The 71,655-nt window shown below is 49.8% G+C and overlaps 1 protein-coding gene across 1 annotated transcript; it reads left to right on the top strand.

Moving 5' to 3' along the window:
* The first annotated feature begins 28,980 nt into the window (after nucleotides 1-28,980).
* CDH5 (cadherin 5) lies at nucleotides 28,981-64,640 on the top strand. Its single transcript, XM_061174020.1, has 12 exons — nucleotides 28,981-29,129; nucleotides 40,889-41,108; nucleotides 47,383-47,671; nucleotides 48,620-48,736; nucleotides 49,629-49,793; nucleotides 50,662-50,849; nucleotides 52,585-52,835; nucleotides 56,079-56,221; nucleotides 57,782-57,906; nucleotides 58,264-58,372; nucleotides 60,445-60,690; nucleotides 62,754-64,640. Exons 2-12 carry the CDS (start codon nucleotides 40,908-40,910, stop codon nucleotides 63,281-63,283), a joined length of 2,364 nt encoding a protein of 787 aa, XP_061030003.1. The 5' UTR covers nucleotides 28,981-29,129; nucleotides 40,889-40,907; the 3' UTR covers nucleotides 63,284-64,640.
* The last annotated feature ends 7,015 nt before the right edge of the window (nucleotides 64,641-71,655 follow it).

The raw sequence follows: 71,655 nt of genomic DNA, 5'->3' as shown, positions 1-71,655 counted from the left end.
ACGCAGTCAAAAATCCAGGTATAACTTTACAGTCAGCCCTCCATGTAAGCCATTCCACACCCGTGGATTCAACCACCCCACTGATCGTGTGCTGCTGTAGTATGTACTTACTGAAAACAATTTGAGTATAAGTGGAATGGCGCAGTTCAAATCCATGTTGTTCAAAGGTCAACTGTATTTCAGAAGCTGCACGGTTGATTCTAATGTGCAGGCCTCTTTGAGGCCTCTCTCCTAGACCAGCCTGGATTGACCAGTGTCCAGACTCGTGTAGCCCTGGGGTCACAGACTCAAAGGCCCAGAGGGCTCAGGCGGGTGTCACTGTTACACGCAGTGAGTGGAGTGGGACGTCGTGAGCACAGAGTGGAGAGGGCACAGGACCCCACCTGGGGGGATCAGGTCTCAGTTCCAGCTGATAGTTGATAAATGGGAATGGGGTCTCAGTGAGACCAGAGCTTTCCAGATAAACTAGAAATCCGGACTTTTCTGTGAAATCTCCTGAAGTTAAAAGGTTGGCAATTAATTCAAATATTCTTAAACTTTTTATAAACAACAAGGTCCTACTGCAGAGCACAGAGAACTATATTCAGTATCCTGTGATAAACCATCATGGAAAAGAATATGGAAAAGAGTACGTATATGTATAGCTGAATCACTTTGCTGTACAGCAGAAACTAACACAACACCGTAAATCAAATATACTTCAATAAAATTAAAAACAAAAAAAAATATTTTTAAACTTTTTGTAAGCCACATAATCTGCAATCCGCAGGCCTGGTTCTGTTCTTGGGGTACCAATTCATGACTTCTGGTGTAGATCCCTCCATATTAAGCAGGGTGAGGAGTTCTACACAGAACAGGGGAGGCCGAGGGTTGACCAATATGGACAATTCTGAACTAAACAGGCTAGCTATCCTGGATTTGACGGCATGGATAGTTTTGGATGGAACAGTGTAGACCACTGAATGTGACAGTTCTAGGTTAAACAGTATAGACTAGTGGTTCCCAATTGGGGGTGATTTTGCCTCAAGGGGTCTTGTCAATGTCTGGAGACATTTTTTATTGTCACAACTCAAGGTGGGTAGAGGCCAGGGATGCTGCTAAATATCCCACAATGCACAGGACAGCCACCCCCATCCCTAACAAAGTATTTATCCATCCAAAAAGTCAACAGAGCCGCTACTGAGAAACAAGGGTGTAGACCATCCTGGATGAAAGCCTGGACAGTCCTGGGTAGAAGAGTGTAAAACTGCCCAGTCAAAAGGGTAGCCACTAGCCACCTATGACAAGTGAGCATCTGCAATGTGCCTAGTGAAGCTAAGGAACCAAATATTTCATTTTAATTTAATTTACATGTTATGAAATCTAAATTCGAATCAAGTATGTCCAATGAAATATTAACCTCTGAATTGAGATGTGCTCTAAGTATGAAATACACACCAAATCTCAAAGACGTAGTGCAGAAAAAGGTAAACTATCTCATTCATCATTTTTATATTGATTACATGTTGATAATATTTTTGCTCTAGTGAGTTAAATAGACATTATTAAAATTGATTTCACCTGTTTCTTTTTATTTTGGGGGATGGGGCTATGAGAGAACTCTGAATATGTGGCACACGTTGTATTTCTATTGGACAGAGCTGGTGTAGAGCATCTTGAATCTCTAGCACAGATAGTCCTGAGTTGGGCAAAACAGAGCATCTTGAATTCATTAACATGAATAACTCTGGGGTGAACAATGTAGACCATTCCAGGTTTGTTAGCATGGGTAGTCAGGGTGGATGGGAAGAGTGGCGGGGGAGGGGATGCGTTAGATGGGGAGGGGAGGGCAGGGGAGGTGATGACCTGAGGAGGGGACAGGAGGGCCGGTCACACAGGGTATCGCAGGCTCTGGTGAGGAGTTTGTACTTCCCTTGACCTAAAAGAACAGGGGAGACCCTGAAGGGTTTTAAGCAAGCACACGACGTGATTGGATTTGTGTTTCAGGACAAGCCCTCTGGCAACAGAGTGACAAATGGATTGGGTAAAAAAATAAATAAATAAAGTCTGGCTCTTACACAGAAAATGCCCCAGCAGAGACTGTGACTGTATTTTGCTCCCCAAGTTGCATCTTTCATGCCACCTGGCACATGGGAGACACTGGATAAATACTTGAATGAATGAATCAATCAGTATCTCTCTAGTATTCTGTTCCCTAGTTCAAGGCCACACCTGAGCATTGCCTAGCAGCTAGCAGCAACTTTCCCTTACCTTTTCTGAGTACAAATTAATTCCCAGCTCCCACCCTCCTACATAAAAAAAAGAGGAGAGTGGAGAAAAATATCATTTCTTGGAAAGAAAAACCTCTCTGTGACTGTTTTCCCTCTTCAAATTCTTAAGCAAGTATACGTTGTTCAGAGAGAGAGATTAAAGGCATAAAACCAGCATTCACGTCCCCCAATTTCTTTCTTTTCTTTTCTGTGTAAAGAGACGAGAAGAGATGGTGTAGGTGACCAGAACCTCCAGCAGCTCAAGAATGGGCCCTTGGAGACACAGGGCGAGAAGGAGACCCACCCAGCCAGGAGGAAACAGACCCTACCTGGGATGGGAAGGGGATGGGGTAGGGCACTGTCCCAGGACCCCAACACCGAGCCCAGAGCTGATGTGTTCCAGGCTGTGCAACCCTGGGCAAGTCTGCACAACCTCTCTGGGCTCACCCTGTTCCCTGGGGGCAGTTACTTTAGTTCGAGTGCAGCTCTCGGGTGCCCTGGCAGAAGTCATTAGAGTCCACAGGCACACTGATGGGCAGGGCAGGGGAGTGGGTACAGGGACAGCAGACAGGAGCCTGGCTCTGTCCCAGCTCGGCTGTGCAGCTGTGGGGGTCCCTGACTCACTGGGCCACATTTTCCCCACAAGGAAGGGGTGATGGACTTGTCCCTGAGCTCATGGCTAGGCTGAGCGCATGAACTCTGCTCCATGGAGCAGGTGTCGGACAGACAGACACCAGGATGTCTCAGAAGCGCCAGATGTCTAAAGCCCAGGTGAGGGCAGTGAGCTGTGGCTGCCTGTCCCAGGGTGGACATGGGCTCCCGGGGGGCCTGAAGGGAGCCCGTTTTCCACAGGCAGTTAAGACAAGCTCTCTGCCCCATCCTCCATTACACAGTTGACCAAGTCCTGTCTGGTGGAAGGAGTTTGTCACCCATTCTCCTTCCTGCAGCCTGGCCCTGCCCCTCCCTCCCTCCACTGCAAGGTGCCCTTAACAGCAAGAATACTTTTTACCATAACTCAAGGGGAAGGGGGAGCGGACCCTCTTTAGTACAACAAGTCTTGTGAGAAATGCTAGCCATATGTTAACCCCCTGGGTGTGAGAGGTTTGCAGATATTGTGCCCCGAAGCGGGCACACCCTGAGGGCCTCCCCCTGCCCCGCCTCCATCTCAGAATCAAGGCTTCCCCACCCACCCCCCAGGGGCTCAACTCAGGAGAAAGTGGGACTTTAGGAAGAGGGGAATGGAGGTGACAGAGGGACACGAGAGACCAGAACTGAAACAGGAGAGAAGGGGGCAGGGCACAACCTTTAAAAGAATGACACAGCCTGAGGACATGACATAAACTGATTAGAACCAAATGGGCCCAAGATGGCGGACAAGTCAACTTCCACTAGACCTTGAGCCTCAGTATGCACTCATTGTAACACATCAGCAAGCTAAACGACACACCCACAGGCACCATGACAGTTCCAAGGCCGAACAGAAGGATCAAAAAGTGGGCAGTGGCCCAATTCCTGGAAATCCCCGCCCCTTCCCCAAATAGCTGGAATACTCCTCCCACTCATTAGCCTACGAAATTACCCACCCCAATAAAAACTGGGACAACCCCATTCCCTGGTGCCACTCTCGCCTTCTGAGATGGCCCACACTCTGTCTGTGGAGTGCGTTTCTCTCTAAATAAATCCACTTCTTACCTATCACTTTGTCTCTCACTGAATTCTTTCTGCGATGAGACATCAAGGACCTGAGCTTCATTAATGAAACCAGGTGTGTGATCTCAGTTGGAAGACTGTGGGTTTTGGCCAGGTTTGAGTCCCAGCCGCATGGGTTCAAGTCCCAACTGAGGTGCACGGTTTCAGAACCACTGAGAAGACGACAGAGGCTCCACACCCAAGAACAGAGCCTGGGAGATGCCGAAGACGGCAGAGAGGTCACCCCAGCAGTGTGTGTGGATCACTGGGTGATGTCCCCTGAAACTGGAGTGAAAAATAAATGTTCATCCTCTGTGGGGTTTTTTAGCAGGTGGGGAGGCGGGGAGGTTCTGCCCCTCTCTTCCGCAATAAGGGGCTGGTACCTGGAGGACAAAATATTTACTGAGCACTTGCCGTGTGCTGCCTCACCCAGTGTCCACTGCGAGGGTCCCCTGCCGTATTCCAGAGGCTGCTCCCCGACGCTGCTGTCTTCTCGCCCCACCCCACAACGCTCGTCCCCTCCCTGTCCTCTCTGCTAGATCCCCGCCGCCCACCCCCACCCCCACCCCCCAGGGCCTTCACAGGCTGCAGTACCGCCTTCCCCATGATGCTTCCCTGACCTCAAGGGTCTCCTTGTTCTGAATGCTTATTGCTTTTTACATCCTGACCAATCACCCATGGTGCAAGACACGTGCACAATCAAAATCCTGTTTAATCTTCATAACAAGCTTTTGAGTCTGACTGTAGAATTATCCTAACTCTTAAGATGAGGACACTGAGGACCAGGGGTTTCAGGTCCCTGGGCAGTGGCTGGAGGAGACTCAGGGTGTATCCTCCTCCACCTCGTCATCAGCATCTCCATCCCCCCACACTCCACCGCCCCCTGTCCCTGCAAGCTGGTGCGATAAGGCGGGAAGAGCATAGGCTTTGGAGTTAGACAGACCTGGGTTCAAATCCTGACTCTGCCACTCACTGCCTTTGTGATCTGGGTAGCTCCCTTCCTCTGAGAGGGACTCAGTAGTCTCAACTGAAAATTGGGGGAATTGTCATCCCAGCCCCACTGAGTAGCCAAAAGGGGAGGATGAGGTCGTGTGGACAAAGCTCCTTGCACTGGGTCAAAAGAGACAGCATAGGGGCTTCCCTGGTGGCGCAGTGGTTGAGAATCTGCCTGCCAATGCAGGGGACACAGGTTCGAGCCCTGGTCTGGGAAGATCCCACATGCCGCGGAGCAACTAGGCCCGTGAGCCACAATTACTGAGCCTGCGCGTCTGGAGCCTGTGCTCCGCAACAAGAGAGGCCGCAATAGTGAGAGGCTCGCGCACTGCGATGAAGAGTGGCCCCCACTAGCCGCAAATAGAGAAAGCCCTCGCACAGAAACGAAGACCCAACACAGCCATAAATAAATAAATAAATAAACCCAAAAGTTAAAAAAAAAAAAGAGACAGCATATTGTCATCATCACTGCGATAGCAGATGAGGAAACTAAGGCCCAGAGATTGCTAAGCAACTTGCCCAAGATTCCATGGCAGGCAGGCAGCTGAGCAGGGCCTCATGACTCCAAGTTCAAGGCTGTTCTTTTCCCCTCTATTTCTCGCTGAACTTGGTTTTAGAACAAAGCAGGCTGAGCAGTCCTGAGCCTGACTTCTGCAGAGACTAAGGAGCAAGGATTTTTGTCTTGGACTTGTATTTGCTTACAGAGCCACCATACGCCCCCATGCCCCTCCCCATCTCAGGCAAAGAAGACAAAGCTCAGCAGAGAAGGCTCTTCTGGCTATTCCCCCTGAGGCTGGGCATTAGTCACAACAAAGCTTTGGCAGCAGATCCAGGAAGCCACCATACACTGGGCACTTAGGGAGTGCCGGGTCTTTTACACCCATTGCTGCCCTCCAGTGTCCCTGTGAAGAAGGTCAATAGCTCCCAGGACTGGAGTTCATGGGCGAAAGAAAAGAAAAAAAAAAAAAAGAAGAAGAAAGAAAAACTGGGGAGGAGCAAAGAAATAGTTGCCTGAAGCTTTATTGTTTACAGGAAATTGGATGGTACCACTTTCACTGCTTGAAATCCTCTAGTGCTGCCCTCTAGTGGTAGGTCCAATATAGCAGCCATTAGTCCCAGCTATTTGAATTTAAATTTAAAATAACTAAAATCGGACTTCCCTGGTGGTGCAGTGGTTAAGAATCCGCCTGCCAGTGCACAGGACACCGGTTCGAGCCCTGGCCCGGGAAGATCCTACATGCTGCGGAGCAACTAAGCCTGTGCGCCACAACTACTGAGCCTGCGTGCCGCAACTACTGAGCCCATGTGCCTAGAGCCTGTGCTCCGCAACAAGAGAAGCCACCGCAATGAGAAGCCTGTGCACTGCAACAAACAGTAGCCCCCGCTCGCCACAACTAGAGAAAGCCTGCATGCAGCAACGAAGACCCAACGCAGCCAAAAATAATAAATAAATAAATTTTAAAAATAAAAAAATAAAGTAACTAAAACTGAATAAAACAAAAATTTCAGCTCCTCATCTGCACCAGCCACACTCCAAGCACTCAGCAGGCACATATGGGTCGTGGCTACCGTATATATGGACAGCTGGGATACAGAACATTTCTGTCATCAGAGAAAGTCCTGCTGGACTCTGCTGCTCTGGCAGCTTCCCATTGTTGTTGGGATGAAAGTCCGGCTCCCACGGGGGCCTGCAAGCCCCAGTGAGCCAGCCCCACCTTCTCTCCAGCCTCCTCTCGGGGTACTCTCTGCCTCTTTCTGACCTGGAACCCATTATCCCATTCAACAGATGAGAAACTGAGGCACAGCGAGGTGCAAAATCAGCAGAGCTAGTAAATGTTGAAACTTAGGCTCAAACCCATGTCTGGCCCATAAGCCTTCACCATCTCTTTGAAGTTCTTTATTGCCCCATGACATTAAGGAAGAGGCCTTTGTCCCGCTGTTCCCAAGCCCAGCTCCACCCCTTCAGGCTCCTGCCCTGACAGCCTCTCACACAGCAGAGCTGAGGTGCCCTTCCGCCCATGACCATGCCAAGGTCAAAGGCAGAATATCCAGGGCATAGCCCAGCCCTTCTCTTCCATCAGCAGAAGGAGCATTTCCCCGGGCTGCTGGCTCGTACTGGCCGAGAGCCCAGAGTAGACAGAACGGAGGCAGGAAGGATCCTTTTAAAACAAGAAAACAGTTTCGAAGAAATTTCTTTTTATTTTTTTATTTTTTGGCTGTGCCGTGCAGCTTGCAGGATCTCAGTTCCCCGACCAGGGATTGAACCCGGGCCACAGCAGTGAAAGCCCCGAATCCTAACCACTAGACCACTAGGGAACTCCTCCAAAGAAATTTCTTCATGACAATACCTGTAAACATATGTTCACACATAGGAATGCATACGCTGCCTGGCACACACTCACACACATCAGCACACCTGCAGACTGACACACACACACACTGGCTGACACACACACAAGCTGACTAGCATGTACACACACATATACACACACACATGCACAGAGGAGAACGTTAGGGCTACACAAGCTTGTTAACACAGACGGCAGTGCCGACACCAAAAACATTCCAGAAAGACGGCCAGGAGAGTGTGCCCCAACTTCACGCAGAGCTCCTTCTCTGAAGGCAGTGGCCTTCCTGTTTCACCTCTGACAAATCTCCAAGTTCCAAAGACAAGCACCCATGAAGGCTGTTGAGAAGCACACAAACAGCCTTACAGATTGGCTGAAAGCCAGTCGGCGCAGGGGACAGCAGAGGATGGGGTGGGATCACCCAGGTGCTAAAAAGTGGCCTGTAGGAGACAGTCTGGGGGGAGGACAGCAATGATGGGACAAAGGGAAACTGTCCAGCACCCTGGCCAGACCAAGAAAATGTCAGAGCCATCTCTGGACCCCCCTGCAGTGAGCTGCAAGTCCCCACAGCACAGCCAAGAGCCCATCAAAGCCTCCTAAAATATCAGTGGCTGAACAGGTGTCACAGGGAGAAAAGAAGGAAGGAGAAGGTCAGGATGGGTGTGAGATGGGGAATTTCCGAAGCTCACGAATATTTGCAAAAATACTCAGGCCAAGGCAATGCTCTGACTTTCCACAATAGCCCCAAACAGGAAAGGACCCAAATATCCACCCATGAAGGACTAGACGGGGCCTATTCCATGTAGAATTCAATGGAATATTACTCAGCAATTAAATGAATAATTAAATAAACCACTGACACACAACAATGTGGACAAACGTCAGAGGCATAATCCAGAGTGAGAGAATCTAGGCACAGAAGGGAACGTACTGCAGGACTATATAAAATTCAGCAACTGGCAACACTACTCTGTGCAGTGAGAAGACAGGATAGTGGTTCCCTCTGGTGGGGACAGAGTTGGATGCAGACTTAGAAGGGACCTGAGGGAATTTCTGAGCTACTGGAATTATCTCTTTTTTTCATTGAGCTGTACATTTAAGATGTGTGGCCTTTACTGTATGCATGTTATGCTTCAATAATTTTTTTTTTAAGAGGGAGGGAACAGGCTGGGGAGCAGGTGAGTTTGTGGGAGCCAAGGCCCAGAGGGCTCCCTGTAGGAGTCGGCTGGTGTTGCACCTGCTGGGCTGGCCCCTGCAGGGGGCGCTCTTCCTGCCCACCTGGTCCTGCCATGCCCTCCTCCCAGGGGCCCGTGAACCTGAGCCCCAGCAGGCCTCACAAAGGGAGTCTTTGTGAGGAGCCATTCCAAATCAGGATGGACCCCACCCCAGCTGGAAGGGGGCTCACTCCCCCCCCTTTCTCTCTCTCTTTCTCAGACACACACTCACACACACACACACACACACACACACACACAGCCCTGCTGGGGCTGAACTGCAGAGCCTGGGTAGAGCCCATTAGGGGACCGTGGTCTGGAGGAGGGAGAAAGTGGGCTCTGTCACGCTGAGCATCCCTGTGACTGTGTCAGGAGGAGAAGCCTCCCACCCCCACCTCCAGGCAGGGCCCCTGCAGTGTGGCCCCATGTCCTGGTGCAGCTCCATCAGCCCCAGGATGTTGCAGTCTGCTCCCACCTGCTTCAATCACCATGACTCCTGAGTTCTCCTGCTGCTTCCTTGGGCCTCAGTTTTTCCCATCTCTAAAATGGGGTTGTTATCACCTTGAAAGATGGCCATGGGGACAAAATGTGGCCGTGCCTAGCCCAGCCCTGACACACAGAAAGGACCCCAGTCCACATGTCCATCCCCTTCAGTTTGCCCCCTTCCCTTGCTGTTGCAAATTGAGCCCTGTGACCAGTGTGACCTCAGGGTCTCTGGGCTGAGGACAGAATCACCCGGGCCCCTAGAAACCATACAGTGGCCTCCCAGGCCCTCCCAGGAGGTTGGGGTGCAGTGGGGCTGGGTGGGACTGGGCACTGTGTTTTTCACAAGTTCCCCAGTGACTCTCACATCGGGGACATCAGGGAAATTCTGCCAGGCAGGATGGGGGCATGCAGACTCCAGGCGGGATGCTGGTACCTGCCTCATCTGGTGGTTTCAAAAACTCCAAGATGTTACTATTCGGCAGGGGCTGGGGGGGGTGTGTGTGTGTGTGCTGCTTTCAGACCCCCACCCTCAAATCCAAGCACAGAGTAGGTGCTCAGATTATTGTATTACTATAGGAGACTCAGCAATGGATCCAGGCACAGGGGGCCAGGAGGAAAGGACAAAACAGCAAGCCAAGGCTGGGCCCTCACAGGCCTCTTAAGTCAATGAGGTCCCAGACCGGAGATGAGGGGGTCGCAGCAGGGGGCTTCGAGATTCAGGACAGTGCAGCCCCCCAACTGGGAGCTTCAGGGCTCAGAAGAGAAACTGACCACAAACACGAAAACAACTACTGCCACCTTTTCTGGGCCCCACTGTGTGGGAGCACAGCCTAGGAGGTGCTTTGCCAGCATTCTTTCATTTAAGCCCATCAAGGCAAAGAGGCAAGAAGTATCAGGGCTGCATTCGACTTTCACGGGTCCGCAGCGCTTCTGCCTTTGTGGGCACCTTCCTCCATCAAAATAATCATTAAAAGTTATACTTTATGACTGCATTGGTATAAAGAGGATTATAATCCAGCCTGGATTACATTCTTCTTCTGATTTTAAAAGAAATTAGAAGGTTGTTGTGGGCCCCTGTATTTGTCTCCTACTGTTGCTATAACAAGCTACCATCAATATAGTGGCTTAAAATAACATACATTTATTATCTTACAGTTCTGGAGGTCAGAAATCTGAAACAGGTGGCATTGAGCTAAATTCAAGGTGTCGGCAGGGTTGCCTTCCTTTTCAGGAGGCTCCAGGGGAGACTCATTTCCCTGCCTTTTCCAGCCTCTGGAGGCCACCCACATTCCTTGGCTCGTGGTCCCTTCCTCCATCTTCAAAGCTGGTCGAGTCCTTCTCATGTAGCATCACTCTGATGCTCCCTCTCTGCCTCCCTCTGACTCATTTAAGGACCTCTATCATCACGTTGGGCCTACCAGGATAATCCAGACTAATCTCTCTATTTTGAGGTCAGCTGATTAGCAACACTAATTCATCTGCAACCTTAATTCCCCTTTGCCATGTAGCAGCATATCATCTTCACGGTTTCCAGGGATTAAGAAGTGGACATCTTTGGGAGGCCATTATTTTGTCCACCAAAGCCCATCAATTAGATCTTGGGCCCTAGGTACTGTATCTAATGGATAAATTGGGCCTGAACATTAGTGTTTTCACTTCATAGCTGAGAAAGCTGAGGCTCAGAGAGTGCAAGCAATTCACTAGAGGCTACACAGCTTGGAGTTGAGATTGCCAGCCTCTGAAATTGGGGATGGGGTGGGCAGCTACGGTCAGGGTCCTGGGGAAGGTCATGCTGGGCCAGCAAAGCCATCTGCACCAACAGGTAGGACACTTGGAAGGGCCTGGGTTTGGTGGGGGGCGCCTGGTTGGTGGGGGCTGACCCAGCCCCTCAAATCTCTCAGCACTCTGCAGGAAGGCAATGCTGGCAGGCGCTGACAATACAGAGCGGGGGGGCCAGGGGCTCCATGATTCACGGCCCAGCAGATGCCTCCCTGCACCAATGTGCTGATTCTTAATAAAACAGATCCATTTATCTCTGACATTTATGACCGGAGACAGAAATCATGTTGGGGGAAATGTATTACTTTTCAAATGCACATTTGCTTCTTCCTCATCACCTACCAGTCAGCAGATGTAGGTAAGAGTTATTTATTTGAGGTTCCTATTAACCGGTAATTAAGTTGCTAACACACTATGAAAAATGCAATTATATGGGTGAGGGCATCCTCTTCAGGACGGGCAAACCAGGCTGCAGAGCTGGCTGGAGACCCCGCTATGCTCCCGTGATGTGGGGACTGTGACCCAGAGAACCCAGAGAGGCCAGCAGGGGAAGGTGGGGGAGGCCGGAGGTACATCCAGCAGAGGTCAAGGACCCTCAACTCTGATTCCGGGAATCCGGTGATTCGAGAGGCACCCAGGAAGGTGATGATGGGTCATGCTGGGGCCACAGTGGGGCTCACAGCAGGACACAAGCATGGTAGGAGAAGGACGGGTCCAGGACTTAAGGGTGGGGGCCCAAAAGTTCATTAGCGCACCCTCCAGAATAGTAATTCCTGCCATTCATACAGCGCCTACTATGCGCTGAGCACCTGGCAGAGAGCTCCTTGAACCCTCTGCGATAACCATGGCTAACACATGCTGGCGTGCTGCCTGTGGGTGGCACTGTCCCTGCATCTCACACAATGCCTGCCAAAGTGTTCCCAGTTTTCCAGGTGAAATAACCAAGGCACAGATAGGTTAATTCACCTGCCCATGGTCACACAGCTTGGGGATCCAGAAACGTATTTAAGTGGCTGGGCACCAAGGGCAAGAGAACCAGCCCCTCCTTACTTGCTGGGCTGGTCTGAGAAACCAAGAGTCTCAGGGAGGCCCCCAGACCCTCCCTCACCTCCCCAAATCCACCACACACATCAGGCCACTCTACCACTGACAAGGGTCTCAGGCCGGGAGCAGAAAGGGAGGCAGGTGAGGGAGGCGAGAATCACCCCTCTCCCCAGTTGCCTCCCCAGATCGCCTCACAGATAATTCTCTCTAATGTTTACTGCCTTTCCGCTTATTTATTAGCCAGGCTGCCTCAAAATTTATGCCATATCAATGTCGTAGCAACAGCTCAGCTGCAAGGATTGATTTCTTTTATTTAAGATGAAACTAGTTTAGTATGGAGGCCCTGAGCAAAATCCTCGTGTTTGCTGAAAAGATGCTGCTTGGCAAGGGGATTCCTGGGAAGAATCCCAAAAGCTGGAGCCCCTATGGGCAAGCTGCCGGCCTTCAAGGCTCATGGTTCCCAAGGCAGCGCCACCAACGCCAAGGAAGACAAAAGAGAGGAAGATGTGTCACTGACCAGGGCACCGTCACACATACCGCCTCAGTCACGCTGGGAAGGGCGTGTCTCCACCCCTCCAATTCCTAAACGAGGCCACTGGGGCACAGAAATGTTGAGAAACTCACCCAAGCCACATAGCAAACTAGGTTTGTCTACCTCTAAATACATGAGACTTCTCTGAACCTAATGATGATGGGAGGTTTTTCCCCAAAGTAAATTTGCTGAGTTTCTGAAACTACATCATAAAATGAATTGTCATAAAGCAGGACACGTTTCCCCGCAGGAATGATGTAAGGTATTCAGCTTGGGATCCTGATCAATGGCTGGGCATCCAGTACATCATAAATATGACTAGCCCCGCATCATAAATATAAATGTACAATAACTGTAAATGTCTTAATAATCAGCCAAAACGTAAACCCTAAATGGTCATGTAAAATTTGTCACAAGTCCTAGAACTTGGGAATAAATGCAGCATGCGTATTTGTCACAGGAGAAACCCTAAAGTATTATAAATAATGCACGCATTCAGTGCATAAAAAAAACAGAGTTCTCTCATATCATAAACTTGACTTTAAAGTAATGAGTTGCTATAGCAGGGAAAGGAGGGACCTTAAATTTTATTTATCCTAGTTACCATCTGATGCTGGGATCCTCATCACAACAGCATTGCCAGAGTCTTCCAGCCTCCACTTGAACACCCCCAGGGACAGGGAGCTCACTACCTCTACGGCCTCCTAATCTACTTAGGTTACACTTCCATTGTTGTTCCCCAGCATCCTATGGTTGCTTGAAAGGAATAAGAACAGCACTCCAATCAGGGTGTGGCTAGCAAGGATCTTGTCCTTGATTAATGTTCTGTCACCAGCAAGCTGTGTGACCCTAGGTAAGCTACTTCACTTCTGTGAGCCTCAATTTCCCCATTGAATAATTTAATAGTATCTACATCATACATTGTTATAAAGGCCAAATAAGGTAATTCATGTTAGCATTACTTTTAATATTATTGTTCTACTGACCGAGTGGCCTCAGTTTCTCTCATATGTGTCTCCCTTGTCTTTGGGCAGCTGCTCTTGATTTGTTTTTTTGTTTTTTAATATTTATTTATTTATTTATTTGGCTGCACCGGGTCTTAGTTGCAGCACACAGGATCTTCGTTGCCGCGTGCAGGATCTTTGTTGCAGCATGTGTGATCTAGTTCCCTGACCAGGGATCGAACCGGGCCCCCTGCATTGGGAGGGTGGAGTCTTAGCCAATGGACCATAAGGGAAGTCCCTTGATTTGTTTTTTTAAGCCCAGGTGCGAGGCCTTGAACTCATCTTTGTAATGTCACATATTGTTATTTTGAACCATTTCTTTACCCTGTTAAGACGTCTTTGGATCCTGACCCTGTCGCCCAACACGTTCTCCATCCCATCAGGGTTTGAATAGCTCACTGATTTGATTAGTAGACAGTCAATGTCTTCTTCTAAGTCACTGACAAAAAATGCTGATCTAGATGGGCCTGGGATGGAGCCCTGTGACATACCACTGTAGACCTTCCTCTAGGTCAGTGTTTCCCAAATTGTGTTCCACAGAACCTTTATTTTCTATGAGATACAAATGTGTGTTTGGGAATAAAGGAGCCTGTTATCAGATGAAGTTGACACACACAGATAAAAAAACAGCATTTGCATGAAAAAGCAAATATATAACATCTAATGGTAAGCTTCCAGGCTAGATGGTTTACCTTCCAATAGTATGGGAGGTAGTATTTAAATCCATTTTGTCCACTAAGATTTAATTTTCTAAAAGAATTCCAGGACTTCCCTGGTAGTGCAGTGGTTAAGAATCCGCCTGCCAATGCAGGGGACACAGGTTCGAGCCCTGGTCCAGGAAGATCCCACATGCCGCGGAGCAACTAAGCCTGTGCGCCACAACTACTGAGCCTGTGCTCTACAGCCCGTGAGCCATAACTACTGAGCCCGCATGCCACAACTACTGAAGCCCGCGCGCCTAGAGCCCATGCTCCACAACAAGAGAAGCCACCACAATGAGAAGCCCATGCACGGCAACGAAGAGTAGCCCCTGCTCGCCACAACTAGAGAAAGCCCGCGTGCAGCAACAAAGACACGACACAGCCAAAAATTAAATAAATAAATAAATAAATAATTTTTAAAAAAAAAGAAAATGGCAGCTGCTTTTTAAAAATAAATACATAAATAAAAGAATTCCAAGCTACATGTAAAGATGTTCAATGTCACTAATCATTTCAGACATGCAAATCAAAACCACAATGAAATATCTCACTGCATACCCATTAAGATGGCTACTATAAAAAAAAAAACAAACGGAAAGTAACAAATTTTCGAGAACGTGGAGAAATTGGAAGACTTGTGTACTATTGGTAGGAATGTAAAATGGTGCTGCCAGTATGGAAAACAGTATGGTGGCCCCTAAAAAATTAAAAATATAATTACCATATGATCCAGAAATTCCACTTCTGAGTTTATACCCAAAAGAATTAAAAGTAGAAACTCAAACAGATATTTGTACACTCACGTTCATAGCAGTACTACTCACAATAGCCAAAAGGTAGAATCAACCCAAGTGTCTATCGACAGACAAATAGATAAGAGAATGTGGTATGTGCATACAATGGAATATTATTCAGCCTAAAGAGGAATGAAATTCTGACACATGCTGCAGCATGGATGAGCCTGGAGGACATTATGCTAAGTGAAATAAGCTGGTCACAAAAAGACAAATACTGTTTGGTTCCACTTACATGAGGTCCTGGAGTAGTCAAAATCATAAAGACAGAAAGTAGAATGGTGGCTGCCAGGGGCTGGGTGAGGGGAGAATGGGGAGCTACTGTTTAATGGGTATAGAGCTTTGTTTTGCAAGATGGATAGAGTTCTGTGGATGGGTGGTGGTGAATGTGCACAGCAATGTGAATGTACTGAATGCCACTGAACTGTACAGTTTATTAAGATGGTAAATCTTCTGTTATGTGTACCTCCTATGAGTGCCCTCCCCATAGCCAATCACTCCCTCCTTCCTCGGATGCTTTATTTCTTTCAACGTCCCTGCCCCTGGTGAGAACCCCAGCCGTGCCAGAACCTAAGAGGTTCTGAGGCACTTCCTAGGGGCCCTTGTTTGATCCCACAGGAGCGAGCAGAGTGGGCAGCAGCCATCAAGTTTGACTCATCTCTGTGGGCTCCTATTTAGACCCTAGGCACCAGCTTCAAGAGGCTGCCCCCCAGCACAGACACCTCAGGTGCCCCACCCCACCTGCCTCCACTGGAGCCCCTCCCAGGGCCAAGAACAGACCTGATGGGACCACAGGGGATTGAGTACCCCAAATATTCTATGCTTCCCCCCCTGATGTCTGAGAGCTAGCACCACCTCAGACCTGACCCACAGTGGCTGTCTGTGGAATGAATCAATGCCCACACGGAGGTGAGCCGAGCTTTCCTGCCCAAATGAGTATCCATCATTTCAGATTCCTTTCTGCCTCCCCTTCCAGCCCTGCCTAGGACCCAGCCTCCCCAGTGTTAAAGGAAAAATATATTTATGGTACTTGTTAAAGATGGTAGGGCAGGGCTTCCCTGGTGGTGCAGTGGTTGAGAATCCGCCTGCCAATGCAGGGGACACGGGTTCGAGCCCTGGTCTGGGAAGATCGCACATGCCACGGATGCAACTGGGCCCGTGAGCCACAACTACTGAGGCTGCGCGTCTGGAGCCTGTGTTGCGCAACAAGAGAGGCCGCGATAGTGAGAGGCCCGCGCACCGCGATGAAGAGTGGCCCCCGCTTGCCGCAACTAGAGAAAGCCCTCGCACAGAAACGAAGACCCAACACAGCCAAAAATAAATTAATTAATTAATTAATTTTTTTAAAAAAAATGATGGTAGGGCAGACTCTATTCAGGACCACTGCCATAGGTACAGGGACCACTGCAATAAGATTTGGGGGTGGGGGGTAGGGGGATTGGGCCCAACTCTGAAAACAGCATGAGCAAGTGGGAATTTATAGCCAAGGATCAGGATGAGTGGGGGTCAGTGGATGGAAAATTACTAAGAGGAAACATCAGGGGTAAGGGGAATTCCGGCTAAACTGACCTAATAGGATTCTTGCTGAAGACAGGCCAGGGAGCTCAGACATCACCTAGAGGATGCTGGAGGGTGAGGAACCATATCAGATTTCGAGGCTCTGGTTAAACTGACTTAGCAGCATTCTTGCTAAAACTAGATTTTTCAAGGAAGTACACAGATGGGCCCAGGAGAAAGTTACTGACCCTGACTCAAGTTTGATCAAGAAGAGACTCTCTCTCCAGCCCCTCCTGGGGTTTGTGAATGACCTCTAATCAGCAGAGCTTAAACATGAAACCTGCCATCATGCCACTCTCCTTTTCTCAAAAGACATCTTTTGGAAACATGGGCCCACGTCTCCCAAAAACCTCTGTCTAAGCAACGTGAATGGTCACCTTCTCTCCTCCCACCTGTGTCCCCTGAGAACACAGTCATTGGAAGTCCTGAAGCTGCTCGTCAGTTCTCATCAATGGCCACTAGATGGCGATATCGTGCCTCAGTTACTTTCCGAAAAAAAGAGCAGCTTGCGGAAACAACACACAGGATCTATATTAAGCAAAAAGTAAAGAATGGGAGGAAGGAGAGGAAGTGGAAAGGCAGGGACTTTGAATTCCAGCTCCCCCTCCTGCTACACGGCTATATAACCTTGAACACGCCCATTAATCTCCCAGAGCTTCTGCACCTATAAAATGGAGCTAGTGGTGGAAGCTGCTCCTAAGGCAGTCATTAGAGTCCTGGGTGCACATTCGGATCTCCTGGGGCGCTTTAAAACCCAGCGAAGTCTAGCCCCCACCCAGACCAATTAAATCAGAATCTCCATGTGTGCCTCTCCTCAACCTAGCACTTAGGAAAGAAGCAAAACAAAACAAAAGCTCCCCAGGTAATTGCAGTGTGCAGCCTGGAGAGAAGCACTGCTCTGGGGCAGCAGTTCTCACGCTTGCGTATCAGAATCACTTGATGCTCTTAAGTAACACAGATTGCTGGGCCCTACCCCCAGAGTTTCTAATTTAGCAAGTTTGGGGTGGGGCCCAAGCATCGGCTGATGTTGCAGGTCAGAGCCATACTTTTGAGAGCCTCTGCCATGGAGAGAGAGAGAAAGTCAGCTAATGCATATAAAGCGCCAAGCACCGCGCCTGGCACAAAGGAAACCTTCAATGAATGTTGGTTACTCTTTTCCTTAACCCACTGCCATGCTTCCAGGCTATCTGTGGGTCATCCTGGCACCAATCTGGGCCCAGTTTTGAAGTCAGACACGCTGCCATCTACTCGCTATATGCCCAGGAATGAATTGAGCCTCAATTTCACATCTGTAAAATAGGAGTGAAAATTCCTGCCTTGCCAGGATGTGATGAGGGAAGGTAATATATACATGGCACAGGGTAAGTCTCAAGAAGTGGCAGCTAATCTTCATGACCTTGAATCAGGCAATGGTTTCTGAGGTTTGATACCAAAAGCACAACAGACAAAATGAAAATATATATATATATATAAATTGGACTTCATTATAACTAAAAGCTTTTATATTTCAAAGGACACTATTAAGAAAGTAAAAAAACAACCCAGAGAATGGGATAGAACATTTGTAAACCACATATTTGATAAGGGACTTATATCTAGACATATAAAAAACTTGCAACACAAGCAAAAAAAGGACAAATAACCCAAATAAAAATGGGCAAATGATTTGAATAGACACTTGTCTGAAGAAGATATACAAATAGCCAATGAAAAGATGCTCAACAATATTAGTCATTTGGGAAATGTAAATCAAAACCAGAACGAGATACCACTTCACACTCATGGTAATGGCTAGAATCAAAAGAACAAACATTAACAAGTGTCGGTGAGAATGTGGAGAAATTAGAGCCCTTGTATATTGCTGGTGGAAATGTAGAATGGTAGAATGGTAGAGTGGCTCTGGAAAACAGTTTGACAATTCCTCAAAGATTAAATCTAGAGTTACCATATGACCCAACAATCCTACTCCCAAATACATACCCCAAGAGAATTAAAAACATCTTCACACAAGGACCTAACCAAACTTATAAGCTTCTGCACAGCAAAGGAAACTATAAACAAAAGGAAGAGACAGCCCACAGACTGGGAGAAAATATCTGCAAAAAATGCAACTGACAAGGGCTTAATTTCCAAAATATACAAACAGCTCATACAACTCAATATCAAAGAAACAAGCAACCCAATCAAAAAATGAGCAGAAGACCTAAATAGACATTTCTCCAAAGAAGCCATACAGATGGCCAACAGGCACATGAAAAGATGCTCAACATTGCTAATTATTAGAAAAATGCAAATCAAAACTACAATGAGGTATCACCTCACACCTGTCGGAATGGCCGTCATCAAAAAGTCTACATGTACTAAAGGCTGGAGAGGGTGTGAAGAAAAGGGAACCCTCCTACACTGTTGGTGGGAATGTAAATTGGTACAGCCACTATGGAAAACAGTATGGAGGTTCCTTAAAAAACTAAAAATAGAGTTACAACATAAGCCAGCAATCCCACTCCTGGGCATATATCCAGAAAAGACGAAAACTCTAATTTGAAAAGATAAATGTACCCCAATGTTCATAGCAGCACTATTTACAATAGCCAAGACGTGGAAGCAACCTAAGTGTCCATCAATAGATGGATAAAGAAGATGTGGTACATATACACAATGGAATATTACTCAGCCATAAAAAAGAATGAAATGCCATTTGCAGCGACATGGATGGACCTAGAGATTATCATACTAAGTAAAGTAAGTCAGACAGAGAAAGACAAATATTATATGATATCACTTATATGTGGAATCTAAAAAATGGTACAAATGAACTTATTTACAAAACAGAAACAGACTCACAGACATAGGAAACAAATTTATGGTTACCAAAGGGGAAGGGGGGAGGATAAACTAGGAGTATGGGATTAACAGATAAAAAAAGAATGTGTGTGTGTGTGTGTGTGTGTATATATATATATATATATATATATATATATATATATATATATATATATCCAAATCACTTTGCTGTACACCTGAAACTAACATAATATTGCAAATCAACTGTACTTCAATTTTTTTTTAATCTTTACACAAAAGCTTGTACACAAGTGTTCAAGCAGTCTTATTCATAATAGCCAAAAAGCAGCAACAACCCAAATGTCCATCAACTGATGAATGGATAAACAAATGTGGAATATCTACACATTAGAATATTACTCAGCCATAAAAGAATAATGAAGTACTGATAGATACACAGCATGGATGAACCTTGAAAACATTATGCTAAGTGAAAGAATCCAGTCACAAAAGATCAAATATTGTATGATTCCATTTACATAAAATGTCCAGAAAAGGCAAATCCATAGAGACAGAAAGTAGATTCGTGGTTGCCAGGGGCTGGGGGGGGAAAAAGAACCGGGAGTGACTGCTAATGGGGTACTGGGTTTCTTTTGGGGTGATGCAAATGTTCTGGGATTAGATAATGGTGATTGATGCACAACTTTGTGAATATACTAAAAAAAAAAAGAAACATTAAATAAAGGTTCTTACATATATAAAATTCTAGAAAAATCCCAACAAATCTATACTGACAGAATCCAGATCGTCAGTTGCCTGGGGAGGGGAGATAGGCAGGGGATACAAAGGGGCATAAGACAAGTTTGGGGGGTGATAAATATGTTCAATTTTTTTTTTAATTTATTTATTTACTTATTTATGGCTGTGTTGGGTCTTCGTCTCCGTGCTAGGGCCTTCTCCAGCCGCGGCAAGCGGGGGTCACTCCTCATCGCGGTGCGCGGGACTCCCACCATCGCGGCCCCTCCTGTTGCAGAGCACAGGCTCCAGACGCGCAGGCTCAGCAATTGTGGCTCACGGGCCCAGCTGCTCCCCGGCATGCGGGATCCTCCCAGACCAGGGCTCGAACCCGTGCCCCCTGCACTGGCAGGCAGACTCTCAACCACTGCGCCACCAGGGAGGCCCTGTTCAATATTTTGATTGTGGTGATGTTTTCACAAATGTATGCATATGTCAAATACTGTCAAATTGTATACCTTAAACTTATGCAATTTATTGTATACCAATTATTCCTCAATAAAACTTTTAAGAAATAAATAAAGCTCAATAAAGCTTTTCTTTTTTTTTAAGAGGGGTAACTCTATTGTTGTTGTTTGTCATGGAGAAGATGATACTTGGATTGAATTTCAGGAAGTTGGAAGGACTAGAGGTTCTTTGGGAGGTGGAATTCCAGGCAGTGGGATGGCACATGCAAGGGCCCTGTGGCCTGACAGAGCACTGTGCTTGTAGGGAACTCACTCCCCCAGCACAGCTGGAGCTGAAGGGTGAGAAGCAGGACTGCAGCGGGCAGCAGGGCCTTGAATACCCGGCTGAGGAACTCGGACCTTGTCCCAAAGAGCAAAAGATGGTGGTCATCAGGCAGGAACTGGCACCAAACAGCAGACTGGTGAAAACAGAGGTGGGGTGAGGTGAGACTATGTATGATCCTCCCTGAGTGAGGGAGGGCCATAGTGAGACTCCCAGAGCTGAGGCCCTACAGCACTGGCCTACAGGGTGGGAAAGGGTGGCAAACCATCCCCATCCAGCCTCCCTTGTCACCAGGAGTCTAGACCCTCCAAAGCCCACCACCCTAACCCCAGTCTTCCCTCACTCCAGCCAATGACCACCATGTGTTTCCTGTGAGTGACCACAGCCAGGACTCAAAAGCAGAAGGAAACTTTCCCAGAAGCACAAACAGAGTGGGAGGAGCTGCCCTCAGAAGGGGTCCTTCAGCCCAAGGCAGAGGAATCCCTGATGATGGCCAGATTCTCAGACACAAGCAGGTACAGAAACAGCCCAAGCCTTTGAAGAGTCGTCCACACAGACAAACAGACCCCCAGTTTCCTCCTCTCCGCTGGCAGGATTGCCACAGCACCACCCTGCCCTCCCTGCCAGCAGGCTTGTTAGAACTGTACGTAAACTGAGTTAACAGGCTCAGAGACACCCCTGTGCGTATGAGCATGAGCCCAGGGGCTGGGGAGGGTTGCTTTGGGCTGCGTAGAGTCTCTCTTGTTTCCCTCCTGGTTCTCAGTGGCATGGCAGGTGGATGAGGCTGGGGGACCCCCAAGACCTCCACCAGCTGTGATCAGTTCCCCCCAATCTGCCTTGAGTTCTCCCTGGCAGCTTCCTTCCCCAAGACCAGCTCAGACTCCCACCACCTAGCTGGACTGTGCCCAGAAGCTCTGCCTCACAGGCCACAGGGGGCAGGGTCTGGAGACAGCTGAGGGGCCTGGAGAAGGGCCAGAGCCCTGTTTGCCCCATCAAGAGGCGGGATCAAGCGGCTCCTGACCCACCTTCCTGCCCCACAGATGGCAAAGCCTCCGATCCATTGTTCTCTGGGACACTTGATGCAGGACGCAAGCAATGCGGGGCCCAGAGGTAGGAAGTCCTGGCTTCCGTGTAGCAAGCTCTCTGCCAGACTCAGGCTTGCCCTCCAATCAGGGAGGAAGGGCCCTTGGTCCCATCCTGCCACTCCCGGCTCACTGGGCCACCCTGGAGCAAGGCCTTGACCTCTCTGGGCTTCTGCAGGAGATGAGGGTGCACAAGGCTTGGTCAACAGGGTAACAGAGGCAGATGATTCCAGATCATGGAGGAGGAAGGGGCTGCCCCCAGGCCTGGCCCTCCTCTGGCCCAGCTGTACCCCTCAGCCCACTTGTGCACCCATAAACACACATGGTCACATCAATGTGGGCGTCTTACATGGTCCACGCAAGCTCTGGCACGTACACATGTAGCCACACGGCTGCCGAACAAACACCGCGCACATGCAGAGGCCGCGCTCACACCCTCACATGTACGTCCCCACCATCAACCTCTCTGTGGCGTCACTGTCATGACTAACGTTTATAGAGTGGCTACTGTATGACAGAGACAGCTCTGTGCACTTTACTTGAACCTTCTCAATGACTCCTTCCAGAAACCCCACGAGGAAGGCAAGCAATCACTCCCATTTTACAGAACGGAAACTGAGGCACCAAAGGTGTGCCCAGGATCAGCGGGACGGTAAGCAGCAGGCATGCCCGGACCTCAACCCTCACGTCAGGCTGCTCCTGGGTACCCCTCAGCCCGAGCTCAAACACCGCTTCCTAACAGCCTGCCCGGATGTGGTGGGAGAAAAGTGAGAAACATCTGGGAAAGTGCTGTGCAGATAAGGTATTGTTCTCACTGTCGGGAATTCAATCCCTGTTCAATCGGTCCCTTCCTGGCCAAGGAAAGGCCTCACTTAGTCCAGCTCCAGCAACTGTACACTCAACAGCCACAGCTTGTGGCTCCCCAGCCTGGCCACAGACCACCAGACTGGATGGGGCGAATCACCTAAAATTCAGGGCTCCTCGGGGCCCGCCCGGTGAGAGGCCCCCCGGGGTCCCCCTGCCTGAGCTCCCCAGCGTGGCTTGAAAGGCCCCGGCCGCCTGGCTTCACCCCAGCCAGTCCCTGATTTCCCCCTCCCAGCAGCTTAACGCTTCCACCCAGGGAACGGCCTCTCCTTCCCAAACAGGCCTCTGTGCCTTTGACCTTGCTGTTCTCTCTGCCTGGCCAGTCCTTCCTCTTGCCCTGCCCATTCTGGCAGCTCCCCAGGCTACCTCCTCCAAGCACCCCCGGCACGAGGCACACACCTCTGTCACCAACCTGGCTCCACCAGCGCCGCTCACACTGGTCTGACACATCGAAAGCGGGGACCCAGCCTGGGTCACCTCTGCGTCCCCCATGCCCACCTCAGAGCTAGACAAAGCCTGCACATCATGAAATGTATTTTTTAAATAATAAACAAGCACAAAACACTGTCAAACAATGACATGTTGACTGGAGTAGGATGATGATGTAGAGTGAGCACTCAACTGGGAACTGGAAGACAAGGGTTGGAATCCTGGCTCCGCTACTCAGGAGCTGTGTGACCTTGGGCAAGTTACTCAGCTTCTCTGAGCCTCAGCTCCCTCATCAGGGAAATGGGAATATGAATAGTACCTACACTTCTCAGGGCTGTAGTGAGGAATCGTTATATAAGAGGGGAGGAGCCCAGTAGGCTTTGGAACTGAATGAGTGGGGTACAGGTGAGATGGGATCTTTCCAAGGGGCAAGACGCTTTCCAGAATGGGAGTTTAGCAGGGCTGGATGGAGGGGTGGTGCTGGGTTGGGCTAACAGAGGTAGGAAGGAAGAGCATCCTGGGTGCAAGGGAAACTGTGCAACTCAGGTTGGGACTTGAACCCCAAGGGCCGGGACTCGAACCCAGCCAAAACCCAGACTAGGACTTGAACCCATGCTCTTTGAACTGAGATCACACACCACCTGGTCTCAGGACTTAATGAAGCTCAGGTCCTTGATGTCTCATTGCAGAAAGAATTCAGTGAGAGACAAAGTGATAGGTAAGAAGTGGATTTATTTAGAGAGAAACACGCTCCACAGACAGAATGTGGGCCATCTCAGTTTTTATAGGGGTGGGTACTTTCATAGGTTAATGAGTGGGAGGAGTATTGCAGCTATTTTGGGGAAGGGTTGGGGATTTCCAGGAATTAGGTCACCGCCCACTTTTTGACCTTTATGGTCAGCCTTGGAACTGCCATGGCGCCTGTGGGTGTGTTACAATGAGCATATACTGAGGCTCAAGGTCAGTGGAAGTCAACTTGTCCACCATCTTGGACCTATTTGGTTCTAAACAGTCTATGTCGTGTCCTTGGGCTATGTCATTCTTTCAAAGGTTGTGCCCTGGCCCCTTCCCTCCTGTTTCCCAAGGACAGCATAGGCAAAGGCCCGGAGGCAGGCGGCCGCAGCAGCTCAGCCTAAGGTGGGCCTGGGGTGTTCAGCAGGGCTCAGCACGTTCGCAGGAGCCCTGGCTTGAGGTGGGCAGTGCCGCCCTGGGCTAGCTACTCAGTGCTGTAAAAGGGGAAGAGCCATATGCCCTCTCAAGGTCGCCCTGCGTATTAAAAATAAGTCTCAGAGCCTGGGCCAGGAAAGACACATAATAGGTTGGTGACTGTAACTGCCCACCCCAGTCTCAGCGTTTATCAAGGGACAGTCTCTTTCACCTCCCTGGGTCCCCACCCCCAGCCGGGACAGAGTTGGGCCCCCAGCAGGGCTGAGAGGCTGACTGACTGATTCACTGCCTCGTTGAAGCCTTTGAGAAAAGGACCCACTATGTGCTGGAATGTACCACAGACCACAGCTACACTCGCCCCACGCCCGGGTCTGTCTCAATGTGCCGGCGACTCATGCACCCACTCATCCATGCTCTCATTCGCGCATTCATTCGTTCAATGACCCCGGCTCTGGGCCCACCCTGAGCTCAGCTCTGAGTGGCCAGAGGTAAGCCCAGCCCAGCCCCTGCGTGGAGCGGCGCTCCCTGTGCCTTGCGGAGCCACAGCTGAGGGTGAGAATCCTCCCCTGCTCCTCCTCCCTCCTGAGCCCCTGCAGGCTACCCTACACCGACCCCCGCTTCTGTTTCCTCTGAAGGTTGTGTTCACTGCCCTCTCCACAGCCAGGGGGCCTTCCCCAAATCCCTGCTGCACCGAAGGCCAAAGTGCTTTCCTTCGGTCTAAAACTCAGCAGGCTGCTCACACAGCACCCTGCGCTCAGGCTCGCGGGTAACACAGCCCTCTCCTGCCCACCCCACCCCACCCCACCCCCGCCCCCAGTGGGCAGCCTGGGAGCCCAGGGCACTCAACTGTCCCCTCTGTCCCCTCAGCCCAGGGAAAGTCTGAGCCTCAGGTACCCACACTCCTCATCAGCTGCAGGTTTCGAGCAATTATCTGGAGAAAAGAGGAAGGAAATGAAAAATATTTCAGCCACCAAATCAAGCTATGGACAGAACCACAGAGTATATCCCAGGCGCTTTCACGGGAGCATCCTAACTTTATCCCTCCCTACGTGTTCTGTGACACTGTGAGCTGTGCTCACGCTGTCTGCCAGGGCTTTGCCTGCAGGTGCGGGGCCACTCCGTGCAGCGGTGAAGAGCCCTGCACACCCACACACTCCCTGCAGAAGTTGCAGATCTGATCCACAGTGGGCTGGCTGCCCTTCTATGAGCCCACGGTTTCAAGTCCACGTTTATGGAGCACTCACCCCGTGCTGTGCGCCCACCAGGAACAGACACGCAAAGGAGACACAATCCAGGGGCAGGGAAGAGAGAGAAGCAGATGAGCGAGGTGGTGGGCCGTGAAGGGGGTCAGTGTAAAAGGCTTCAGGGGCCCAGAGGAGGGAGCGGAGTGGCAGAGGAGAAGGCAGAGGAGACAAGCTCTGGGGGGGAGCAGGGGATGGGGGCTCTGCAGGCAGGTGAGGGGGGCAGAGGAAGCAGCCCAGTGAGTGGAAGAGTGTGGGCAAAGATCCTGTGGCCCGGCTTCCCTGTGCCATCCTTGGGCCTCCCACACTGTGGGGAAGAAGGAACGGGATCGCTTGTTGATAAGCCCCTTCTGTGCGCCAGACTCAGCCACGCAGGAAAGCTTGGTGGGTGAGGAGATGGCCTCTGGACACAGAGGCCTGGCTGGGAATTTCCAGTCCACCACTGACAAGCTCTGTGATCTTGGGAGCACTTAGTTCCCAGGCTATGTTTCCCCATCTGTATAATGGGAATAACAATAGAACCCTCCCCCAGGGTTGTCCTGAGGATTGAAAGGGGTGTCCCATGGAGGGAGAGCTCCCAGGCCAGGGTCCTCCAATGTGAGTGTGCAAACACGTGGCCTAGGAGCTACATACGTGTATGTCTCAGGGTTCCACTGCCAGCCATTCTGCCTCTGCCGCCCTGCTGGGGCCTAGGAATCTGCATTTTCAACACACGCTCCCCAGGTGATTCTGAGACAGGTGGCCAGAGGACCAAACTTTGAGAAATACCTGTTCAACGCATGTGTGCTGTTACAATCATTTATTTTCATTGTCTCATCTGCTGCTCCGACAGCCCTGCAAAGTCTGAACTGGTAACTCATTTCACAGGTGAGGAAAGAGGCTCAGAGAGGCAAGCCAGTTGCTCCAGGTCACACAGCCAGTGATAAGCTGGCATAGGATCTGCACCGGGTCTGTCAACCCCCAAGCCTGAACCTCTCCAAGCAAGATGTCATAGGGCCCCCTCCCTGGTCAACTTATATCCTGGCAGAGGCCGGGTGGATGTCCCCAGGCCTTGTTATCACACTCCCCAGCCCACCCACACCACCTCCATTGTCACTTCCCCCTCCAGCTACTAATCAGGTCTCGCAGACCATCCCGTTTCCTGCCGGCCCTCTGGCTGCCTCCTTTGCTCCTGATGGTACCTTCCTGGCCTTGTGTCCTCCCGTCACCTCCTTTGCCTCCAGAGGGGTTGGAATCGGGGCTGGGCAGTGGCAGAAATCGGGCAGGAGACCCTCGGGGCACGAGCTTCCCTCCGTGGCCTGGACTACCTCTCTGTGGAGGCCCCATCCCCACCCCCCGGGGCACATGCCTGGATGGCCAGCCCCTTGTTTACAAATGACAGGAACAGCGGGTTTCAGGGCAGAGTCAACTTCCTCCCAGACTGAGATCACAAAGGGAATTGGCAGATGGTGCCAGGACAAACCCCGTCCCTGTCTGCCACCAGGGCTGAGTCTGAGACCCAGCAGGAAGTGATGCCCGGGCCTGGCCCAACCTCATGGGCACACAGACCACAAGGGCAGGCAGTCAGCACAGGCGGGTGTGAGGAGAAGTCAGGCTGAGGCACGAGGGACGGAGCCCTGGCCGGTCCTGGCTTCTCTGTGGCCACCCCACCCCACTGGCAGGAGAAGGCAGAGTTAATCCTGTTGGAGAAAAAAGTGCTGAGCCTTTGTTTGTTCATTCCACAAACAGCCAGTGATGTGCGGCTTCCCGCGCAGAGGCCTGCCTCAGGACCATCCTCCCTCCAGCATCGTCTGCCTTCCCTGCTGCTGGAGTCCCCTCAGCACACAAACATGCCAGCACTGCTTTAAAACAAAACCTTAAAGCCTCCCATCTCTCTGCTCCATTCACTGCAAGTCTGGGGGAAGGAGCCAGGATCACACGCCTCCACTTCCTGATCCGCCTGCACCAGCCGCCGCCCCCCTCAGTCCCTCATGTCTACTCCTTCCCCTTTAACCTGCTCTGGTCACAGCCATCAATGACCTCCGACTTCCAAATCCAGTGGTTAAGTCTCAGTGCTCACCTTTCCCAGGCTGACTCAGCCAACACCCCTTCCCTCCTTCCCCCCGGGCTCTCTCCTAAGGAATCTACAAATCTCAGAGGCCCGGGGCCTCCCTCCCTGTAAGCTCGTCCACTGCCATGGCCTCAGGTGCCAGCCATAAGCTCAGGGCTTCCAAAACTCACCTCCAGGCTGAGTGTCTCCAACTGTATCCACCCTTGTCTCTCACTGTCTCCAACTGTATCCACTAAATCCACCCCCGTCCCCAACTGTATCCACCTATATCCAACTATCTACCTCTATCTCCAACTGCCAATCTGACACAGCCACTTGGGTGTCTAAAAGCCACCTCAAACTCAACATGCCTGGAACAGGGAAATCTTTATCTTCCCCTCCCCAAAAATACCCTCCCGCTCCATTCCCCATCTCCACACCAGTGTCCACTGACTTAGTGCCCCTGGGCAAGGCTCTCTCCCTCTCAGGTCTCTGTTTGCCCAGCTGTATAAGAGAACCAGTTCGGGACTTCCCAGCCATTCATCCATCCATGGAAAAACAGGGTCAACTAGTCAAAGATTCCCACTACCTGCCCTGGGAGATTCCAAATCAGTTGGACTGGGATGGGGCCCCGGTATCTGCGGTTTGTAAAACCTCCTCTTGTAACTCTCATGATGAACAGAATCTGAGCGCCTTCTGCCCGCAGCTTCTTGGTTCTTACGGTCCCTGGTCCTGCCTTCAGCTTCCCCATCTTCCACGCCCCTCTTGGACTCTTGTTTATCTCAACAGCCATGTGAGGCTGAGGTTATATTATCCCCATTTTACAGAAGAGGAAACTGAGGCTGGGGTGGAGGTGCATGACTGGCCCATCAGGCACCTGACTCCGCCTGATATTCCCAAACCCAGACGGCGCTCCCCCTAACCCCCAACACCCAGGCTGGCACCTTACAGCTGGAACCCAGGCCCACACCCACCGGAAGTCAATCCAGTTCACAGACCCAGGAGCTGCGGCCTGTTCCCATCTCCTACCCACCCCACCGCAGAGGCCCCTGAGGCCTCCCCAGCCACTGCAAAGTCTGCCCCTCCCCCAGCAGGGTGACCCAGGCTGGATTTCTGGCTGTGCTACGCCCCAGCTGAATAGACAAGCACCTTAAACTTGCTGAGTTTCAGTATCCTGAGCTATAAAGTGGGGGTGACGGCACCTGCCCTCGGGGTTACAAGGAAGGTGAATGAAGCCCCTTGGCAGGTGTTGCGCTCAAAGCCCCAGAGCTGAGGCCTGGGGTTGGGGCCCGAGTTAAGCATCCCGGCCAAGTCCAGGGCTAGGCCTCCATGGGGACAGCCCAGCTGGGCCGAGGAGGCCGCCCACCACGGGGCCTGCCTCTCTGCAGCCAGCCCGGCCCTCACAAACGAACAATAACAGGAAACCATCCTTGTGGGGGGGGGGGGGCACATGGGCCAGGGCCGGCTGGAAAACCTGAAGGGGCGGCGGCCAGGCCTCCCTCACCGCCGGGTGGGGCTCCCCTCCAGAGGCTGTTGGCCGAGCTCTGCAGTTCCACGGCACGCTCAGCCCTGGCCGGACAGCCAGACGGAACGGACACACCTCTCAGCCCACAGGCAAGGTGAGTGAGGGTCCTTGACTTCCCCATATGTAGAATGGTCATCATCGGCTCCCAGGGAAGCGCCACTCCTTGGGGTAGACTGGGTCTCCTGGCTCACAACAGGGCTGGGAAGGTGCGCCCAGGGGTGGTGCTGTGGACACGGAGGGATGTTCTCGGGGAAGGGGTAAGCTCGGCTCTCCCACAGGTGGACTCCCAGACTCAAGGGCCCACTGGCTTCCGTGGGTGCTGGGCTCAGATGCTCAGAGGGCAGGACTCCGCCTGAGTCGCCCAGCATGCCAGGGGTAGAGGACTGGCACCCAAGTGGTGCCCCTTCCCCCACGAGAGAGGATTTACCACGGATGACATCGAAGGCTCTGTGCTGGGATTGGGAGAGGAGCCCTGGAAGGGGAGCTTGGAGCCTCGCCCCTCCCTGTCAGCCACTGCCCCCATTTTCAGTACAGGCAAGCTGAGGCTTGACTCTGGGCACCTGAGGCCCTACCTGTGGAATCCCCTCCCCTCCTTCCCCAGACACCGTAGGGGCCGGTTACGAGCTGCGGAAGCTGTAGTTTTTCTCCCCCAAAACCGAGGTACCCGTAGATTGGGGCCCAAGGGACCCAGCAGCCCTCATATTTTAGAGAAGTTCCCCCCAAAGACTTGAAGGCAGGCGGTCTAGGGTGAGAGCCGTCCTGGATACAAATCCCAGCTCTACCACTTGCTTCCCGTATGACTTTGGGAAAATTACTCAGTGTCTCCAAAACTCAGTTTGCTTGTCTGAACAATGGAGATGGCGATTCTTTTTTGCAGTTCATCATGAGAGCTGGAGAAAATGCCTACAGAAGGCTCTGAAGCACTGGAGCTCATTATTTTATATTACCAGCAAGCCGATGAATTAGATACAGCCTTTCTCCATTTCTCAGTTGAGGCAACTGAGATTTGGAGCAAGAACTCGTACCCCAAAGCCCAGGCTCTTTCCAGAACCACGCAGCTTCTCATGTGCCAGCCTCCTCATCTGTAAACTGGAAGAAAGGGTCTTTTCATGAGTCAATTAAAGGAAGCGATACACACACTTGGTACCGGGAACGGATCGTAGGAGGGGAGCTTTAAGAAATCACAGCTGAATTTACCTGCCACCCAGAGCTGACCGTGGCTTGAGTGTCACAAAGGTTTTGACCCCTGAGGTCGGTCAGTCCCCAGCAGGTGAGAGATGCGTCAGCTCACCCTCCAGCGAGCACTCTGGGCAGCTACTCCGCGCCAAGCACTATGCTTGTTCCTCACCCCCACCCCATGGACATTTCTGCCATGGGTGGCGGGCAGACAGGATCCTGACAGGAGACGAACGGCATTCCAGGGGAGGCAGGGAGCCTGGGCAGCTCGTTGGACCTGGAGAGGCCAGTGCAGCCAGAAGGTTTTCAGAGCAGGGAGTGGCAGGAGGGCCAGTGATGCTGAAGGCCATGAGTAAGTACCAGGACCGAGAATTTTGGTTCATCTTCAGGTGATGGGGAACAGCGGGACCCTCCCACCTGGCCTGAGTCCAGCCATGTGTGGGCGCCAGCCTGGAGGGCAGCAGGTGATCAAGGGGCCCAGGAGCTTCTGCGCCCCCAGGCAGCCCTGCTAGTTCTGGCTTCCCGTGGTGAGGGGGTAGGCGAGGGGCCCACTGGCCTTGCAGGGGTTAAGCTGCCCACCCTGCAGTCTAGACCTGAGCGGCGATTGTGCTGCTGAACAAGGGCCGGACATGGGGGCAGGAAGCTGGAGGGGCCACGCTTATTTTCTCCCAAAGCTGGATGACTCACGGCTCTGCTCCTGCCTCGGGGATACACAGTGGACACACTGGCCACTAGCTCAGGGAAAAAAATCTTGAGCCCCTCGCCCATGGGATCCATCCCTTACTACTTCCATCACCTCTCTGCACCCCCTCGGCATCCTTGAAGCTACTAAAAGAATTCCCATTTGACAGACAGGACCACAGAGTCTGAGAAAAGCTGAGCAGCCAGTCCAAGGTCACACAGTTACTATGAGGTGAAAGCAGGATATGAATGAGGCCAGCCCCTTCTGACCCCACTGCCCCGTCACACTCCATAGGGAAGCCTGGAGAGGGGAGAAGCCGGGGAGGATTGAACCTGACAGTTCAAGCCATAGAAGCAGGCACCAGGATGAGCCAGGAGCCCAATGATCCTGGGGGAGGAATGTTCTAGGAGACAACTGCTGCCCTCAGCAGCTTGGCTTCTGGCTGGAGAGATACTGACAAGTCCATCGTAACCCAGATCCAAGCTGATGTTGGGTGGAGAAATCACGGAGGACTCCCTGGAGGAAGAGCAGGAGCCCCAGAGGATGCTGGGAGGTCTTGGGTCTGCTCTCTGAGCTTCAGTCTTCTAATTTCTCTAGGGCAAGGGATGGACCACATGGTCTCTAAACTCATTCAGGGACCTCCAGATTGTCTGCCACAGCATAACGATCAGATTCTGGCAGGTGCAGTCACTGGGAGGAGGGGGAAGTAGGGCCCATGGGGCTGGGCCAGGAAGGCAGTGAATGAGATTTCCTTCTAGAGAAGAACAGACAGGAGCAGGAGGTGGGCCCAGGGCAGAACCAGGAAATGAGGTCAGGTGTGAGTCGGCCAGTCAAGCCCACAGCTGCCAGGCCAGGCTGAGTGGGTAGGTGAGGGTTGAGACACCCACACATTTACTAAGCACCTACTGTGTGCTGGGCTTTGTACCCATGATCTCATTCAATCCTCCATTAGAGATGAGGAAGCTAGAGCTCAGAGAGGGCAAGGAATGGGTCTAAGGCCACACAGCTCATGAGCAAACAGGCAAGTGTGTGAGACTTGTTGCTGCCAATGACTGCCTCAGAGCCCCAGGCAAAGTCAGAAAGCCCAGAGGAGGCCGGAAAAGGCTCTTCCCAAGGGTGGTTTTTCTCTCCTTCAAGCTTTGAGCTGCCCCATTAGGAGATAAGGGAATGACCCAGAGACCCCAGGACAAATTTGTTTCGAATCACACACTAGGTCTGGTGAATTGGTTGTATCTAGCTCAAAGACTGTATTGAGGATTCAGGGGCTGAGTTCAAGTTCAGTGGGAATGAACACTGTAATTGATTAGTGATGTCTGCCATGAGTATGTGAATGGCAACCCATGATCTCTGTTTTGCCAGCCCTACCTTCGGAAGCCCCCTGCACACAGGTGTATGTTCATCAGGGACCCGTAAGAAGGATAATCTGACTGTCCTCAAAGGATCAAAATCCTAATGGTGGTGTGTCTGACAAAGTGATGGGCCATTAGAGATGCTATTTGGTGACAGGAGGAGCTTCTCTGAGTTATATCAACCACTGTATGTGCTCTGACCACCCAAGATGTTGTCGGCAGATTTGTGCAGATTTGTTTTAAATCCTGTGAGGAAGGAGGGAAGGAGTGCAAGATCAGAGCTGGAGACCGAGGCAGGCTGACAGACAGCAGTAGGGACACCGACACCTCAAGGTCCTCTGGGCCTTGAGTTCACGTCGCTGGATGCTGGGATGAAGTAGACACAGGGCCAGAACCTGCCTGGTCAGGGACACTCACGCCAGCAGGCAGAGGCTGCGCCGGAGCAGGAGCCAATCAGAAGACCTTGTGGGGGGTATGGACTGGGGCTTGAAGAGAAGCAGAGCATTCACCCAGGGGCCATAGCAAGTAAGGGCATTTGGGCAGAGGGAACAGCCTGTGTATTCCAGAAACGTCCAGTTCTCCTCGAGGCTGGGTGGGGCAGGGAGGTGAGGGAGAGGAGAGCCAGAGGGGTGGGCAGGGACACTCCGTGCTGGGTCTTGAACGCTGGCTCAGGAGCTAGGCTTCATCCTGCAGGGTGTGGGGAGCCAGGGCGGAGCAGTCAGCAGGGGAGCAGCGTGGGCAGCTCTAAGGGGAGCCGAGGGAGGGAGGCTGTTGGCAGAACCCGAGGGGAGGGGATCGGGTCTGGGACCCGCAAGAGCAGGTCACGGGGCTGAACTGCGCCCCAAACCAGGATAAAGCCCCAAGGGGCCAGCTCATAGCTGCCCGGCCCCAAGCTTCCCGGGGACTCACCCTTCATCCTCCCAGGGCTGGCGATCCCTGAACGAGGCTGGGGGTCACTGGCTCCAACCTCGACCCTAGACTGAGGCTCGAGGTGTGGAGTGGGAGGGCGGTGGGAGAGCCGCCCAGGGCCACACAGGGGGCAGGGGCTCTAGCGCCCTCACCCCAACCCCTGCAGGTTCTGGGCCTCTCCTCCCACCTCCTGGCCCCTCATCCCTGACCCAGGGCCTCTGGGCTGGAGCCCAGAGCCTGCAGGAGGCTGGGCTGGGACTGAGCATGCAGTCCACCCTCCGCGGCTTTGCCTGGGGCTGGTCTCTGCTGCCAGGTCTTGTCCTAGCTGCTGGCGGGCGTGCTGGGCGGGAGAGGGGCCAGCCCCGCAGAGAGGAGACTCTTCGGGGGACAGGGGTGTGTGCTTGTGTAGGCAGCACGTCCGTGTGTCCGTGTGGCCTGAGGATGTCATGTGTGTATCCCTGACCTGGAGTCTTCCTCTACCCCACCCCCAAGGGCCCTCCAGTCTGCTCAATGAACGCGCAAAGCCCAGACTTAGCCCCTGAAACCTAAGGCTTGAACAGAGTCAGGGCAGAACCATCCCGGCCGGGGACGTTTGCCAGGCTGCCCAGTGAGCAGCTCCCAGCTGGTCCAGGCTTCCCAGGGTCCATTTAACTACAAAAGGAGGAGCCCCAACCCGCCCCCCTTCCACCTCCCTCTGGGTTCCCCTGGCTCCTTCTTTTAAAGAGCACAGAGCTGAGCGGACCTCACAGCCCCTTTGAGGCCAAACGCCAGTGACAGAGGGGGGCCACAAAGAGAAAGAGACTGTCTCACAGCAGATCAGAGAGAGGCAGGATTCACTGCTGGGCTGAGACCCTCCAAGGAATCAGGGCCCTCCCCTCTCTGCCCTCTCACATCTTCCTCTACGCCTCCATCAAAGCACCACAATTTGAAACTGCGCTTTTATCAAGTGGTTAATGTCTCTACACAAGGGTGCAGCCTATGTAGGCTCGCCACTTGTAGTTCAGTACCGGGCACATAGTAGGTGCTCAATAAATGTTTATTGAATGACTGTATAACCTCCAGGCTCTAGAGAGGGCTTCAGAGAAGTGGTGACATGTGGCCTAAGTCCAGGCAGAGGTGAGAGAACGGCAAGTGCAAAGGCCAGAGGCTGTGACCAGGCCTGGTGCGTGTTACCATCCCACAGGCTGGGGCTCCTCTTCGAGGCTCACCAAGCAACACTCCCCACTCTTCTCTAATTTTTAAATTTATTTATTTATTTTGGCTGCACTGCGCAGCATGCGGGATCCTAGTTCCCCCAACCAGGGATTGAACCGGCACCCCCTGCAGTGGAAGCGCGGAGTCCCAACCACTGGACTGCACCCTTGAGACCCAGACAGGGAACTGGAGAGGAGCAGAGGCACACAACCTCTCCAGCCCCCGCCAACTTGGCTCAACCTTCAGAGCCACCCCTCAGTCCTCAGGCCCAACCCAGGCATCTAGGTTCTGAGCTCAGTGGTCCCACCCACTGTGGACACAGACCCAAACCCAGGAGTTCTCCAAGGCCTTGCCCTCTGATCCGGGCATGACTGAGCCCAGCCATTCCCCAGATGCTCCGAGGTTCCTCTGCCCCTTCTCCTGGGCTCCATGCCCATTACCAGGGGCCTGGGCCACACACTCTGTCCTCTCATTTTGGGCCCCCTGGACCTTCCCAGACTGACCGAGGGCACAGAGGGCCCACTCTCATCCATCAGTCCATTTGGAGCTGCCCCCAAAAGCCTCTAACACAGCTCCAGGGACCGAGCATCGTCACGGATCCTGGGTAACAGGGACACGGGCCAGCACCTGGCCTCTGGGTGCCCAGCAGGCACATCTGAGCTGCTGAGCGAATCCCCTCTCCCCCACATCTGTTGTCAGGCAAGGCCCCGGAGCTACTCAGCTGGGCATTTCTGAGCACAGAAATCAGTTCCAAGATCCTCAGGCCCACTACACATCTGTGGTACCGCAAACCCACCCAGCAGCAACCTGATTTCTCCAAAAACTTGGTGAGAGCAACCAAGAGAAATGACTCCTACTTATAGGAAAGTAAAGGGCTAAAATAAACCTGACCCCAGCTGTGCTCTGACCACACCTCCAGAGGTGTGGCCAAGGGAAATTCTGTTTCCAGCTGTGGGTCCAGCAAATCCTACCGGCTGACTTCCTCTCCAACAGCAGGAGGAGGAGGAATGATTTTTCGACAAAACCCTTCCTCTCGGCCCCCATTTACGTGGACAAATTTCTAACACAAAAGGCAAAAGACACAAATAAACATGGCTTTTCAGATGGAAAAGTCCCTCAGGACCCTCTGAGATCGGGTATAGAAGGAGCCCAGGATTTAGAAAAAGATCTGGGTGAGGGTTCCAGATCTACCACTTACGAGGTGTTTGTGCCTGAGCCTCAGTTTCTTCTTCTGTGAAATGGGGATGATAATTCCTACATCCTGAGGACAGTGTGAAAACTAAATGAGATTTCATCTATGAAAGCCAAACATGGAGAACAGCTGCCTATTATTACTATTATTACTACCATTATTATTATTATTACATGTTAATGTCACCGCAGAAATAGAGAGAGAGTGGCATGATGGAAAGGCACTATTCGGGGTGAAAGGCAGCCTAAGTTCAAATCCTGGCTCAACCACTTGCCGCTGTGTGACCCAGGAGGGCTCACTCCACCTCTCTGAGCCTCACCTGCAAAATGGGATTACTGACAACTACCTGGCAGTTTGCAAGGTTTAAGTGAGATAAGGTTTCAGTGTGCCACTGAGGAGGTGTACCAAAGAAGAGACTTTATGAAGGAAACACTTACAGAGCTGTGAGCTCAGTCAAGGGAACAAACGGGATGTTGAGTCCTGCAGAGACCAGCAGAAGACCACCACAGGACCAAAGGGACAAAGAGGAGGGAAGGGTGTTTCCCGAACCCAGTGAGGGACGGATGGGAGCCATAGAAGCTACCGGGATGGAGAGGTGCAGCCACAGCAGGAAAAATGAACCAGAGCAGAGAGCAGCAGGGAAGAAGTACCCCAACTTTTCTCCTCCCATCCTCAGACGCCTGCTGGAGCCCCCACTGGCCAAACACCAGAACCTCGCGCCTGTAGGCCAAGGGTCAGTCCCCTTGACACAGAGTAGAGGTCAGGGGAGGGGTGGGGGAGTGGATTCAGCAGGGTGGGGACCTGCAAATCCCCCAACCAAATGGTTGGGTGTTCAGGAACAAGAATGGTAAGCTAACTACTCAGTAGAGCAGAACAGAGTGTCGGCGAGGATTCATACATGCTTGGTTTTATTCTTAGCTACTTTTTTGGCCATGTTACAAATGTTTTTTTTAATTCAGGCCTGAAAACAACCCTGAGAGGTAGACACTAGTGTTCCCATTGTACAGATGATGAGACTGAGGCTCAGAGAGGTAAAGAGTCTCGTGCACAATCACAGAGCGGCAAAGCAGCACAACTGACATTCTCTAAACCACAGAGCCTGCGATCACAATCGTCACCCTGCTCTGTGTGAACCCAAAGAGGAGAGAGCCATGTGTCACGTGTGGCTGGGCCTTGGGGAGAAGGGAAGATGTAGACAGGGCAGGTAGAAAGCCGTTCTCCAGGAAGGGAAGGAAGCTGTGATTTGAGCCCAGCAATGGGACCTGGGTGTCAACACTGGGACCAGCCCCAGGCAGTGCTGCAGTGGAAGATGCCCAGGGATGCATGAGGTGCAAGGTGAGGACCAGGGACGGCTCCCCAGAGGGGGACGTTTGGGCTCAAGCCTGGATGACAAGTTCACGAGACAGAGAAAGAGGAAAGACCTATGGGGCTGTCCTGGGCCACTTCTCCTCCCTCGCTACTTGCCCTCCTTCATGTTCCAGCCTCACAGTTTGAGCACCAGCCACGTGAAGGGACCGTCTGTAAGCTGCTCCAGCCCCACCTTCTCCCGCACTCCAGGCCAGGTCTCCGGCAGCTGCTGGCCATGGCCACAGAGATGTTTCATAGCAACTCCAACCTGACACAGCCCACACAGACCTTTTGGTACCACTACCCGTCTTCCGAATCTCAGCAAAGCCCTGCCCCCGCCAACTGCTCAGGCCAAAGACTCGAGAGCCATCCTAGATTCCTCTCCATCCCTCACCCCCTACATTCCATTCACAGCAAGTCCTGTTAACTCCACCTCGAAAACACATCCCATGGCCACGCACCTCTACACCTGGTCTGGGCCACCATCAACTCTCGCCTGGACAACAGTGACCTCCCCTGCTGGTCTCTCCTCTCCCAGCCCGTCTCCTCACCTCAGCCAGGGATCTCTTCAAATCAGATCACGTCACCTTCCCTCGTGCTTAGGAAAAAGCTCTCTCTAGGCTGCCCTGTACAACCTAACTACATTAGTTTCCTCCAACTGCTGTAACAAACCACCCCAAACGTGGTTGGCTTGAAACAACACAAATTTATGTATTTATTATAGTTCTGGAGGTCTGAAGTCCGAAATGGTTTTTGGTGGGCGAGAATCAGGACTGTTTCCTTCTGGAGCCTCTAGGGTAGAATCTATTTCCTTGCCTTTTTTGACTTCCAGCGGCCGCCCCCATTCCTTGGCCTGGGGCCCCGCAGCACTCCAACCTCTGTTTCCATCATCACATCTCCTTTTTTCCTGATTCTGACCCTCCTGCCTTCATCCTTTAAGGACCCTGTGATTGTATTGGGTCTATCCACATAGTCCAGGATAATCTCCCTATTTCAAGATCCTTAACTTAATCCTATCTGCTAAAAGTCCTTTGCCATGGAAGGTAATATTCACAGGTTCCAGGGATGAAGACGTGGACATCTTTGGGGGGCCATCATTCAGCCTACCACCCCGACCTGGTCACCTCTTCTGGAGCCCCCATTGTTCATCTGACCCAAGGGCCTTCTTTTGGTTCTTCAAACAAACGAACCATTTTTCTACCTCAGGGACTTTGCACTTGCTGATCCTTCTGCCTGGAGTTCCCTCCCTTCCCCTGGCATTCCTAGGGCTGACACTCCGATGATGGCATGAGTATCATCTCTCTGAAAGGCCTCCCCTGGCCTTGAAGTCTCAGCCAGCTGCCCCCTCGCCCTCTGCTGTGTCCCCCAGTGTAATTCCCTGAGAGCCTCTGCTCAGCAGCTGATGTTTCTCCTCACGTACTTATTTTCCTGGATTTCCCACTCCCCGAGGACAGGTCCTGTCTGTCCCGCTCACTGCTGCACCCCCAAGCCTAGCACACAGTAGATGCTCAATACGCATCCGCTCAGGGCGCGGCCTCATATCTTGTCCTGCCCAGGGCCCTGAGAACTTCTCTCTCCCCATTTCTCAGTTTCACTTCTATTTGTTTTACTTTTTCATTTTTTGAGTCACTTTTCACTTGAGGGAGGAAGAAGGGAGCAAGACATGCAGTTCCTTTTGAGGCAAAGAAGGAAATGACCCACCGGGCCTGAGCCCAGCAAGGCTGGCCAGGGGTCACAGCTGCCGCCTCCCCTGAGTCAGGACCAGCTTCCTGGCAGAACTCTCAGCTCCCTGAGCCTTTGTTCTCTGCCTTCCTCCTGCCCAGAGCAGCTGCCCTTTTCACAGCCCACCTCAAAGGGCACCAGGTCTCCTCCAGTTTGACCACCTCACTGAGGACTGAGGGAACTGGGACCAGAAGCCTTCCCAGGTACATGGCACCTGCGTTCCGGGCCCTGCTGGAATGCTCTGTCCCACCCAAACCCTGCGAGCCCACTTCTGCCTGGGCCAGCAGCAGGGGGCCACAGGGATGCTGGATGCTAAGCTCAGCAGACCCAGAGGCCAGTCTGCACACACACCCTCAGCCCTCATTGAGGACAGCCTGGCGCCAGTGTCTCAGAGGAAATGTTACTAGAGTTTAGAAACCTCGTGTGCTGTGCAGAATCCAGCCTCTCCCTGCGGCCAGGGCGGGGGACAGCCAGAGAGGTGGCCTCCCATCCAGCACCCAGTGGGTCCCTGTCTCTCTCCAGGCAGGAGCTCTGATTCTGATTCCCACTCCCACCCACCAGCCTTCTTCCTCTGAACCATCCCAGGAGCCACAGGTCAGTGACACAGGGACCAGCAAGGGTAGACTGATGGGGTCAAGCGCTGAGAGGGCATAGTGACAGCCGAGCTCACAGCCTCTACCCACCCTGGGGCAGTGAGACAAGCCCTCTTCCTTCTGGAATTCAGGATGAAGCCGGTCCCTGATCTCTGGGTGACCCTAGATCCCCATCCAGGTTGATCCCATGTCCCAAGGGCTGCCTTCATGGGGGGTAATCACACGGGGTCTTGTGCTTAAAAGGACCCCATGCTGGGTTTCATGTTCTTCTGTCTCTGTCCTGAAATTCTTAGTAACTTTTGAGAAAAGGACCCCATGTTTCCATTCTGTACTAGGCCCCACAAACTATGAAGCTGGTCCTGCGAGCCCAGCCTCTCTACCCATCACCCCATCCCACCCCTGTTCTCGTGAGAGCTCCTAAGCTAATCACCAATTGTGAGCTCTGCGTCTGGTGAGGGCCTGGCCCTCTAGGTTACGACATTTGGGTTTCTTAAGAGCCTTTTTTTTTTTTTTTTTTTTTTTTTTATTTATTTATTTTTGGCTGTGTTGGGTCTTCGTTGCTGCGCACAGGCTTTCTCTAGTTGCAGTGAGTGGGGGCTGCTCTTCATTGCGGTGCGCGGGCCTCTCATTGCAGTGGCTTCTCTTGTGGAGCACGGGCTCTAGGCGCGCGGGCTTCAGTAGTTGTGGCACGCGGGCTCAGTAGTTGTGGCTCACGGGCTCTAGAGCGCAGGCTCAGTAGCTGTGGCACACGGGCCTAGTTGCTCTGCGGCATGTGGGATCTTCCCGGACCAGGGCTCGAACGCATGTCCCCTGCATTGGCAGGCGGATTCTTAACCACTGCGCCACCAGGGAAGTCCTTAAGAGCCTTTTAAAGACAACATCAAAGCAACACTGCCACAGGGGCTCTCGGACTAGCCGGGGGGCATGTTTGTTCAGAGGAGTCTTTAAATCCCACCTCACAGCAGCTGCTAGGTCAAGAGAGGGCAGTAGGAAGAAGCATGAACTTTGGGGCCAGGCCGACTTAGTTTGAGTTTGACTCTGAGGTTTCCCGTCTGGGTGATCTCAGAAACGTTACTAACCCTCTCTCTTCCTCCGCTCATCTATAAAGTGAGGGCTACAATTATACCCACCTTGAGGCTTACTGGGAGGATTAAGTGTGATAACACATATAAAGTGCTTGGAAGAGCGTCAGGCATTCAATAGTTATTGATATTTATTTTTTGGTACTTATTATACTTATTGATGACACTTATTGATAAATGTCAGCTGTTGAGGTCAGACACCTGGGCTTTATTCTCAGCCCCACCATTTACTCCACCGTGAACTTAACTTCTCTGTGCCTCAGTTTCCCCATTTGTAAAATCCAAGCTGGGTGTCCACCGCACAAGGCTTTGGGAGCTACCATCCACATCAGCATCACCCTCTCCTCCAGGAAACCTTCCCTACAGCTCTCCTCTAGCCTCCCCTGTCGCCCATGCTTGCTTGCCCACTAGCACATGTGACCCTTAAGTAGGAATTGTTTCTGTGTCTGGCTTCCCCTCCCAGACTGGGAGCTCCATGGGGGCAGGAAGAGGGTGTGGTTCTGCTAGTCTGAGCAGAGAGTGGAGGATGAAGGGTTAAACAGTTCAGTGCTCCCTGGGAGATGCTCGCACCCCACATGCCCTGATGGTCTCTCTCCTCGTCCCTCAGAGCCGTCCCTCCCGGGAAGATGCAGGTGCTCGTGGTGCTGCTGGCTGCAGGGGGCACCTGCCTGGGCCTGCTGGCAGCAGCTGCAGCAGCCGTCAACCCTGGCCGACCCAACACCCCCAGCTCGCTGCCCATTCACCGGCGCCAGAAGAGAGACTGGATCTGGAACCAGATGCACATCGATGAAGAGAAAAACGGCTCACTGCCCCACTATGTGGGCAAGGTAAGGCTCAGGCCCCAGAGCAGGAGAGGCCCGCCGTGGTGGTGGTGATGATAAAGACAGTGATAGGTGCTGTGCTGGTTGCAGGGATGGGGATGATCACTGCGAGGGTGATGGTAATAGTGGGAGAGATGGTGGAGGTGGCAGATGTGATGGTGGTGGTGACTATGGTGATAGCCAAGGAGAAAGTGGTGGTGGTAACAGCGGTGGTGGTGGTGGTGGTGGTGATGGGGAAGGGGCAGGCTGTGGTGGGGTGATGATGATGATGATGATGATGATGATGATGGTTGTGGAGGTGGTGGTGGTGGTGGTAGTGGTGGTGGCGGTGATGGTGGTGGTGGTGGAAGTAATGGTGAGCACAATGGTTCATCTTCCTCCCAGACTTTGGTCTATGGAGTGAGTATCACTGGCAGAAGGGCCACCCCGTGCACAAGCTAAGGAGGGCAGCCTAGTGTGGGGGCTCAGGGCTCAGGGCAGGACCAGCCAAGGTTGCCATTAACTTTGCCCATCTGAGAGGTCTGGAAGACCTGAGCAGACTTCTACAAAATTGTGCTGGTGACAAAGCTCATCATCCAGGCCACAGTTTGCCATCTCTAGTCGAGGCCTTTGAACCTCCTCAAAAAGCCCTGTCTCTCAGGGTGTTTTGTCCTAGCATCTAGGGAGTTATGAGCTCCAGATTCTAGGACACCCATAACAAGGCACTTGACCCAAGCCTGCCCTCCAGGGCGGTGCCTACGACTCTAAACCCTCATTTCATCCCATTTAAAACGTGTCCATCCTCAGTCACCTTCCTAGAGCTTGGAGCTAATCTGAGTGACTAATGAACTATCTTCCTGTGTCAAAAGGTTGCTGAGGTCAAAACCATCCACTCTAATTGAAAGGAATGGCTCTAGTGGTGGAATTTCACACACAACGACAGGGAGATGGATTAGGTATTTCAAGAGTTTTCAGTGAGGAGAAAAATTCCTTTCCAGTGCTTTAAAATCTCACCACGTCAGTTTCTTGGAAGCTAAGCAGGGTCAGCTAAAGAAAGATCAGTGTACTGGTGAGAGGAATTATGGTCCCAAGCACAAGGCTGGGCTCTGGGACATGGTCAGGGGGCAAAGACAGACATGGTCCACACCCTCATGGAGCTTGTGGTCTAAAATAGGGGCTGGCCACATGTAAATCAGTGAAGTTAGAGCACTCCCTCACACCATACACAAAAACAAACTCAAAATGGTTTAAAGACTTAAATATAAGACATGATACCATAAAGCTCCTAGAAGAGAACATAGGCAAAACATTCTCTGACATTAATCACAGCAATGTTTTCTTAGGTCAGTCTCCCAAGGCAAAAGAAATAAAAGCAAAAATAAACAAATTGGACCTAATCAAACTTATAAGCTTTTGCACAGCAAAGGAAACCATAAACCAAACAAAAAGACAACCTATAGACTGGGAGAAAATATCTGCAAATGATGCGACTGACAAGGGCTTAATTTCCAAAATATATAGACAGCTCATACAGCTCAGTATCAAAAAAACAAACAACCCAATCAAAAATGGGCAGAAGACCTAAATAGACATTTCTCCAAAGAAGCCATACAGATGGCCAACAAACACATGAAAAGATGCTCCACATCGCTAATTATTAGAGAAATGCAAACCAAAACCACAATGAGATATCACCTCACAGCAGTCAGAACGGCTGTCATCAAAAAGTCTACAAATAATAAATGCTGGAGAGGGAGTGGAAAAAAGGGAATCCTCCTACACTGTTGCTGGGAATGTAAATTTGTGCAGCCACTATGGAAAACAGTATGGAGGTTCCTTAAAAAACTAAAAATAGAGTTACAATATGAGCCAGCAATCCCACTCCTGGGCATATATCCAGAAAATATGAAAATTCTAATTCAAAAAGATACATGAACCCCAATGTTCATAGCAGCACTATTTACAATAGCCAAGATGTGGAAGCAACCTAAGTGTCCATCAACAGATGAATGCATAAAGAAGATGTGGTACCTATAAATAATGGAATATTACTCAGCCATAAAAAAGAATGAAATCTTGCCATTTGCAGCAACATGGATGGACCTAGAGGTTATCATACTAAGTGAAGTAAGTCAGACAGAGAAAGACAAATATCATATGATATCTCTTATATGTCAAATCTAAAAACATGATACAAATGAACTTATTTACAAAACAGAAACAGACTCACAGACATAGAAAACAAACTTATGATTATCAAAGAGGAAAGCGGGGGAAGGATAAATTAGGAGTTTGGGATTAACATATGCATACTACTATATATAAAACAGATAATCAACAAGGACCTATTGCATAGCACAGGGATCTATATTCCGTAGATTGTAATAACCTATAATGGAAAAGATGTATACACACACACACACACATATATATCACTTTGCTGTACACAAGAAACTAACACAATACTGTAAATCAACTATACTTCAATTAAATAAATAAATACATAAATAGGGGCTGGTAGAACTGCCCCGCCACGTGGTTTTGTAAATAAAGTTTTATTGGAACAGAGCCACGCCGTGCACTTAACAAATGGTCGTGGTTGCTTTCATGCTACAATGGCAGATTTGAGTAATTGTCCCAAAGACCATATGACCCACAAAGTCGAAAATTTTTACTATCTGGCCTTTTACAGAAACAGTTTGCCCACCCTGGTCTAGAAGGGCAGCATGTATCAGACAAAGAATCACACACATGCTGGAGATGGGGGAGCCCTATGGTTATAGAGAAACAGGCCAGAAAGGACCCCTAGATGGGGAAGGGTCAAGTCTGGCCTCAGCACCAGAAATGCCATGGCAGCTGGTGGTGGAGCCAGCTGGGGAATCTACACTCACAGCCCTGCCCACGGCCCTCTCCACTGCTCACCGCGCCCAGGCTTCCTCTGGCCACCAAGAATGGCTGGGAAATTCAGATCCTTCAGTCTGGCCACTCAGAGGGGAAGGCTCTTGCCCAGGGTCACACAGTGAAACCAGGATAGAGCCCTAGGAAAGCACAGGGTTCCCGACTCCCAACACCGATGTGAACTCTGTGCCCTAGAGGAAAATGCCGTCAGCCCATCCACTCCTTCCCAAGGGGATGAGTGTGCCGTGAATCAACCTCCAAAGAGAATGGCTGCCCCCAAGGAATATCCACGGGCTGAGTCAGGGACAGTCAGCAGCAAGCAGGGCCACCGGCATGCCGCCCAGCCCGGACACGGCAGACTTTGGACGGCTCACCGAAAGTCCTCTGCGCAGCAGGAAGAGCATCAGGCCTGCCGTCACCTGCCAACAGTGTGCACTTGGCACCTGGCGTGGGGACAGAGGGTCCCGGGCAAACCCCACCCTGGGAAGAAGCAAAGTGTGTCTGGGAGAGGCAAGGACAGGGCTCCAAGGATCACCTCCTGGCTCCAAAGACGTTATCAGAGGGAAGGAAGTCCCTGTTTACCAAGATCAGAGCCAGGAGCCTTTGTTTACAGAGCTGTTTGCTGGACAATGGGAGCTGAGTGGCCTTCTGAATCCACAAACATGGGTCAGCATAGCTTTTGGCATTAAGATGTTATATCCAAATATAGGGATAATTTTAAAAAGGAGAGGCCCCCCCAAACCTATAACCTCAGTCTGTCTAATCGTGAGGAAAACATCAGACAAATTCCAATAGGGGGCATCCTACAAAACACCCAACCAGCACTCCTCAAAGCTCTCACGGTCATCAAAAACAAGCAGAGTCTCACAGACAAAGAAAACAAACTTATGGTTACCAAAGAGGATAGTGGGGGGGAGTGGGATTAATTAGGAGTTTGGGATTAACATCTACACACTACTATATATAAACTAGGTAACAACAAGGACCTACCATACATCACAGAGAACTATACTCAGTATCTTGTAATAATTTATAATGGAAAAGAATCTGAAAAAGAACATATATATGTATATTTGTATATATATACATATATATATAACTGAATCACTTTGCTGTACACTTGAAACTAACACAACATTGTAAATAAACTATATTTCAATTAAAAAAAACAAACAAACCATGGAGAGTCTGAGAAACTGTCCCAGCCAAGAGGAACTTAAAGAAACATGACAACTAGATGTAATGTGGTATCCTGGGTGGGATCCTCAAACAGAAAAAGGACATTAGGTAAAAACTAAGGAAATCTGCACAAAATATGAACTTTAGTTAATAATAATATATCAATATTGGTGCATTAATTACAACAAATGTACCATATTAATGTAAGATGTTAATAACAGGGAAATCGGGCACAGGATGTATGGGAACTCTCTGTACTATCACCTCAATTTTTCTATAAATCTAGAACTGTTCTAAAATATAAAGTCTATTTAAGAAAAGTTGGAGGGAAGGAAAACAGAAACTCATATCCAAATGAAGTCTTTTTAACACTATTTATTTGATGATATTGAGAAATTTTTATCAAAGCTGTTTAGGTGTGAGTCAAATGCAATCTCAGGCAGAATTCCAGTAACAGATCAAAGCTGACTCACGCCCCCTTGCTACCCCTGCCCACATGGATCCTAATGCACCCACCAGAACCAGGTTTGGAATGACCATCCTATCCTAACCCTGAGTAACTCATACAGGGCCCCAGACTGTCCCTCCTTCTTGACTCCCACTGTCCTCCCGCCCAAGTCACAGGTTCCAGAGCTGGCGCATCACTTCTTGCCTCCTGCCCATCTGTCCATCATATGTCCCGGCCACTGGGCTTTGGGACCTCCACACGAACCATCTGCCCCTGCACACCCGCAGCCCTGCTCCAGGATGCTTCTTCACTACCTCCAGCTACAGCACCCCCCTCCCTCCCCGCCCACCAAGGGGGAGGAGCCTCACTCCCTGTCCCTACTTCCTCACCTCCCAGACTCTTCTCTAAAGCCCTGTCATCCGGCTTCTTAATCCACCACCCATTAACGCTGCTCTCACCAAGGGCTCCGATGACTGCATCGCTGCTAAGCCTAGGGATGCTTTCCAGACCTTGTGGGATTTGACCGCACCCATCTTGATGCTCCCTCTTCTGTCTTGAGACCCCACTCTCTCTAGGGTTCTCCTCCAGCCTTTCTGATGCAACACCTTCACTCAAGGCTCTTGTTCCAACTGACCCTTAAATGCTGCCCTTCCTCAAAATCTCAGCCTCTGCTGCTTCAAACCAGGCCCTGAGAGAAACAATGGGGTCTGGACTATCTTTATGCTCCCAGGCTGGCACCTTGTAGGCATCTGATTTTTTTCTTTTACTGAATTGAACTCTATTTTTTGAACATCCTAACCACCTATGGGAGGACCATTTCACATGTATGAAATATGATTAGCTTATGTTCCTAATAGCCTCTGTTTCCAAGATTCTATAAATGAAATGTTCAGCAATTCTAAACTTCTAATATCCTTTAATGTAGGCATCTAGTGTGAATAACAACTAGCATTTATTGAGAGCCTGTGCAAATTGCTTTACACACATTATTTTCCAAGTCTTATTCCTAAGGACAATAATAGTATGTGTAACAAAGAAAAAGGACTCAGTGGTCTAACAAGTATAGGAAATCCTGAGTTAAACAAAGCTCAGTGGAGTTCTTTTCTGCAGGACTATATGTTGTACATCTCCAAAAAGAGAACATTTTATGTACCATTCCAAAACTAAATGACTGAGACCAGTGATGTGCTGATAAATAGTTGACAACTGGCTTTTGAGGGGAAAAGATCCTGTTTGTAGCATTTGCCAATTTCCTTGGCATAAATACTTTCACCATGTCTGTTGCAAGCTACCAACTTGATGCCACTGAAGGCAGAGCTGGGAACAGATGTGCATTAACACAGCATTATCCAATATTTCCATCATTCAATACGATCAACATAAAAACTCAAGAACAGGGGTGGGATAGGGAGGGAGACACAAGAGGGAGGAGATACTGGGATATATGTATATGTATAGCTGATTCACTTTGTTATAAAGCAGAAACTAACACACCACTGTAAAGCAACTGTACTCCAATAAAGATGTAAAAAATAAAAAAATTTTTTTAAAAACTCAAGAGAACATAGTAAAATGTAGTAAAATTACAGTATTAGAAAGCAATAGATTTATAGTACGTTACCTTTGTTTTTAATATGATTCATTTAATTGTAAGTTTATATAATTGATTTTTTTAATAATGTCATGCCCTGGCACACTCACACGGGCACACACTCACACGCACACGCACACAGCCACCACTGCTATTTCCAGTTCACGGCGCCTCTCCTTTCCTAGATTAAATCAAGCGTGAACCGCAAGAACACCAAGTACCAGCTCAAAGGAGAGTCTGCCGGCAAGGTCTTCCAGGTTGATGAGAGCACGGGGGACGTGTATGCCTTTGAGAGGCTGGACAGGGAGAAGCTCTCTGAGTACCACCTCGTCGCCCTCGTGGTAGACAAGGACACTGAGAAGAACCTGGAGTCTCCTTCCAGCTTCACCATCAAAGTTCACGATATCAACGACAACTGGCCTGTGTTCACGCACCGGGTGTTCAATGCCTCCGTGCCCGAGATGTCAGGGATAGGTACGTACCCGGTCTGTCCGTCTCCCTCTCCCCTCACTCATCCCTGGCATGGAGGCACCTCTCCCATCGGCAGCTTCACTGCCTGGGGCAGGATTCAGTGAGTTCGGGGCAGCTATGGGGATGCCCATATTGCCACTTTACATGACTCAAAAGGAACTCTGGTCCCTAAAGACTAAGCTCTGACCTGGCCCCAGACGGAGCCCTGACCGTCACACACACACACACACACGCGTCTTGTTACTCTTTGGAGCCAATGCCACCCACTGCTCTGACTCTTAGGGCTGGCATGCCAAGAGCGTAGCCTTTGCACATGAAGGAGGCCAACTCTGCCACCAAGACAAGGAGTCACCTTTAGGGTCCATGCAAGAGAGGGAGGGGGGCGGGAGAGGGACACACCTCATCCCAAGGTGTGTCAGCAGCCTGGACCCCAGGCCTCCAGAGGAGACTATTCCTTCCTCAATTCTACCCCCAGCCTCCAGGGGGTGCCATAAAAGGGCTCCCTTCCCCACCCCTTAGTCCAGGCTCTCTCGCCAGGACTCAGGACCAGACCTTCCTGTTAAGTATGGGGAGCCTGGAGTTCAAGGGGAAAGAGATGTGAACCCAGCCCTTTGGGGGCCCTTCCTATTCTCTTGTTCTCATGCTTCCGGAAGGAAGAAGCAGCCCTTACTGTTTCTCCCCATGACCTCAGCCACTCACCTCTTCCCTCATTTCCCCCATAAATGAAAACCACCTGTTCTCTTTACCCTTCATGTTTGACGGAGCTGGGCCTCCACCACTGTCAGCACTTTGCCCCCAGGCAGGCTCCTCAGAAAACAAAGCAGCCTTTTCTCCCTCAGGACCTGGGGGAGGGGGGTTCAGGGAACAGCCTGAGCCCCATCTGCCCTCATCTGGGAATGGGATGAGGGGCTGGCCATCACAAAGCAGCAACCCTGGATTCTCTCCCCACAGGGACCTCGGTCATCCAGGTGACAGCAGTGGATGCAGATGACCCCACTGTGGCAGACCACGCCTCTGTCATGTACCAACTCCTGAAGGGAGAAGAACATTTCAGCATCCGTGGCTCTGGTCTGTGTGACTAACCCCCCTGGGCGGCACTGGCTTCGAGGGGGTGGAGGTGCAGGCACCGAGGGAAGCCCAGTCTGCCAGGTGTCACTGACCACTGACCTACACCACCCTTTGGAGGCAGTCGGTACCCTACGTCAAGACAAGGTGGCTGGTGAGGGCAGAAGGAGGCAGACAGGTGCCCAAGACATGAACTCAAGTCCAGGGCACAAAGTCAGGACCCAAGCATTGACACGAGAGGTGGAAGAGAATGCTGGTTAGCAGCTCTAGCTATGGAATCAAACGGATCTGGTTTCCGAACCCATTTCTGCTCCTCACTGCTTCTAAAGACCTTGGGCAAGTCAACTGATCTCTGTGAGCACTAGGGCCCTAATCTCAAAAATGGGGAAGCTTATATTCACCTTGTATGGTAGCTGTGAAGTCTGAATTAGGTAACATATAATGAGCACGTGGCCCATTGTCATTATCCACTCCACGTGACCCAAAAAACTGTAAGGACTGAGTCTTGGGAGCAGGACAGAAGTCCAGGTGGTCAGGCCTGAGGCAAGCCATCTTTCAGAGTGATGGCAAATACACAGCACAACCTATGCTGCACCAAGGCAGCCATCACTAACCCATCACAGCACTCTTCCCACTCTGAGCCTAGATGTGGCCTCAGGTTCTTGCTCAACCCAGTGCTCCAGGTGGCTGGGACCAATACTGGACCAAAGCGTTTGGCCTAGCAGTGCAGGGCATGGAGGTGGGAGGTGGTTCACCCCTGGCTCTCAGTCCTGGCTGCACAGTGAAATCACCTGGGGAGCTCCGAAGCCAGGTGCCCTCTGGGTAGCGGCCGGGCATCACTATTTTTTAAAATCTCCCCCAAGTAACACGGCTCCTGATGTGACACTTTTTGCAGGACTAATTGTCACAGCGAACAAAAACCTGGACCGAGAGAAGCAGGCCAAGTACGAGATCGTGGTGGAAGCACGAGATGCCCAGGGCCTCCGGGGGGAATCGGGCACGGCCACTGTGCTGATCTCTCTGCAGGACGTCAACGACAACTTCCCCATCTTCACACAGTGTGAGCCCCTCCCCTGGGGCCCTGGGCAGGGCAAGGGTTGGGATACTCCAGACTCGGTGACCCGGGAGCTCTGAGAAAGGAGCCTGGCATCCGTCTACCTCTCTCTCCAACCCAGGGCGGGCCTACGTCAGGGATGTCTTTCCGGTGCTCCCCATCTCTGAACACGTTCCCAAGGCTGTCCAACTGCCCCTGCCACGGAGCCCTCACAGGCCAGCAGGAAGTCACGCTCCCTGCTGTGTGCCACCGTTTGCCCAGAGTCCCACTACCAGATAGGACCACTTTCACCCAGATCCCATGAGCTCAGGAAAACCCAGACCCCAGCTAGAAAATCCCCATGAGCTGGGGAACAGGGGTTCAGCAAAGCTCCATAACCAGAGCCAGGGCTGGGCTCTGACCCACCCACAGACTGATTCTCCCCCGAGAAAAATGCCTGACAAGAGCTTTTGACACGCCCTGGATGGGCTGGGGAGGAAAGTCAGATGATTCATCACTTGCAACTCCAATGCTGACGGCACCATTCAGAGGCTCAGCCACCCCAAGGACAGGCGGGTTTTCCTGAAATGGCCTCGTTGTGTACAGCACAAGCTCCCTGAAGGCAGAGATTCTCTCAATTGTCAATTAATAGGTCCCCTAGCAAGGTGCCTGACATACAGTAGGTGCTTAATAACTACTTGTCAGGTGGATGGAAGGACAGATAGAGCAGAACCTCTTTGCCTTGGGACCCAAAATTCCAGAGGAATTACTACTACTACTACTACTATTTTATTGTGCCCGTTTCCTGTAACAAAATGTATTGGGATAGTATGGGGGACAATCGCCTCATCTATCTCATTAACCCAGTGCCCTTTGCGGCACCCCTTTGCATCAGCCAGGTACATATTTTCTGTGCCCGAAGACATCCGTGTGGGCAGCCCCCTGGGCTCTCTGTTTGTGGAGGACCCAGACGAGCCCCAGAACCGGAAGACAAAGTACAGCATCGTGCAGGGCGAGTACAGGGACACCTTCACCATCGAGCCTGACCCCACCCGCAACGAGGGCATCATCAAGCCCATGAAGGTTCGCAGACCTGTGGCAGTGACGTCAGATGTGGGGTTGGGGGCTCCCAGCTTCCTCAGGACTCAGCCAGGGGCTGCTCCCGGATCAGAGGCCACCAAAGGTGCACGTTCTGGGTCAGTTTGGAGCTGGCCGTGTGCTCGTGGACACTGTGACCCTGGCGCTGGGAAGGGGAGCCAGGACAGAAGGGTCAGTGCCTTAGGCTGGGCTACCCCGGAAGCAGACCTTGAGGCAAGGACTTGGGTGTAAATAGTTTACTTGGGGAGTGATCTCAGGAAGCCCCAGGAGCAGTGAGATGTGAAAAGAAGGAAAGCTCATACAGGCTCCTCAACGAGCAGGTGATCACCATGGGCGAATGGGGTGCAGTCCCACTGGGGACATCTGGGGGACAGTGTGGAATATGCCTGAGAGTCGCAGCAGCTGTGGGCTGATTGAGGGCTCCTGGGGGCTCACTCCCTGGCACTTTCTTCCTCTTTTTTTTTTTTTTTTAAAGATTTATTTATTTATTTTATTTATTTTTGGCCACATCAGGTCTTAGTTGCAGCATGCAGGATCTTTTGTTGTGGCATGCAGACTCTTCACTGTGGCACGTGGGCTTCTCTCTAGTTGTGGCGTGTGGGTTTTCTCTTCTCTAGCTGTGGCGTGCAGGCTCCAGGGCACGTGGGCTCTGTAGTTGTGGCGCGAGGGTTCCTGAGCGCGTGGGCTCTGTAGTTTGCAGCACACAGGCTCTCTAGTTGAAGCGCGCAAGATCAGTAGTTGTGGCACGTGGGCTTAGTTGCCCCGTGGCATGTGGGATCTTAGTTCCCTGACCAGGGATCGAACCTGCGTCCCCTGCATTGGAAGGCGGATTCTTAACCACTGGACCACCAGGGAAGTCTCCTCCCTGGCACTTTCTGATCTGCCCTGGGCACGGGCCAGGAAAGCCCTGGAAGATTACAAGTGCTTGCAGCTGAAAGCCATCAGCATGTAAGGAAATAGTGAACGCCGTGGGGAGGGGGTGGCCATTGGCAGTGGCTGCTGCTAGAAAGCAGTTGGACTGGCTGAATCTAGAAGAGGAGGGAAGGTCTGCCAGGGGCACAAACTGCTTCAGAATGACCATGCAGAGGACTGGGAGGCCAAGGCCAGTGATGACCTGCCTCAAAGGGGACACTCCAGAACCCCTCTGCCTCAGCCAGGCCATTCCTCCAGCAGGCCTCTCCTGAGTCCTTCTCTGGTCCAGCCCTGTGCTGGGGACTAGATGTACCCAGGGGAGTCAGACGACCTCCACGGTACCAAAGCTCTCAGCCAGTAGGGAGGACAGACACACAGACAAAAAGGGTACCCAGGCAGGGAGCAATTACCTGTGTTGGGAGGGGCAGGAATGGGTTCTGAGAGGACATCTGATTACCTTCAGATTGGCTTCCTGAGGGGTGAATAGGAGTATGCCAAGCGGGCCAGGGCAGGAGAAGAGACTTGAGCAAGGGCACAAAGAAAAGGAATGCCTTTAAGGAGCTGTGGATAGAACCACTAGTCTGTGATCCCCTTGATAGCAAGACTGTGGCTGATCCACTGGTTGTCCTCAATACTTGGAATTGAGCCACGGTCAGGATACATGGGAGACAGCTGAAGACAGCCAGGCCACAGGCCCCTCATCTGTAAAAAGGGGGTCACCCCAGTATGACCTTGCAGGGCTGCTGTGAAGATCACAACCATGTGCTTGGCTCAGAGCAAGTGCTCACCGTAGTTTCTCCTTCCGCAGCCCCTGGACTATGAACACATCCGGCAATACAGCTTCACCATCGAGGCCACGGACCCCACCATCGACCTCCGCTACCTGAGCAGCACCTCCACCAAGAACATCGCCCGTGTCATCATCAACGTCACAGATGTGGACGAGCCCCCCAGCTTCCAGCAGCCCTTTTACCACTTCCAGCTGCGGGAGAACCAGAAGAAACCTCTGATCGGCTCAGTGCTGGCCGTGGACCCCGATGCCGCTAAGCGGAGCATCAGGTAAGGGATGAGAACCTCAATGCACCCAGGCATTGAGGTTCTTAGGCCTGCTGGACTGAGCCCAGGACTCAGAGGGGGAAACTGGCTTCTCCCAGCAGGTACATGGGACATGCACAGAGGCAGGACAAGAAGCCCAAGCTCTTCCACTAACCCACGTGGCCAGGTGGAATCTTGTTCTGCCCAGGCACACACCTAGCATGGTCCTGGCCATCAGGGCTGCCCGTTGTCCGCTCTACCTTGAAGGGGAGGTACCGGCTCCCACAGGTCCCATCTGGGGCGATGTGACAGTCAAGAGAGCAACCAACTTGACATCCATGAAACCCCTTCGCTAAACATGATTTATTACATTTGTCTTCCCAAAATCACAAAAGGAAAAAGTGTTTACTTCACACAATGAAACAACGCAAGGATCTATAAAGAAAACATCAGTAACCCTGATTTCCAGACAACTCATGTTCATGGTGTGCTGTGGTCCTATCATGCCTTTCTTCGTGACCACACAAACATCTACATACATTTATGGTGGATTTGTCCTTTGTTTGTTTGGGGGATTTGACTGTTTTAAAAATTTTTTGGATCATACTATACCCATTTCATCACTACTTGTTCTTCTATCTGAACTAGACTCCTCTCCTCTACTCTCTGTGACAAAAGATGTAGTTCCAACTCATACTTTCTAGAGCCACACAACATATGAGAGTGTGAAGTTCCATCAATCTCATTTTTTTCTGGAGGGGTAGGGTAGCCAACTGTGCCAGCACCATTAATCAAATAAGTCATCGTTTTCTACCTTTGTTACACACTAAGTTCCTGTATATCCCTGAATCTGTTTCTGAATCCTTTGTTCTGTGGCAAAGCCATTCTGTTTTATTGTAGCAGCTTGATACTAAAACTTGGTATGTATAAGGAAAGTCCCTCCCCTCAAGTGTTTTTTCACTTTATATGTCTTTAATGCATTCTCAAACATTCATTCTTTCATGTGAACCATAAAATTCTTCAGTTTTTAAAAAAGCATCAGAATTCTAATGAGAATTGTGTTTACATATCAATTTGGGGAGAGTTAATGTTTCTCTGTTATCAGGTCTTCCTGTTAAAGACAAATGTGTACCTCCATTTTGATCACATCTCATAAGTTTTAGGACAACTGTTTTCATGGCCATTCTATTCTAAATGGTCTGTAATGAGAATTTTTATTTCTTCATTGATCCAATGGTTTATTTAAGAGACTTTTTTTTTCATTTACAATTGGTAGGGCATTTTTGGGCTTTGCTTTAACTTGTTCTGTGATGTAATGCAATTGTCTTTGTGTGTCTTTTTGTCCATTTTTTTCTGGAATATCTAAGCTTTTGCTTTATGTATTTTAATTTTTCTATTCAGTTAACAAAGGTTTATAACTATTTTACCTTCATTATGACTTGTCACTTTCATCCTTATGACATTACCCAGTTTGTTCGGCTTAAACATTTTGTCCTCAATTCCATGTTGCCTGATGTAAAGTTTGTCAGTCCTGTTTTCATGTTACTCATGTTTGCCTGAAATAAATTTTCCGACCTTTACTTTTAATTTTTTCTAGGTCATTGGCAGTAAGTTGTCTCTTGAAACTGGAATGCAATTGGCTTTGCTTTTTTTTTTTTTTTTTTCCCATCTTTACTGGAGTATAATTGCTTTACAATGTTGTGTTAGTTTCTGCTGTACAACAAAGTGAATCAGCTATATGTATACATATATCCTTATATCCCCTCCCTCTTGAGCCTCCCTCCCACCCCGCCTATCCTACCCCTCTAGGTCGTCACAAAGCATCGAGCTGATCTCCCTGTGCTATGCAGCAGCTTCCCACTAGCCATCCATTTTACATTTGGTAGTGTATATATGTCAGTGCTACTCTCTCTTCATCCCAGCTTCCCCTTCCCCCCTCCCCATATCCTCATGGTTTTGTTTTTTAATCTAAACTGAGATGCTTTGTGTTTAACCTATTTACATTTTTCATTATAAATGATATGTTTGATCTTACTTCTTTTATCTTGTTTTACATTTGCTATTTCTCAAACTTAATTACTTTTTTCTCTTCCCCCATCTTTGTTGTAGAGTCTATTTTTTTCATGTTATTTTCTCCTAGATATTTGGATGGAGTACATGCATTTTTACTTCTACCAGTGAGATTTACTTCTATCTGTAAAATTTTAGATGTTTTCCTGGACCAATATTTTCTAGTTAAAAATCTCTGTCTCTCTCTGTCTCTCTCTCTCTCTCTCACACACACACACACACACACACACACACCATTGCCTTCCTATATATGATAAAGATATCAATAGTTTAATTTTAATTCCTCCCAAACCAGATTTTTTTTTACTTTATTTTGAGACACTTCTTAGATGAAGTGAGTTTTCAAAAAAAATTTTTTTCAGGACCCATCTTGTGGATGATATACTTCCTGAATCCTTGCATATTTACAAATCAAAAATATTATCAATGTGTTGTAGCATTTAACTTTGTGAGAATGTCTGGGGTGAGTCTGATTTCTCTTTCTTTATAAGGATGTATCTTTTCTGTCTGGACTCTTTTTGGTTTCTTTATATAGCTCTGAAATTCAAAAGTGTCATCAGGATATAGCTAAATATTGATCTCTTTTTAAAATTATGCCTGATATCAATGACCTCTTCTATAAACTTGGGCCTTTCTTCAGATCAGGAAGTTTTCTTTTATTATATCTTTTGTTATTTCTTCTGTTCTCTTTGTTCTGGAATTTTCCTCAGTATTAGAAAAATATATATTTGGAATGTTATATATTTTTTCATCTCTCTTTTCTTCTCCTCATGCCTTTTTCCTTAAGAACTTTTCAGATTTTTACTTCACAAATTTAATTTCCTTTCAATCACTTCTTACCTCTTCCAGCCCCTTTTTTTATTTCTTCCTGGCTCTTGCCCAACTATCTTTTCATTAATCACAAAATCCGATCCAAGCTGTGGTATAGTTGATTATAGTGCCACCTGCCTCAACTCTGAAAGTGCTGTTGATGGAGTCTCAAGTACCACCCTCAGCCCAGTGATGGCAACACTGCCAACATCAAAGGGATTATCTCACTACTCTGACTCCCTCTGGGTGGTCAAGTGCAATGAGCAGTGAGAGGAGGATGGGGGATGGATGCAAGGGACAGATCCTGAAGGGTCTCATCTGTCCTGCTGGGGAGTTTGGACTCAGCAAAGAACAACCGAAAACCTTGAAACTCTCTCCCATGGGCAGATACTCCATCCGCAGGACGAGTGACAAGGGCCAGTTCTTTGGAATAACCAAGCAGGGGAATATTTACAATGAGAAGGAGCTGGACAGAGAAGTCTACCCCTGGTGTAACCTGACAGTGGAGGCCAAAGAGCTGGATTCTAGTGGTGAGTGGCCCCATTTGCCAGGGGACCTGGGCTCCTCTCCTTTTGTCATCCTTTTAAAATCGGCAAAATCTATCATTTTGGGTCTCCAGAGGTACTATAAACACCTGCTGATGCACCACTTGGTTGGGATGCTATAGCGCCTCCATCCCCAAGTGTGGATGGACCAGCTGCATCCACATCATCTGAGACTTTGTTAGACAAGCAAAACATCAGACCCCAACCCCAGACTGAATCAGAATCTCATGCGCGCTACAGTTTAAGAAGCACGGTTCCAAAACAGGCTGCCAGATGTCCCTGTGATGAGAACCACCTGAGGCACCTCTTAACCACAGAGCTTCTCAGATGCCTCCCTGGAGGTGCTGGTCCAGTGAGTCAGAAATGGGGCCAAGGAATGTGCATTGAACGAGTGCCGTGTGATTCTTATTATAGTGGACGTTTGGAAAAGGCTGCTTTGGAGGGTGTTCATGTGCCAGTTAGTGGGCTGAATTCAAAATCTGAAGCAGTTTCTAACTCCAAGATTGTTAGATTCTCCAGAAATTAGGGTAACTGCTGCCAAAGGGAAAGGCAAGTATCGGAGTTTTGCACTCTTAGCCTCTATGAGAAAATCACAACTGCCCTCTGGGAGAAGGATCAATATTCCCACCTTACACAGAGACCACCAGGGCCCAGAAAGGGAGTGACTTGGCCAGGGCCCCACCAGTGCTACCCTGAAGGGCCCCTGCTTCCTGCTGGCAGCATGTCCCCCACGTGGCAGCCAGGCCAGCTTCAATGGACTCCTGTGTACTGTCGAGATCAGTCTTTGCCCCTTTCTCCCCCATCTAATCTCACTCATACAATTTTTAAATCTTATAGTAATAGTTTGCTGTCCATTTTAAAATATGGAAAATACAAAAAAGGAGAAGAAAATTATACCTTCATATTCCCACCGTACACAGATAATTACTGTTAGCACGGTAGTGTATTTCCTCTGGTCTTTTTACTATATGTATTTTTATACAAGTGAAATCATAATATTTGTATAAATATCATATCCTGCATTTTTACTTAACCTTATTCCAGAATCATTTTCTCATGGTACTAAAATGTCTTTTTTAAAAAGATTGTAATTTTTAAAATGTAATTTACGTGGGCATTGCAAACAGCCACATAGTCCATTCTTTTAAACTGACGTAATTTATTAATGCAATCTCACTTAGATCGTTTACCTTTTCAATTATTTCATAATTAATTTATTTAAATTAGTTTGATTACTTAAATTGCTGAATTGATTTAATAATTACTTAATTGATTTAATTAAAACCTTTAAAAATACACTTCTGTTGTTTACCTTTTCGATTCTTCCAAATAATTCTTTAGCAAACATCCTTGTGCTTGAAGCTTTACCCACTTCCTCTTCCACTCCCTTCAACCAGAACGCCATCCCTGGCCTCCCTTCCAGATGTCCATAACCCCCTCTTCCTGCAAAAAGAGCACCCCTCCCGGACTCCCATCCATATACATTCTAATCCCAGGGCTGGCACCTGCTGAGCCCACTGTAGTGATGAGTCCTTTCCCCTGCAGGGACCTCCACGGGCAAAGAATCCATTGTGCAGGTCCACATCGAAGTTATGGATGAGAACGACAATGCCCCAGAGTTTGCCAAGCCCTACGAGCCCAAAGTGTGTGAGAACGCTGCCCAGGGCAAGGTGAGTCTAGCTCAGGTGGGAGGGCAAGGCAGCGCCCACCTGGGGCAGGCCGAGGGGCAGCACCTCCCAGCCACGGTCAGCTGGCATTTCACTAAGTTCAATGTAACTTGTACAACAGCCTTGAGGAAAGGTGACATTATCCCTACAGAGGGTGAAACTGAGGCTCAGAGAGAATGTGTAGTGAGTAGATTGGCGGGGAGGTGATGGTAGAAAGAGTGGCTCTGTGGAGACCATTTAGGTTAGTGTTACAGATGAGAAGCAGCCACGGTCAGGTCTAAACCCAAAGTCCCTCCCCATCACTGAAACCCCGGCCAACCCAACACCGCTAATGACCGTCCCCTATCTTCCACCCTCTAGCTGGTCGTGCAAATCTCGGCAATAGACAAGGATATAACGCCACGAGATGTGAAGTTCAAGTTTTCCCTGAGCACTGAGGACAGCAACTTCACCCTCACGGATAATCACGGTGCGCCTCAAGGCAGTCAGCCTGGCTCTCGGGGGGCTGGGGGACGGGGTTGAGTCTTAAAGTGCCAGGGTCAAGGACCAAGCCAGTGAACTGGGGGCAGGCCCTCACTGGGGCTTTCAAGTAACAGGATGTTTTGTACAATTCCCACCACATACTTAACTGGTCTGTGCAATGGTCAGAGCCACCCTGGCCACACTGCTAAGTCCACATGGCCTGCCCTTCCCCGTAAGATGCTCAGGTTACTGAGGAGCACAGAATAGATATGCGGTGTAGACAGCTTGGTTCACAAACTAGCCAAAGACTCCTTCCCATGGGACCTCTGTGCTCAGCACAACTGCAAATTGCTCTATGACATGGAACTTTGAGGTTGCTTCCAAAGAAGCAAAACTGGACATTTGAAACCCAAAATGCCAAGGATACAGTGTTTTAATTTGGCTACAATGACTACTTACCACCAGGTGTCCTCGGGACAGGATCTGGTCCACCAATCACAGCCTAGAGAGTCCTGTGATGTCAGTAGCGGCCAATCAGAGTTTCTCATGAGTATGTGCTTCCGAGAGTGACAATGCTGAGTTGACTGAATTCCAGCCAAAAGCAGACAGGCTTCCATGGCTTCTGCACCTTCCTCAGAAAAACACAGAAAATCCCCCTTGGGTCTAAATAGAACAATCCTTCACCCAGAATGGGGTGGAATCCCTGCCTATCCCTAACTGGCAACACTGTGGTTGGTGAGGATCCCTGTATAGAAACAGCCATTGCCGCCTTTGAGGAAGGTCAGGGAGTGGGGTCCCTGAGAGTGAGGGGCAGACACAGGGGATCAGCCACAGACTCGTCGTCCTTAAGGAGCCTCCTATGGGATGGGGATGGTGGCTATGATGCGCGGACAGTCAATGACAGACCATTCAACATTCCGCTGTCTTTAGTAGTAAATGATATGGAAAAAATACCTGTCACCCCATCCCCAGTGCCTACCTCAATCCTGCCTCAGAGGAGGTCTGCAATGGAGAAGAAAGCTTAAGCACCACCCCAACGACACCCCATATGTGACCAGGAGACTAGCTTGTTGATCTCAGATTCACTTAGAACATGAATGTCCTGCTACAATATTAAATGAGTATAGTGAGAAATCTCTAATTTCCCTCATACAGTGTCAGTGGCCATATTGCTATTATTTTCAATTATAATAGACATGGCTACTTACTAATGAAATGTAATTGGCTTCCATTTGAAATCTAAAAGATGGCCTCCTTTGCTTTTGGCTTCCTGAGTGTGCCAACCCCGCACGGCTAGGTAAACCCTGGAACGGGGAGTCCCTGGACCCTCTGACCATCATAATCTCCTAGGAGCCAACAAAGGGCAGATTATCCAGCCACTGAATCAGAAATGCGGGAGAGGGGAGGGGGAAAAGGAAGGAGGAGTGGAGGGGGGCGGTTCTGAAAAACCAGCATGTTTAAAAATCTCCCTGGGGAATTCTGTACATGGATTGATTGGAGCTGAGAGGGAGAGCCAATATTTGGGCCAAAGCGCATTCTCAATTCCAGCCTGACCAGGGAATCCTCATTTACATATGCAATCATTCCCTCAGTGCCCCAGGGAACTGTGCATTGTTTTTACTTTCTAATGGATTTTCAGGGATAGCAAAAACAGCCTTAGAAGTTAGCCCGATGCTAAAAGACTTTTTAAGACTTTATTTCCGCCTGATTGCTCATCAAAGCTTGAAACAATGCGTTAATTAGCTGAGAGTCACCTTTTATTGAAGTAGGGTTAGGGGTCAGGCATATCATTTGCCCACAGAAACAGAAAGCAAGGGTTTTACATTCTGGCCAAGTCCTTCTCAGAGGCTAGGTCGAAGCAGCTGCCCAAAACATCCCCTCTCTGGAGGAACAGACCTGCGTTCAAATGGCTAAAACCTGAGGCAGGGGGTGCAAAGGGCAGAGGCACAGCGCAGGCAGCACGTGGGCTGGTGCAGTTACCAAGGGCTTCCTGGAGGTGGCAGGCCACACCGTCAGTGGGGATGAGAGGATGGGCACTCCAGGCAGCAGAGCCTGACTCCGAGGTCTTGGTGTTTCCAGATAACACGGCCAACATCACAGTCAAGTACGGGTATTTTGACCGAGAGCGCGCCAAAGTCCACCACCTGCCCGTGCTCATCTCGGACAACGGGAGGCCAAGCCTCACAGGCACCAGCATGCTGGATGTGACCGTGTGCAAGTGCAACGAACGCGGCGAGTTCACCTTGTGTGAGGAGGTGGCCGCCCAGGTGGGCGTCAGCATCCAGGCGCTGGTAGCTATCTTCCTTTGCATCCTCACCATCACAGGTCAGTGCCCAGGAGGATGGGAGGGGACATTGAGGGGGCTGCACAGGAGAAGGAAGAGGCCAGGGATCCAGGCCCAACCCTGCCTCCAGGCCCTAGTGCAGCCCTGTGCTAGGTGTAAGCTCCACCTCCTTGGGTGCCTAACTGTGGGGATGGCCGGGGAGGGGGGTGAAGAAGGGGGGACTCAAGGCTCCTTCCCCAGTTTAAAATACTTTATATATAACATTCACTCATTCAACTGACATATTTTGAGCACTTATTGTGTGCCAGGCACTTTTCTAGGCATTTATTTATATAAAACCTCTTTTGAGGGAATTCCCTGGCGGTCCAATGGTTAGGACTCTTCGCTCTCACTGCAAAGGGGCCGGGTTCAATCCCTAGTCAGGGAACTAAGATCCCACAAGTCGCACCTGTTTTGAAAAAAGAGGATACAGTTCTTCTTTTGGAGAGAAATGGGAAGTTTAAAATTTCTAGTTTAGATTATCGCCAGTGGTTTTCTTTCTATTTTTAGGATTTCTCCAGCCTTGATATCTCTTTTCTTCTTGTTTGGGCCTCAGAAATTTTAGGAGCATTTTAGGCCTTGCCTTAGTTTGGGTTCCCCAGGAAGCAGACCCTGGGACCAGGATTGGGGTGCACATGGTTTATTTGAGAGGCACTCCCAGGAAGCCCCAGAAGGAAGAAGGGGAGTGAGACTGGAAAGGTAGGCAGCCAATCAAGGGCAAGTTGTCACACAAGTTGCCACCATGGGACACTGGAGCTTCTTCTCACTGGAGACTGGGTGGCGGCACTCACAGCCCACGTTTTTCCAACGATGCCCACCAGCTGATGGTGGGGCTCCTCCCAGAGGTGTAAGTTCTCCTGCGTTTCACCTGGGGCAGGGGCTGGCCCTCCAGAGGAAGCCCTTGGGTGGTTAGAGGTCACCCTGTGCACTACAATGACAGGACCGGGGGACACAGTGAGGGACCCACATTATCTGCTCCAGGACTTTCCTGCCAGTGGCTTCCCTGAGAGGCCCCCTGGCAGTGCCCCCCCTTCTGGGGCTTCTGTGGCAAAGAGTCCAGACCCAGATTTTCCTCTCAATAAAAATTAATAATAATGATATACTGGCATCACCACCACACACAGAATTGCACTTAACCTCATAGCCACCTTATCAAATATAAACAGAGCAGAGGAGTCATCACTTCCATTTTACAGGCAAGGAAACAGAGGCTCAGAGAGGGCATCCTGGCTTTTCTTATGTATGGAACAGTTTGTTAAGTAACTCGAGGCTAGAAGGACAGAGTCTAGGGATGCTCTGAGCCTACTTCTAGGAGCTCTCTGCCCCACATGGTCCACCCCTCCTAGGGGCTGGCAACCGTCATGCAGTCACACACCTCAGAGCTTCGAGCAGGGCCAACATCACACCGCTGCCTGATCGTGGGACTCTGGGCACGTCACTCAGCTTCTCTGAGCTCGGTTTGCTCATGTAAAATGGGATATTAATACCTACTTTGAGTAAAAGAACATGAAAATGTGCCAATACCATGCCAGCATGTATACAGTAGGTGCTCAAGAGTAGCTGCTGCTACTGCAATGGGTGCCATGTCTACCAGCACCACCATGACCCATCATCATCATCATCATGGCTCAGAATCTTTGCACTCCAAATTCCAACTCCATCCCTTTCCCCATTTCTGCCCCAACCTCTGGCCTCCTGGCCTTTGGACAAGGCACAGAAGGATTTGCCACAGTGGTTAAGAGGAGGGAGGAACTGAGGATGCGGGTAGATGGGCAGGAGAGTGGCAGGAGAGAATGAACTTGAGGGAGGCCCACTCTGTTGCTCTCCCCCCACCCCTACTGTGGCCAGGACACCAACAAGGATGGATCCTGGGTGGGGGTGAGGTGGAGATGACTCTGGAGTGGGAGCGAGGGTGGACCCACCAGGTGTCTAGACCAAACCAAAACTTCTGTGTTGGCCCAGGGATTCCCAGGGAGGAGGGGAGGGTGCAGGTGAACCTCAAGGAGGGGCGTGTCCCCCGCTCTGCTGGGCCACGGCTGACCAGCTCTGGCTCGCTCGTTCGCAGTGATCACCCTCCTCATCATCCTGCGGCGGCGGCTCCGGAAGCAGGCCCGCGCCCACGGCAAGAGCGTGCCGGAGATCCACGAGCAGCTGGTCACCTACGACGAGGAGGGCGGCGGCGAGATGGACACCACCAGCTACGACGTGTCGGTGCTCAACTCGGTGCGCCACGGTGGGACCAAGCCCCCGCGGCCGGCGCTGGACACGCGGCCGTCCCTCTACGCACAGGTGCAGAAGCCGCCGCGGCACGCGCCCGGGGCGCACGGGCCCGGGGCGCACGGGCCCGGGGAGATGGCCGCGATGATCGAGGTGAAGAAGGACGAGGCGGACCACGACGGCGGCGGCCCACCCTACGACACGCTGCACATCTACGGCTACGAAGGCGCCGAGTCCATCGCCGAGTCCCTCAGCTCCCTGGGCACCGATTCATCTGACTCGGACATCGATTATGACTTTCTCAATGACTGGGGGCCCAGGTTCAAGATGCTGGCCGAGCTGTATGGCTCGGACCCCCGGGAGGAGCTGGTGTATTAGGGGACCGCGGGCCTCTGGGCCTGGGGACCCAAACCACTGCAGCTCAGGCTAGTCGGACACGGGCACTGAGCCCTCCAATCGTAGCACTCATGTCCCAGCCTAACAGCCCTTCCTCATAGGTCCCAGAGACCTCACCACCTTGGATGGCAAAATCCAAGTCCCTGAAATGTCCAGGAACATATTTCAGTGATGGTTACTCCCAAAACACTGGAAAACACCAGGCTGGTGTTCTGTCTGGGCTGAGACAGCCACATAACCCTGTCACCTGCGACTACGGGTCCAACTCAAAGACTTTCTCTGGCTTCTCAAAGCAGATTATGCTCAACTGCCAGGGGGAGGTCTTCCCCTGAGGTCCCTGAACCCCTGGGGGGGGGGGTCCTGGTGCCTGTCACCTGGAGGCAAGGGGCTGGATGGCATGACTGTGGGGCAAGACTCTCTGTAGCCCAGTCCCACAGGAGACTGGGACCGCCCACCAGGCCTGCCCTGCTTTAGCTTCTTCACACCCTCCCAACAACCCCAGCATTCCGCAGCCTCTCCCCAGGCCTGTCAAAAGGGAGGAAGGGCCTCTTGACATCTCCCGACCCTGGGTCTTGAGGTGACCTCACTGGCCTGCCATGCCTGTAACTATGCTGTACTGTGTACTGAAAATTCATCCAAGGTCAGGGAAATGTCTCGTTGAACTTTAAAGCAACTGTGAATTCATCCTGGAGGGACAGTGGAGACCAAACGAGACCACAGATCATAGGGTGAGGGCCACCTCCGCACCCACTCCCTCCAGAGAGGGCCAGGAGTCGCCGTGATCCCAATTTGAGACTCATGACACCCCTCCAGTTTTGCCTGGGAAGCAGGGCAGATGTTCCCAGAGCAGACCTCTCCCCGCCTCGCCCGGTCACTCATTCATGCTGTCTCTTTCTTTTTTCTTTCTCTCCATCTACTCTTGATCTCTTGACTTAGAGGCACTTAAGGTGTGACCCACATCAACTCTGGCCAAAGTCCAAACCCAAACATGACTGCGCAACACAGCTGTGCCATTTGCCTTTACACCTCGTTGTTGCCACATCTCAGGGAACCCCAGCAGGGCCCCATCCCTACCGCAGGCAAGGCCCCTGCTCAGGCCCAGTGGTCACCTGTTCCTCTTCCACTTTCAGCCACGTATGGAACTTTCCACTGCAAACACACCTTGGGGAAGTGGCATCACTCAACAGGGGTGCGGGGAAGGAGGCAAACTCTCTGACTCACCATTTGTCATGGACCAAGGTTCCTGCTCTGGGCAAGGCCCCTCAATTCAGGGGATTGTAGATAACACTGACTTTTTATTTTTAACCAATAATGAGTTTTTCATTTTTTTTTTTTTTTTACTAATAATACTTATACATTTCTAGCTCTCACAAACATATAGAATAAGGGTTTTTGCATAATAAGCAGGTTGCTATTTAGGTTAACAATTTTAATTCAGGGTTTTTAGTTGGATAAACAAATTCCTGTAATCTTCTATTTCCTATCATTGTAGTAATTGCTCTAGTGATAATGACTATATATATATTGGCTACACTGGTGCATGGGACATACTGTATTTTTTTATAACTAAATAAAGAAAAATCTTGAAATACTTCTCTTTCTAGAGCTGAGCGAGCTCATGTGAAACACAAGCACATACACCACCACCATCATCAGAGGAACCCAGGGTGCAAGGCGACATTTGCAGTCAGGATTTCAGAAACACTGCAGGAAAGTGATTGCAGCACAGAATAACAAGGGACACCTAGTCCATCCCGGTCTCCTCTCAGAGCCCCATGCCTTCCCTCAGCCTCTGTACATGGCCCCCAATCCCACCCCAACTCTACACAGCAGGCAGGGCCTCTGGAAGCTGGAGCTGCCACACCCTTTCCAACTGACAAATGAACCAGACGAGTGATATACATCAGCAGTGAGGGAGGAAATCAATCTAATTAGCTGGTTGACAACAGTGATTGAGCAGCTGGCACTTTAGTGGGGTGTGTGGACCCCAACATTGGGGTCCTGCCTGGAAAACCTCACAATCAAAAATGAGAACAGGAAGCCTCTTTGCCAGACTTAGGACTTGAATTGGGTAGGTGGGAGATGAAGCTCACTTCAGCAAGGCCCCTGCTCCTTGATTTCCCGCAGGATTTCCTGGGCAGTGTGTCTCCCAGGGATGATATTTTGCACACTGTGCTCTGGATAAACACTACTTCCTGGAGCTCTCAGGGGGCAATTTGTCTTAATTCCAATTTTGCTCTAATTTCACTGGCATTTCTTTTTTGATCCCTTGGTTATTTGAAATGTATTGTTTAATTTCCAAACATTTGTGAATTTTCCAAATTTCCTTCCATTATTGATTTCTAATTTCATTCCATTGTGGTCAGAGAACATAAATTTTATGACTTAAATCCTTGTAAACTTACTGATACTAGTTTTATACCCTAACATATGTTTTATCCTGAAGAATGTTCCATGTGCACTAGAGAGGAATATGTATTCTACTGTTGTGATGGAGCGTTCTATAGTGGTATGTTAGTGTTGTTCAAGACTTTTATTTCCACACTGATCTTCTGTCTAGTTAGTCTATCAATTATTGAAAGTCTAATGCTAAAATCTCCAGCTATTACTGTTGAATTGTGTATTTCTCCCTTCAACTCTTGTCAGATTTTGCTTCATATATTTTGAGTCTCTGTTGTTACGGGCATATAACCTTATAATTGTTATATCTTCTTGATGGATTGACCCTTTTAGCATTATAAAATGTACCTCTTTACATCTAGTCACAATTTTTATCTTAAAGTCTATTTTGTCTGATATTAGTATAGTCACTCCAGCTCTCTTTTGGTTACTGTTTACATGGTATATCTTTTTCTATCCTTTTCTTTTCAACCTATTTGTGTCTTTTAATATAAAGCGTGTCTTCTGTGAACAAAATATAGTTGGATCAGGGCAGTTTATCCATTCTACCAATCTCTATTTGATTGAAATGTTTAATCCTTTTACATTTAATTACCAACAAGGTAGGGTTTATGTCTGTCATTTTCCTATTTGTATTCTTTGTCTTATGTCTTTTTTGTTCCTCTATTACCCCATTATTGCCGTTTTTATGTTAAATAGATATTTTATAGTGTACCATTTTAATTCTCTTGACATTTCTTTTACTATATTTTGTTTTTTTCTTAATGGTTCTCCTAAGGATTATACTTAAAATCTTAACTTATAACAATCCAGTTAGAATTTGTACCAACTTAATTTAAGTAGTGTACAAAACTTTGCCCCTAATAGATCCACTCCCTCCCCCCTCCTTTGTGCTATCACTGTTGTACATATTACATTTTTATACATCGTATGCCCATCAACATAGATTTATAATTATTGCTCTATACAGTTGTCTTTTAAATCATATAGGAGGAAAAAAGAGTTACAAACTACATATATACTGCTTTTTTTTTATAAATGTATTTATTTTATTTATTTATTTTTGGCTGCATTGGTTCTTCGTTGCTGCGTGTGTGCTTTCTCTAGTTGCAGTGAGTGGGGGCTCTTCTTCATTGCAGTGTGCGGGCTTCTCATTGTGGTGGCTTCTCTTGTTGCGGAGCATGGGCTCTAGGCGCGCAGGCTTCAGTAGTTGTGGCTCGCGGGCTCTAGAGCACGGGCTCAGTAGCTGTGGTGCACGGGCTTAGTTGCTCCACGGCATGTGGGAACTTCCCGGACCAGGGCTCAAACCCGTGTCCCCTGCATTGGCAGGCAGATTCTTAACCACTGCACCACCAGGGAAGCCCTATACTGTCTTTTATATTTACCTATACAGTTACCTTTATCACTGATCTTTATTTCTTCATGTGGATTCAAGTTACTGTCTATTTTCTTTCATTTCAGCCTGAATGATCCCTTTAGTATATTTTGTAGGGAAGGTCTGCTAGTGAGGAATCTATTTTATCTGGGAAGTCTTGATTTCACCTTTATTTTTTGCAGGATAGTTTTGCTAGATATGGAATTACTGGTTGATAGGCTTTTTCTTTCAGCCCTTTGAATGTCATCCCACTGCCTTCTGGCCTCCCTGGCTTCTGATGAGAAATTGAGTGTTAATCTTATTGAGGAAACGTTTTATGTGATAAGCTGTTTCTCTCTTGCTGCTTTCAATATTCCCTCTGTCTGTGATTTTCAACAGTCTCATTATGATGTGTCTAGAGTTGATCTTAGGAGTTCATTGAACTTTTTAGATGTGTAGATTAATATTTTTATCAAATTTGGGAAGTTTGGGACCATTATTTCTTCAAATATTCTGTCTCTTTCTCTCCCTCCTTTCCTCTGGGACTCTCATTATGCATACATTAGGATGCTTGCTAATGTCCAATGGGTATCTAAGGCTCTATTAATTTTCTTTTTTCTGCTCCTCAGACTAGATTATCTCAATTAACCTATCTTCAAGTTTGCTGACCCTTTCTTCAGCTAACTCACATTTGCTCTTGAGGTCTTCTAGTGTATTTTCCTTTCACTTATTGTACTTTCAACTCCAGAATTTCTATTTGGTTCTTTTTTATACCTCTTTATTGATATTCTCTATTTGTTGACACACCACTCTCATACTTCTCTTTCATTCTTTCGATATGGTTTCCTTTAGTTCTTTGAAAAGATTTTAAATAACTGGCTTAAAGTATCTGTCTAGTAAGTCCAACCTTTGGGTTTCTTTAGGGATAATTTCTATTGATTGCTTGTTTTCTTGTGAATGGGCCATTCTTTCTTATTTCTTGGCATGTCTCATAATTTCTATAGAAAATTGGATATTTAAATAATACAATATGGCAACTGTGGAAACCAGATCCCTAACCCCCCGAGTCTGCTGTTGCTGGGTTTTGTTGCTGCTGCAGTTCGTTTAGTGACTTTCCTAAACTAATATTGTAAAGTTTGTACTCTTTGTTGTGTGCGGTCACTGAAGTCTCTGTTTGGTAGCGGTCAGTTAGCAATTGGACAGAGTCCCTTAAATGCCTGGAATGAATAAGTCTCTCAGCATTTGCCAAGGAGTTCTGTGTGTATGTTGGGGAACTCCTTTGATACTCAGGCAGGCAGTCTACAAATCTGCCTTAGCCTTAACTTTTTGTTGCACAGAGCCTCCAGGTCAGTCAGAGGTGAGAGCTTAGGACCTTCCCAGGTCTTCTCTGAGACTGTGCACAACCCTGCACATGTGAGTGGCCTTTTAGATTTCCAGGAATATGCCAAAATTTTTCAAAGCCCTCTGTGGACAGCTCATTCCCTAACTTTTCCTTTAAGACTTTTGGTTAGCTTCTTGTTTGCCCCAGTTGTTATCATTGCCTCAGGCAACTGTGATGTTAAATGATTGCCACTGATTATTTTCAACAAATGCCCCCAGGAAAAAAGGCTTGTTTGCATTAAGCAAGCTTCAAGCCAGGTCAAATAAACACAACCTTTCAAGGGAGGTCATCTAGGGAACCACCAGATGGGTCAAATGATGACAGTTATCTGGGAATTGGGCTTTGGAGGAGTTCCAATTCTGTTCTGCCCCTTCCAGCGGCTTCCAGGCTGCTGATTTTCACTGTTAATTGTGGAGCTACGGGGTTTCAAGGCTACTACAGGACTGGAGAGAGGGGAATGGGACTATGGAAAGTTAAAACACTACAAAGTTCACTATTCTTACCAAGATTATCTGATTGTTTTTAATGAACACTCCTTGGATTGTTTCAAGCCTTTGGTTAATTTCCAGAGTTCTGAAAAAGTTGATTTTGATAATTTTTTCCAGTGTTCTCATTGCTTTTATGGAAGAGAGGATTTTCTTATTCTGCCATTTCTGCTGATGTCACCCCCTCAGGCTGGTTTTTGTGTTCTATTTTCCTACTTGTCTGAAGTGCCTGCCCTCTGAACACACAGTTTTCCAATCCCTGGAGCCCATAGGATCGCTTCACTACTTCCTCCTCCAAGAAGCCTCCCAGGCAGTCCCAAATCAGGCAGTCCCTGTCCCGCCAACCCTCCCAGAGGGGCCCAGCTCCGAGCACTTTGCCACCCTGGCCACATCTTCTCTGACTCCTATTTACCCTGAGGTGGGAAGAGTGATCTTCATGAAAGCTAAGGGCTCACCTCTCAGTTTGGAACCTTTAGTGGACACCAAGAAAGGGCACAAACCCAGTGTTCCCTGGAATCTGCTTACCACACTGCACATACCTGCTCCAGCCAACCATGGGCCCCCCACCTGGCCAAAGTGGGCAGGAGCTGCAAAGGCTCTGAGCCCTTCCCCAGTTCAAACCTATGAAGCCAGCATGACCTTCCTCATTTCACAGATGACTAAAGTGAGACCGAGAAAGGGATCTTTCTGGAACTCTGCCTTTCTGGGAAGGCCCTAAGCTCTCTTCTCTGGCTGACCTTGAGGCTCTGTGCAATAAAAAGTGGCCAGAGTCACACAGCAAGTTAAAGAGAGAGTTGGGAGTAGCACCCGCCTCCTGGCTCCCAGGAAAATGTGGATCTGCGGGAGACTTCCTCGGACCTGGGGGCTTGGAGGCTGGACCAGGAAACATCATCCACGCCCACTGTGCTAGTCATGGAGAAAATGACCACTAGGGGGCGCGCGGCCTCAACACACGCTCAGGACTCGATAGCATCCCGGGGATGGAACACCACGGTATCCTGACATAGACCTCTGGTTCCAAGCGGCCTGGACCTTGGCAGAACCCACATCCGACAGGCAACCATGGGGTCTGGCCCCAGAACTCACTCTGCACCTCCCCTCCTGCCAGTCTCTGATGGGGAAAAGAAAGGCAGGTACCTAGTTCCCTATAGGTACCTGAGGCCTCCAGCAGCACTGATGACAAACAGAATCTCAACCAGAGGGAGCAGCTGGCCCTGGCTGTGGGATCCTTGGGCATATGCACCCCATTATCCTTTCCTGCACCAGGGGCCCCTGCCTCAGTGTCCACACTCAGCCCTCCTGCTCTGCTACACCCTGCTTTCACCAAGCCAATCCTGGAGCATTGACTCTGGGCCAGAAAGAGCAGCCATCCTGGAGCACCCTGGTTCCAGGCATCGCCCAGGTCAAGAATCCTTACCATAAATTCTACTGTCCTCGAAATGATAGGTTGAATCTCTGCTCTTCACAACCAAAACTCCAGACCACCCAGCAATCCCCCTTCTAAGGACATAGCCTAAGAGACAAGTACAGCATGTATCTGCCACAGTGTTAATTTCAGGTATACACAAATCAAAAAATAGGAAACAACAGAAATGCCCAATAATAAAAGACTCGTAAGGTAAAATATGGCAGATCCATAAAACAATACTGGCAGCCATTAAGTCATGTGACATGGTGATCTTGAGTTGAACTCAAGGTCAAACAAAAAAGCTGAACTCAGTGTATTATTTACAGTCAGATCTCAACTTTTTCTAGCAGATATCCATCTCCAGCCTTGGGAATTATGAATAATTTTTCTTTTCTTTTTAATTCTGTGTTTTCCAAATTTTCTGTAATCAGCATGCATTATGTTTATAATCAGAAAAGAATGTTAGTTTAATGTTAACTTGTAAACACTTCCTTCTCATTGAAAAACAGTAAATTTGATAAGCAAAGTTTCCCCACATATCATTTAAAGTTTTTGTTTTTTTAAAAAAAAGGTTTTTGGTTTACTATCTATTAATGCAACAGATACTTTAAATTAACTAATTGCTTTTGAACCCAGCAAAACAAGTTGTTGATTTTTTTTAAAAATCTTTCCTTTGAACTTAGTCCTGTGGGATCTTCATCTCTTAGCCTTTGGAGTTTTTTAACCCCAGATTTCCAGCAACTTTCTGGATCAGAACTATTATGGTCCATGGGATGAGGAAAACCTGGTTTTCCAGCTAAGTGACCCCACAGGATTCTGCAATGCATAGAAATATCCTAGGGACTTCCCTGGTGGCGCAGTAGTTAAGAATCCACCTGCCAATGCAGCGGACATGGGTTCGAGCCCTGGTCCGGGAAGATCCCACATGCCATGGAACAACTAAGCCCGCCCGTACACCACAACTACCGAACCTGCGCTCTAGAGCCCACAAGCCACAACTACTGAGGCCACGTGCCACAACTACTGAAGCCCATGTGCCTAGAGCCCGTGCTCTGCAACGAGAAGCCACTGCAATGAGAAGCCCACGCACTGCAACGAAGAGTAGCCCCCGCTCACCACTAGAGAAAAGCCCGTGTGCAACAACAAAGACCCAATGCAGCCAAAATTAATTAATTAGTTAATTTTTAAAAGAAATATCCTACATTACTCTTATCTACATTACTCAAAGATATAAGAGAAAAAGCTGAGACCAATTTCCCACAGTCCATCCAGAGGCCATCTGGGGATGTCTCGGAAAGCTGAGTGTCCACCAACTCTCAGGGACTT

Source organism: Eubalaena glacialis, chromosome 18 (assembly GCF_028564815.1).
Source record: "Eubalaena glacialis isolate mEubGla1 chromosome 18, mEubGla1.1.hap2.+ XY, whole genome shotgun sequence".
NCBI lineage: Eukaryota > Metazoa > Chordata > Mammalia > Artiodactyla > Balaenidae > Eubalaena > Eubalaena glacialis.
The sequence above is the reverse complement of the archived record's forward strand: the minus strand, read 5'-3'. Positions and strand labels throughout refer to the sequence as shown.

What these genes read in the sequence shown, in the direction of transcription:
- CDH5 (XM_061174020.1), top strand. Translation starts at nt 40,908, where the DNA reads ATGCAGGTGCTCGTGGTGCTGCTGGCTGCAGGGGGCACCTGCCTGGGC. An exon ending in TTTCAGCATCCGTGGCTCTG is followed by an intron (nt 48,737 to 49,628) that starts GTCTGTGTGACT and finishes CACTTTTTGCAG; the next exon opens with GACTAATTGTCACAGCGAAC. An exon ending in CTTCCCCATCTTCACACAGT is followed by an intron (nt 49,794 to 50,661) that starts GTGAGCCCCTCC and finishes CCTTTGCATCAG; the next exon opens with CCAGGTACATATTTTCTGTG.